Below are 72,089 nucleotides of genomic sequence, written 5' to 3' on the forward strand. Positions count from 1 at the left end.
TGACACATGCATCACTACATAACGACACATGCGTGCTACGTAGAGGGGGATCGCGCCCCCCCCCGCATACCTGCCAAGTCTCCCGCAGAAAACTATGGAATCAGCAGCAGCAGCGGCACCGGAAGTTGCACCGGAAGTTGTCCGGCGGCCATCTTAGGGGTGGCCATGCAGCCACCTCCAAGGTGGCTGCTGCCATGTGGCCACCCCTAAGATGGCCGCCGGGCATGTGTAAAAGCTATTTCCAGCACCAGCGGTGGCCATTTTCTGGTGCCCATAGATGGGCAAAACGGCACCAGAAAAATGGCTGCCGGCAGGAGTGGATTTAAGGGAGATTTACAGGAGAGGAGCTCAAACGGGAGACCACCGGGAAATGGTAAGGAAGAACGGGGGTTTCCCAGGGAATACGGGGTACTTGGCAGCTATGGCCCCCCACGACTTCTAAATGGAGGCTAAACGGAGCATCCAGGCTCCAGGTAAATAGCCTACTGGTGCAGCATGCCGTGCCGTGCCGAGCGGGCTTTTTACTGGGAGGCTGGAGGGGCTCACCTTGGGAGTCGCTGGGTGGGGCACCGACTGTCAGCCCCCCCCCTAGGTGGAACCCAGGGTGGCCCGCCCCCTATGCCCCTGCTCATCCCATGACCAATCGAGCTGAAAGCATCCCATGCATCCTGGCCCACCAGAAGTTTGATAAGCTTCCTGTTTGGGGCATAAAGAATACACATTACAGAGGGTCCTGTATTCTTTCCTCTCAATTTTTTTATTTAACAGAAATCTGCCTAGGCAAGGCAAAGAGGCAGCTTAAAGTGTTCCCCACCCCCCCAAAAAATTGAAACATGGCATAACGGACTGGCTTTCCTGAAGGAAGGCAATTCTTCCTTTACACATTTTCAAAGTAAACTTTTTTGCATGCAATTGTGAAGTCTACCTCTCATTTAAATTCAGAAAAGAGATGGGGAAAGCACTGGGTGCCACAATTTAAGAAGGATATTGACAAGCTGGAACATATGCAGAGAAGGGTGACCAAGAAGATCAAGGGTCTAGAAACCATGCCTTATGAGGAACGGTTGAGGAAGCTGGGTATGTTTAGCCTGAGAAAGAGGAGACTGATATGACATATGATATATGTGATGTGATGTGATGTGATGTGATGTGATGTGATGTGATGTGATGTGAGCCATCTTCAAATATCTAAATAGCTGTCACATGGAAGATGGAGCTTCTCTTGCCTTGGAGGGTAGGACTCTTAACCAATGGCTTCAAGTAACAAGATAGGAGATTCCAACTAAACATCAGGAAGAACTTTCTGACAGTATGAGCTGTTCGACAGCAGAATGGACTCCCTTGGAAGGTGGTGGTGTCTACTTCCTTGGAGGATTTTAAGCAGAGGTTGGATGGGCATCTGTCATGGATGCTTTAGATGAGATTCCTGCATTGCAGGGGGCTGGACTAGTAAACCCTTGCGGTCCCTTCCAACTCTACTATTCTATGCTTCTAAGAAATCCAGGTGTTCATCAGACAAGGCTGGTCCAAGACGTTGGCAACAGTTTGCTGCTCTTGCATGTGTACATACCATATACATTTAGATAACATGACTTCTCCCAATGAATGCTGGAATCAGTTGCCTGAGGCAGCTGCTTCCCTCTGCCTATTGATAGGGCTGGTCCTTCAATTCTCAGAAAATTGGGAAACGCTGTGTTAGGCTCTGTGCCCAGTGGGTGGTGTCTCGTTGCTCATAGAGACTATTCACGTAAAATGAAAATGGCTATTATTCAAAAGGACAGAGGCAATCAAACTTTTTTTAAAAAATGAGCATAATTAAAACCAAACAACATGGATTTCCGCAGTAAACATTTCAAAAGAGAAAACTTCCAAATTGCCTTGTAATGTTTAGGATAAAAATGCAAAGCTTTTGAATTGGTGCTGCTAAAGAGCCTCTTGTAAAAAATCCTACACAGATCTGGCTCTGGGATCGTACAATCTGCCATGGGAATGCTTAGCTCTGTGATTGGTAGAATGCCAAGCATTTAAAATGGTTTTGTGTCAGCATAATGATTGCTCCCACGAGCTTTGCTGGGGAAGGTTGACATTAATTAAACTACTAAGTAATCAAGAACTTCTCTTGTAGGATCAGGAGAAGGGCTTGGATCCAATTGTTTTCAAGGTTTACTTTGGCCTCCCTCCCCTGCCTCAGTGCACCATATATGCCAAATATCTCCCCATTGATGAAGTGTGACAGTAATGTCAAGCAAGTGGCACTGAGCCTGCTGTAGACCACCGCAACTTATCCAAGCTACATTCTCAAACTAGGAGGCTCCAAAGCTACTCGATTCTCACTCCCTTAAAGTGACCCACCAACAGACAGAGAGGGTGGCAGCAGTTCATTTCAATTCTGTCTCTATTTCAATTTGCCCTCCCATTGCCACGTCAATATGATTTTTTTAATTCAAAAAGTCATGAAAAATTGAACACATTTTTCGCAAAATGTGCATTATTGATATGCATTTTACCTCACATTGTGCATTTTTGTAAGCACTTTGTTCTCGATATTATGCATTTTTGCATGTATTTTAAAATAAAATAAATTATATTTTGTACACTACAGTATTTGCTTCATTCTTCGTAGACATCACTAGGTCTCCCTGCACAATTTCCCCATGATGAAGGTAATTTGTATTCCACTTTACTGAGGAGCTAGGAGCAATCATCTTGACCAAGACCACCCAAGTCTGCCACAGGATGCTGGAAAGAAAATTAAGCTAGAATTCTCCTGCTTGGCATATTGGGTGGTATTCAACTAAACTGTACTTAAGAGTAGCCCTATTGAAATGAATGGATCTAACTTAGTCATGTTTACTAGTTTTAATGGGTCTACTACAGGCATCCCCAAACTGCGGCCCTCCAGATGTTTTGGCCTACAACTTCCATGATCCCTAGCTAACAGGACCAGTGGTCAGGGATGATGGGAATTGTAGTCCAAAACATCTGGAGGGCGAAGTTTAGGGATGCCTGGTCTACTATGAGCAAAACTTAGTTGATTGCCACTCCTTGTTTTCAGGGGGAGGGGGTTTCAATGGTTGTTTTTTTATGCTGCTGGAAAAGTGTAGATTCAATTGGATATGCTCACTTTGGCAATCATTGGTACAGTTACAGCCCAGAGACATTCCTCAGTGAGAAAGACACTTGAAGAAGAAAAAAGTACTGTAACACTATAAAAAACCTCAGCTGAAACCCATTCCATCACCCACGCATACAATCTCTATTGAGTAGCCCTAACTGAAGCCACTTAGATCACTTGAAAACAATGTTGTGATTGCAGTATCTGGCCTTATCTGGGAGAGAGCTGAACTAGTTTTATCTTCAAAGTGCACGAGAGACTTCATTTCACATTCTCTGAAAGCCATTCAGAAAGATTATCTCTGCGTATGGAAGGACTTTAATTAAGGCAATCATCGTGCTAATGGAAAGTGGTGGAATAAAGGTGGTGAATAAAAGCTAATGGTAAAATTATGTTGGCAGTGGTTTTTAATGGAACATTTACCTCCTTGCCTTTTGTTCATGGCAGATGAGTCATTTAAAACGACTACTTTCAGAAATAAAATATATGTATATGTATACGGTTGATCTATTGGCATTACAGACTCTGCTCCTAATTCAAGAAGTGTACCTCTCACTGTTATGAGTAATCCCATTGGAGCACAGAGATTTATGTCATAAACACTTTAGGAGGAGAAATGTAGCAGAACATGAAAGGACAACTGGGGAATTGATTCTGTTTGGTAAAAAGGTAACGGTAAAGGGACCCCTGACCATTAGGTCCAGTCACGGACAACTCTGGGGTTGCGGCGCTCATCTCGCTTTACTAGCCGAGGGAGCCGGCGTACAGCTTCCGGGTCATGTGGCCAGCATGACTAGGCCACTTCTGGCGAACCAGAGCAGAACACGGAAACACCGTTTACCTTCCCGCTGGAGCGGTACCTATTTATCTACTTGCACTTTGACGTGCTTTCGAACTGCTAGGTTGGCAGGATCATGGACTGAGCAACAGGAGTTCACTCCATTGCGGGGATTCAAACCGCCAACCTTCTGATCAGCAAGCCCTACAGAATGCTAAAATGAGATGCTTCCATCATCATCATACAACCATGCACAGAAATTGCATTGCAAATGTACTACAGGCAGGTTCACTATACATTTTATCACCTGGAAAAGTGCACTCTTCACCAAATCTTTACTACGGGTAAACACAAATTGTATTGCAATCTCACTGTATGACTTCAAAGTTGAGTGACATCCAAGAAACTGGAACAGTAAGATATCTTAAAGAGCAAGTTTCAGACCACATGAAAGTTTTACTAAGCCAAAAGTTTTCTCTTTGGAACACCTACGGTTTTCATGTTTTAGAACAAGGGTAACCAAAGCAGCGTCTTCCAGATGGTGTTGGTCCCCGTCAACATGAGCAGCGGTCAGGGATGGTGATAATTGGAATCCAACATCTGGATGGCACTGCACTGGTTACCCCTATCTTACATTCCATTTTGGTGGAGTTCAGCTCATCCTCTTCTCTCAGAACTATATGCAGCATGCTTAGATGTGTTACTGGTGTTACTCTCAACTTGAAAGCTGGTCTCAAGTCCATAAGCAGTATGGATTGGATTCAACTATTAGCTTTGTTAGTTACTCTGGGCTCACCCCCAAGTCCTTTGCAACTCAAATGATGGTGAAGATCCACAAGTCTGCCTAGAAGAACTGTTGCAAAATATATTTTTTCGGGTGAGCTTTTTTCTCCTCTATTAGCCATGAACTGGGTGGGAGCAAGGAAGTCATAGTCAACCAAGATCTATATGTGGGGTGTAACATAAACAGTAAAATACAACATTTCCTGTTTGCCAGAGTGGACACACAGGGGAATGTTACTCCAGCCAGGACGACTTCCTGTCACACCTAGTTTGAAGCATCCTCCCCCTGCGTGTGACCAGTTATGACCCTGCATGACCCTAGCAGACCCTATAAAGAGGCTAGTCACGCAGCCATCTTCCTCTCTTGAGCCTTTTTCACCTTATCCCATTGTGATGCTTTTGCTGTGTGCTGATTCTCAACCTCAACAAATTCAATTCCAAAAAAAGGTCAAGAACTTCAAAAAAAAACCAACAACATTGGGGTAAAATCCTAAAAGATGCTCAAGAACTTCAATCCTAAAAAAAGCTGAACAACTTTGGTTGGCCCTCACGGCCCTTCACTTCATCAAATCTGGCCCTCTTTGAAAAAAGTTTGGACACCCCTGGGTAAACAGTAAGAAGTTTTACAACTTTCTCCCCACCCCCCAAAATGCACTGCATAATAAATTGAAAACGTTTTCTGGGCATATCCCAACAAAAATGCTATGCTCACATTGACTCATCCACCTCCCTGAAACACTACTGCTTCTAAAGCGGTGCACCATATTCTTCTAACATGGAGACTGGCTCTACAGCTCAATCACCATGTTATTAGGTGCTGGAAGCTGAAGTGCCATAAAGTCTGGGGGGGCTGCATGTTCTTCAACCCTGCTGTAGGCCAAAGAGAGAAACTTCGGTGATATGGTATATACTGGCCTTGGTGCCTTACACCCAGAGATGATGAAGCTTGATGCAATGTCCTGTCTCCTACATGAAACAGTGACAAGGTAATTTTCTCTGCCTCCTTGGAATGTTTTTCTACATAAAGTCCAATGGAAGGAGGAAAAGAGATCTGCGCTGCTTTCTTAACATTAGCTGAATGGTTCTTACAGACACTTACCATCCTAGCAACATTGTGGGTCACCATTAATCTTGACTTTGTTTCATCATTTTAGGCATATGCCCAGGGCTGTTTTTTCACAGGAACTCAGTTCCAGCACCTCTCAGATGGGCACCATTCCCATTATAAGAGAACAAGGGAGGTGTTCGTGGCGAGTTCCAGCACCTCTTTTTCTAGAAAAATAGCACTGCATATGAGTTCATACTCACCAGCCTTTTCATAGTGGGACGACCCTTCCCATCACGCACGGCAAAAATGCCCTATTTGCATTATCACCTTTTTTTTTCACAAGAAGGTTGAATTACAGTGGTACCTTGGTTCTCGAATTTAATCCGTTCTGGGAGTCCGTTCGACTCCCAGAACAGTTCAAAAACCAAGGCGTGGCTTCCAATTGGCTGCAAGAGCTTCCTGCACTAAATCGGAAGCCGTATCAGATGTTCAGCTTCAAAAAAACGTTCACAAACCGGAACACTCACTTCCGGGTTTGCAACATTTGAGAGCCGATTTGTTCGACAACTGGTAATGCATTCCACTACCAAGGTACAACTGTATATGAAAAGGGTGTCTGGATAGGCCACCTAAACCCTGTATGAGGTTGTGTACATGGCAAGAGTAAGCAAAAGCTGAGCAATTTACAAACTCAGACTACTGTGTAGCCAACACCACACTACATAAAAAAAAAATGAACGCACAATATTATAGATAACAGGAAGGATTCTCATCTTCTTAATGGCCCAACTCCCCGAGATAGTTAGGATCTGTCTATTGTTGGCGATCAACCATGTGCTATGGGATAGCTGAGGATTAGCTCCATTTCCCGTTGGGAAGAAAAGCTACACCTAGCTCAACCTGTGCCCTCTGTGGCACACACCACCGATCTCAGGATGCAAGGGAGAATGCAAGGGAGAAACGTGCTAAGAGGAAGGCACGTTTGGCAAATCCACACAGTGATCAACTCCCGCCTGGAAACTTATGTCCCCAACTGTGGAAGGACGTGTGGATCCAGAATTGGCCTCCACAGTCACTTACGGACCCATTGTTAAAACTGTGTTTATGGAAGACAATCTTACTTGACTACGAGTGATCGCCAAAGAAGAAGAAGACACCACCGAAGCCAATTTGTATCTCTGAACTTTCACATCAACACCTAGGCTTGGAGTTCAATACTGGAAAGGGCTTTGAGGAAGAGGGTGTGGGACACACAGAGAAAGTTACAGCTTCTCCCCATCTTTCCCAAGGAGGAAGAGTCTTCACTCACAGTTAGACCACTGCTTTGTGATTGCCCATATTAAATCAATGAGGTAATCCACGGAGAGCTGGGTCTGCAGAAAGTGGGTGGTCTTTGCGGATGGAGGCGTTCTCTCCCTTCACCCTCTCCGAATCTCCCTTTGGCCCAAGCCAGTTCCTGCAGCTGGAGGGAAGGCAGGCCGCAGACTGTCCCGGCACATTTCTTCATTTCTCACTTGAGTGCTCTTCTTTAGTCGCTTTTCAACTGCCCACTTTATATCGGCTTCATTACACCACCGCTCCATTTGTCATGCAAATCGGGAAACTCAGGGAAGTTTTTCTTTTGGCCTTGTCTACGAAAGAATACCGAGAGGTATTCAAAACGTATTAACACAAATCAATGGCACCAATAAAAGCAAGATCTCCTTAGCAACATAATCTTGATTGCAAAGGGAGAACTGAGAGCATTTAGCAGAACAGTGGTCCGCATGGAATACGCATTTGTCTGGAAGAATGCAGCACAAAGCCTAAAAGAGGGATGCTGAAAAAATCCAAAATTAACTCACACTGAACAGTTACTCTTTTTTCAGATGTGAACAATTGGCTACATTAAATCTATCATGGGCTTTTCTGCTCAGCAACATTGTATCATACCTCTTTGCAAAGTGAAATTACAACACCCTGCATGCTTCAGAGTAGCTCCGGGGTGTTTTTTTAATTATACATAAAAAGAGGCTGTTAGGGATTTTTTTTTAAAAAAAGAAAGTAACTAAAAGGACTCCTAAAGGGGGAAAGCATCACACAAAGATAGAGTAGGTTGTTTAAATTTAAGATTTTGCTTATAGCGTTGGGCAACATTTGGGTATTGTACAATATGGCCCAGGGTTATTACTGAGGATGCAATAAAAAAAGCATGTGTTTAAAAATAGTACTGAACACGCTAGGAAGTATTCACAGATATAATATTAACTGGAGGTTTGGCTGCTAATGTTGTATTCTCTATATGTAGCTGGAGCTTACTTTGAGGATACAATACTTCTGACAATCTCCTACACAAGTGAAAAGACAGAAACTGACATACTCTGAAGCCCCTTTACAAGTGAGAAATATGGGGAAAAACATTTTTAAATTAAATGGGGAAAATAAATCTTTATGGAGCATTGCTGTTAAACAGAATTTAGCAAAATGTCCGATCATTCCTGATTTCTGACTTAGTGAATTCAAACCTTGGTAGACAAAAACACTTTAGGATTTTTAAGAGCAGCCCAACTTGTAGAAACGAGTTAAAAGATTTTCAGCAACATCCACTCGCTTTCCTTTGCAAAGGGATTTCATAAAATGTAGACCTACTCCATGCTCAAAACTTCCAAAGAGATTTTTGAGCATATTTTGAAAAATGTATTTGAAGAATAGGAAGCCAAGCTCATCAACCTGCTTGTTTAAACAGAGTCCAGTGTTAATTGTGCCACCAAGTTTGAATTTCCATTGCTTTTTTAGGCATTTTTAATAGCAACGTTTTCAAAACAAGTTATTTTCTTTTCTATCTAAGAGTTAGCTGAAATTCTAACCACGCTCACTAGGAAACAAGTCTCACAAAACTGGGTTTTACTTCCGAGTAAACCTTCTAAGGATTGGGATAACTAAAAACATTCTGGTGAAATGAAGCAAAATGATTGTGCATACCACAAATAAATGAAAAAGAACACACCATATTGAGCTTAGAAAGGAAAACAAGTCTTGATAAGATAGCTTCACAATTTTATTAGTTTGTAACATACAATTTAGGAAATTCTCTAGCGAGACTTCCAAGTGGAATACATTCTAAATTTGGGTCAGGTCAGGGGGAAAATGATTGATAGTTAGAAAAAATTGTGGAATTTAGCTAAATGGGTTAACTTAAAGCAACCATAACAAATGTGGTTAAATATGCACATATATATTTTAAAACCCATCCATCTTTCCTGACTACCTATGCACTTCATACCCAAATTGTAGCATCTAATTGCAGATTTTGGATTTGATGCACTTTTTATGAAAAAAATGATACTTTTATTATGGTAAATGATCTCTAGCTTGGTCTTTTAACTATGTTTTCATATACTGGCAAACTGAAAGATTATCTATTATTAAGACAATGTCATTTCATATCTATTTTCTGATATACTACGTGAGATTAACAGGATTTCCACAGATACAGTCAAATGCATCCTATGTGTCAGTCATGTAGAAGAATCAACTGAGCTACACACCATGACAACAATCCAGAAGGCTGAAAGTGCACAGGGCTCCCATTGGCTGGGTATGAAAAGGCTAAAAACCATGGCCCGGGTCCAGAAAAACTACTTAAAGCATGCCCAAGGGCTTCGGCATGCTCGTTGCAAATATTTTCTTTTTAAAGAAGTTCTCTTTGAACAGCAGGCTACCATGCTATATGACAAGCAGGTTTTGAAACTTCCTGTGTTTCAAAAATGGTTTGCCATCTATGGGTTACAGCAGGGAGAGAAGCTGCTTTTGGGGAAACACTTTGGATGCATGGAAATAGTCACACAGCCATTTTGATCATTATTGCAAAGAAACCAGGTGCTCTCTCCAATACTAACTATATATATATATATATATATATATATATATACACACACACACACACACACACACACACACACACACACACACACACAGTGTATAGATACTGTGTATATGTATATATATATACATATATATATATATATATACACATATATATATATATATATACATATATATATATAAACAGGTGCTATCTAGAGAAATGTAGGAATGCATGAGTAATTAACAGCTAAACCTTTGCTTGTTCACTCAGAAATGTGTGTACACTGGATTGCAGTCCACAATTCCATGGGATTTACTTCTGAACAATGTGGCTGGGCTGTTGGCATTCTCTCTTTAGCTTACTTCCAATATTAGTCTGTTGAGAAGGATATCTAACATTACAGACCCATTTTGCAGTAGGGTATACTGGGAAAATATCGCACATTCTAATTAATCCTTGCTATCAATGTTTGTAGCTTCTCACCTTTGGATGGTATGCATGACTATACAAGCTCCTAGCAGCCTTGTAACTAACTTTTGCCTTTTGTTAGCAGCTCATTACAACTCTTGGTTGTTTCAGTTCCTCGAACTTTAGTGAGGCAAATGTCAGTGGAGGAATGCTATGCAGTGTTGAGAGATCTCCTTGTGTGTGTAGAATGGGAAAGGAGCAGATTGGGAAGGCAAAATTGGGTATGCATAATGGGAAAGCTTTACATGCTGACACAGGAAGGTTCATCTCATTTCCGGATGCAGGTTATCTGAAGACTCGCTATGCAAGGTGACTTGAGTCTGCAAATGGGAACAGTCTCCTTGGGATTTTCTTATCCATTTATTACAATCCACTGCACAAGCCGGGAATTCGTGAAGCAAATATCCCTGATTCAGTTCACACCAGTGAGGGCTGTCAGCAGAAGAGCTCACTGCATGATGGCTTCAATTTGTACGGTACGTTGCACTGAGCGAAATAGCTAGGAGATAAAATATTCACTATGGGAATGCTGGTCTGTATGACAAATGTAACATCTAGACCTATGTAACATCTAGACTCGCTGCCTTTAGGACTGAAGGAAATGACTAGAAATAATTGGCCTTATATCAAACCTGTCACTCCATGCTAAATATTAGCTGCTCACAATACCACTGCAATATCCCTGCCAAACTACCAAAATGACATGCTTTGTCGCATTATCCTATTGGTATAACCTACTCTAAATTGCCCTGTGTTAGTATTCCAAAAACCTTGAGTGTCAAGCCGGAAGTCACACACTGAAAAACATGTATTTCATTGAAACATACATAGTGCATGATGTTTAACTATGTTAACAAAACAGGAATTAAATTTTCAACAAAAAACTACAATTCAATCAGAACAGGCAGCTTGTTAAAATACAAACCCATATTCAACTTTCTAAAGATGATACTGTACAATACGTTTGTTTTGATTTGTGTTAAGAAGTTTTATCCAGGCTGCTAGACTGAGATTTTAATTTTCAGGAAAATGGTACAGTTGGCGCATGTTTATTTCTAAATTTAATGCTAGCAGTTACAGCTGGCTGACACGAAACCCAAACTGTGAAAAATACAGTGCACAGAAACATTAAGGAAACACTTTGTTATTCCCTCTACTGAAGGTAAGTTACATTCTCTAACAAAACTAGCAAATTTTCACTGAATATTTCAATTGGGCCATTCATCTGACAGGAATAATTGGCACAAAACAAAGAACAATTTAAATGTAGTATGCAATTTATAGTTGCCCATGTGCTTATACTGCACTCAAATCATTTTTTTAAACTGGAAGTGTTATGTTACAGAATACATTGACCAAATTTCTGGTGCATAGCCTTTGGACAGAATCATAGGTAACTGCTGAATGTGGCGAAGAACCAAAATATAGGGAGGAATTCAAACTCCTGCTTACCCAAGTAGAAGTAATACATCTTGATGCAACTTTCATCTTTCAGTGCTACATATACAGAAGGGAAAAGGTTATTTGAACTGGCAGAGAGCTGTTAATTCTTACTTAATCCTTACAAGAGGGTTCTTTCATTTTGTTTTTTTGCTGTCAAAAGGTTTACAGTGCAATTCTACGCCAGTTACTCAGAGAAGTATGTCTTCTTGAGTTCAATGGGACTTTCTCTCTAGTTAAGTGTGTAGCCTTAAGCTCTCCTGGTAACTATGAAATGATTAGTAGGGTGCATGTTCTTAAAGCCTGTACTACAAAAAATGCTTGCTTTATTGGAGGGCAGGGGAACAAGTCAGACATATAGTAACCTATCAGTGATTTGATATATCAATTTTTTCTACCTGCCTGTAAAAGCAGGAAGTCTGTGAGGCACCTGATGGGCTGTTTTCAGTTTCCTGCATCATCCACAGTTCTGAAACAAACACACTTCAGATGAAGACGGGGCAACTTGTAATGTGACACCATGCACATCAAAAAACTGTTACAAAGCTGGGGGGGATGCCCATGTTTTAATACTTATGGGCATGTGCCCAGCTGCTCCTTTAAAATGAACAAAAGGTATCAACAACCTTTAGATGACATCCCACAACACTCTCACTTGAATAAATCTGAACATGCATCTGAAATAACTTTATATGGAATTGAGGGGAAATAATTGGGATTTTTTATTTGCCTCCGTGTTTCCGTCTTTGTAGCATTTTTCACTATCATGTTTTCAAATATATTGCTACCACCACATGGGATGAAAAATGGTTGATTTAAAAAAAAAAGTCAGCCATATAGTAACCCCCATTAGCAGCTACATATCAAAATATGCATACTGGAAGAATTCAGCTACTGCTCATTTTTGTGCTTGTAAATGCTGGAAGGTCCAACTTCCCCTCCCCACCCACGCTTCAAAAAGCCAAGCAGATAAAAACAACAACAACATGGTAAGTGAAATGTATACAAAACAAGAAATAACAAGCAGCAATCCATATCATTCAAACAGACTGCCAAACTAGCAGTTACAGGGGAAGCCAAGAGGGTGGTCAAATGTGGATTTAGAGCAGGTTGAAACCATCTCCCCCTGCTGACTCATGCAAGTAATGCTTATCCACAGGGTCGAATTGCCTGAGTTGCATAACATCAGAAGGGGGAGCGTGTCTTCCATGAGATCTGTGACCAGAAAGTTGCATGTGATTTACGTTCACAATTCTTCTCCTCCGTGATGACATGCAAGACCCTTCATTTCAGGTTCTGCTGCTCGCACAAGGAGACCACTCGTGTGAGTCATTCTTTTGCATGTTAAGCCACCCAACAGATTGTCTCAACCCACTTAGATGTGAAGGTTAGTGAGATATTGAAGTGGTTCTCACCCTCCTTGGGGGTCTACCTAGTCCAAACTAACTTTACATGCAAGACGTACCCTTTACAGAAAATAGAAAACACAAGTTCTATTGCAAGCAGGCAGTATACAACTGCCCTTGGGAAGATTAGTTTGACGAAGAGTCTGATGAATGAAGTAACAAGTAGGACAATGAATTCTACTGAATAATGCACCAGTGACTCTAAAATCTAGTCTCTGCACACCAGCAACTTACATACACAGAGGAACTCCAACATGCAGATACAAGTTCTTGTACATGCAAGGGATTCTCCATTTGCTTCGAAAGACATGGAAACTCAGCACATGCAAAGAGATGGAGAAGAATTCATACCTTTATGAAAGTGAATGGAGAAGCCTAAGACCCCAGAGTTCTGGAAAGGAGCCAGTTTTTACAAAGGCTCTGGTCAGTTGAACAATACCAATGGATTTTTCATCTTAATCAAGGCCACAATCCAACACAGATCTAGGCACAATTAAGCCTCCTCAGATAAACCAACTTAAGCAAACTGTGTTAGATTATGGCCAAAGTCTTTATTATGAAGGTGTTTCCAAAGCATGCAAATGTTTTAACACATACAATAGAATGCTCATAGATAAGGGGAAATGCTCTATAATTCTTTCTTCAAGGAAAAGCAGATCATGGACAGCAAATGATGGGTTTTGGATACTTGTTTAAGACTACGCATTTTTTAAGCCCTTATATTTTAAAAAGCATATAGGCAGATGCTGTCTGCAAAGAGCAGTGCACATGAGCCAGCCAAAGCCAACTGCATGGTTTTCAGTGGGAAAGAGTCCCACTGAATTCAATGTGATATAGAAATGCCTAACTTTGGCCAGATCATGCCCAATTATTACCAGATTAAAAGAACATTTTGGAAGAACTGTATATTGTGATATGAAAAAATAGAGCCTAGACAAAAGGTGATTTGATACTTTCCTGGAAATTCTTTCCTTTACAAAAGATGCTTCTCCTAATGAAGATCTGCTATGAACAGCAAGCATTGAAAAATACACAATAAACATATCTGTATAATGACAATAAAGTGAAACTGTATTTAAATGAAGGAAAATGGAATCCTTGCAGTGGGGTAAACTTTTCATAGTACAAATAGTAAGCACAATGCATTTGTTGGCTATTCACATTATTGCTCTGCTACATGAAGAATGGGCCCTTAACATATGTTATAGTTCATGTACGTTAAGCTCAAAAACAAAAACAAAACAAAAGAACACAAGCTTTTCAGAAATAGTTGTATTAAGTAGGCTTTAAACACAATATATGAAGATATGCACAGCCAAAAAACTAAAAACTGCCCTGACCAAAGCATACTATCACATATCCATATTTTTTTAATGCTTTCTTGTGCAAACAATAAACAGAAAGCTAACCATGTAAACATAGAAAAGAGAAAAAAGAGAAGCTGGGATGCAATAAGTATTTATCCAGTACATTCAGTAAGCTATTCAGCCAAATCACTAATTTTTGATTTGCACATCTGATAAACAGGTGTAAAAATCATCAACGCATCTGTAGCTTCTGGTACAATGTTGTAAATGTTTTACATACAGACTCCACCTGAAATAATTATAGAAACTTAACTGTGCTTAAATCCCGCTGAAATTAATGGGATTTTAAAAGTTAGTCACAACTAACATAACCCATCAATTTCAATAGGAATTGAGACTGCCTTTCTCTGACCTGGAGCCAAACACTGCAACATTTAAAAACTCAAACTACTGAAGTCTTTAACAAATATTTTTCTGACAAGCTTGCATCCTTGTGTACTATTAGATCTAGTAAACAATAAAAACAGTAAAGCTGTTACATGGCATTGCCACACAGTATGTACATACATAATTTTCTCTCTCTCTCTCTCTCTCTCACTCACACACACACACACACACACACAGAGTAGGTGCACACATACAAAAAACTGGTCTATTCTGAACCAGGATTAAGAGATTGGGAGCAGGTTTGGAGAAATTCCACTTCCCCCTCAATCCCAGTTCTCTTATTCACAGCAGGATTGACCAGTGTTTCATGTGTACCAGTCCCCCATGAAATACTAATTATTTTTATGATCCTGAGCAGTATTAACCACTGAACACATGCAAAATCTATCACAAATTCTTCTAGTGGAATACTAGCAATCCAATTTCAAGTTTCTTGGGAAGAACATCTTCAGAGCAGATGGTACTTCTTCATGGAATAGAGAAATGCGCAAAGGTGAACCAATGTTTGGGTTTCAAGAAATGCTGCTTGTCGCCTCACAGGTGGCTGATTTATGTTTCAGAAAGTAGAAGGAAAAACTCTGATATATACAAGTATGTCACTGGCAAAATATGCAGAGATTCAGAGAAGATGCAAGTGCATAGATTAAAGTGATTGCCAATTTTCACAATTTATATGGGGTTAAAAATAACTTCTCACTTATAGCTATTTTTGGTTTATGTTTATAGCTATATATGTATATATACACACAAGAGAAACACACACATACATAGATATATGTATATATAAAGTCTCTGGAAAAATCAGGATACATCAACAACGGAGAAGGGACAGGAAATAAATTACACTGACGTCTGCGTGAAATGACTTCCGCAAAATTTGACAAAATGCACTTTGAACATGCCGTTACAAAAGAAAAGAATGAAGAAACCACAATATTATGTAGAACCAATGCTATATCATCACCAGGAGAGCACCAAGCAAGGCACCATTGGAAAAAAGACAATATACTTGGGTAAGTCTCTAAAGTAAAGCAAATGCTAATCTGGTCGGAAAATTGGTGTCTTTGGTAAAAATTCTATAAGAATGACCTGTGTAAAAGAGAGAAAGAGAAAAATATATACATTTAGTGAGCAATTAATGGCACTGTCCATTTTTAAACATCTCAGCAATGTTATAGCTTTTACTGTGCTAAAGGAAAAACTATGGATAGGATCCAAACAGTTATGTGAGGCACATGTACCCACAGGCATTTTTCAGCACTCTCCCAACTTGCAATTCCCAGCAGCTAGTTGTAGTAATAGTAGTAGTAGTAGTAGTAGTAGTACAGTCGCATCTTTGAAGTCAAACGGAATCCATTCCAGAAGGTTGTTCAACTACCAAAACATTCGAAAACCAAATCACAGCTTCTGATTGGCTGCAGGAAGCTCCTACAGCCAATCAGAAGCCACGGAAGCCCCATCGGATGTTTGGGTTCCAAAAGAACATTTGCAAACCAGGACAATCACTTCTGGGTTTGTGGCGTTCAGGAGCCAAAACGTCTGAGTTCCAGGGTGTTCAACAACCAAGGTATGACTGTAGTAGTAGTAGTAGTAGTAGTAGTAGTAGTAATACCCCACCCATCTGGCTGGGTTGCAGATGTAGCATGTAACCACCTACAGCCAGGGTGGTACCTGTCACACAGTGCAATGTTTTTGCTCTTGCAAGAGGTTGTGATGCTGCTATCATTATTAATCATCAAATTTCGATCCCGCCCTTCATCTGAGGACCACAGGGCAAATTACAATATGAAGATACAAAAATGCACAGCATAGTAACAAACAAAAATAATAACCCCACCACCACCTAGCACAGTTTAAAACAGGCATCCCCAAACTGCGGCCCTCCAGATGTTTTGGCCTACAACTCCCATGATCCCTACCTAACAGGGCCATTGGTCGGGGAAGATGGGAATTGTAGTCCAAAACATCTGGAGGGCCGATGTTTGGGGATGCCTGGTTTAAAAGGACATAAAGGTAAAGGTAAAGGGACCCCTGACCATTAGGTCCAGTCGTGACCGACTCTGGGGTTGCGCGCTCATCTCGCGTTATTGGCCGAGGGAGCCGGCGTATAGCTTCCAGGTCATGTGGCCAGCATGACAAAGCCGCTTCTGGCAAACCAGAGCAGCACATGGAAATGCCGTTTACCTTCCTGCTGTAGCGGTTCCTATTTATCTACTTGCATTTTGACGTGCTTTCGAACTGCTAGGTTGGCAGGAGCTGGGACCAAGCAACGGGAGCTCACCCCGTCACAGGGATTCGAACCGCCGACCTTCTGATCAGCAAGCCCTAGGCTCAGTGGTTTAACCACAGCGCCACCTGGGTCCCTTAAAAGGACATAGATTGTTTAATAAGCCAAAGGGCCAGGGAGAAGAAGGTTTTTGCCTGCCACATAAATGAAGGCACCGGGTGAGCTTCCCTGGAGAGAGCACTGCACAAGTGGGGTGCCATTCCTAAGAAGCCTGTTTTTGTGTTAGTTCCCTCCGGACCCCTCACAGAGGAGACACACAAAGATTGGTTTAATGTGTGAAAAAACACAAGTTCAAAGCCCTCCTTGTGCACGCAGAATTAGTTGGCTTAACTATTTGCATGATGGCTTACAGATACACACACAAGACTCATTCATGAATTTCTGAAAGAATCAGTTGCTTGGTTCATAAGGTTTTAGCCAAGTAAAATAAACACAGTTATTAATACAAAAATACCAACACAGGCAACTAATTCTGCGTAACTTTGGCCTGTGCTTGTCTAACAGAGCCACAATGCCATAGGGTAAAAATCTTGTGAAACTGAATATAATTTTTACAAGAGTTTCAAAGGAAACATGCCAGTGAGCAAGACTTTCTGTGCACCTAAACAATTATAGCAGCATTCAAAAAGCTAACAACCACTTAAGTGTGACCCTTTAAAAAGAAGCTTTGTTAAATGTAAAAGCGGGGGGGGGGATGTTCCACTGAAGACAATAGCATGGACCCAAAGGTTCCCCTTCCATGAAAGGTAAGTGTCTGTTTTTTGAACCAACACATTGCCCTTTTCACCAAGTAAGTGTGCAGTTTAGTTGTAAAAAAATTAAATACAGTGCTGTTAGTGTATCACAGTGGTTCCCAACTGGTGGTCTGTGTAACCCAGTGGTTCCCGACCTTTTTCTGGCCATGCCCCACTTAAGCATCTCAAAAATATTGATGCCCATGACATATAATTCTTATTATTCAAAAAGTGAAGTCCTATTCAAGGGGAGGAAACCTAAAAGGCCATTAACTGTTAATAACTCATTCTCGAATTGCCCCCCTTAAAAATCAAACTGCCCCGCTGTGGGGAGTGTGCCCCAAATTGGGAACCACAGACGTAACCCACCCAGGGGGTCTGTGGCACCATCCACATAACAAAAACTACCATAGAGATATCCAAATTTTCAAAAGTAGGAGGTCCATGGCTTGGCTTTTGACTTAGACAATTGGGAACCACTGCTCTATCGCATTCCCACCAATAATAGATATTGCCTAAAGGGGTACCTGAATTTAAACTGATTTTTAAAAACAATTCTACATTGGGCTTTGAAATTACAATAACAACTTTCACCAATGCCTGAACACATTGTTGAAAAACACTAATTTTAATTAGGCACATTCTCAACATAAATGTGCTCAGGACTGTGGCCCTCGAATGTGAGTGGATTTTTAAGAGACCAGAAGCATTCAGTAATGAAAACATAAAACTGAATTCTTTACACAGGCCAACCTCAAAAACCTGTGTCAAATTTTCTTTCTTGTCTCCAATTACTGTGAAGTTATCATGAGTCTATGATCATAAATTAACATGTTCACTATAATAGATGATCATAAATTAACATGTTAAGTATAATAGATGTTAAAAAGAAATAGTTGAATAGAACTACTCTGGAAAAAAGGCATTTTAGGAAGTCTTTTATGTTTTAGGCTAGATATAGGCCTTAGTAATTCCCCTTTTCTTCAGTGCTAACAGAAAAGATGATTTTAAGATAATTTCTAACTATTTAAGCACTGTTTTAAATCAATCTTTTAACATACTGTCTATAATGCATGTATTGTGTTAGAGAATAGACAAGATATATTAAAAGGCATGGATGTGTTAGAAATAGCTAAAGCTAGATGCCACTGGGGGTTACTCTTAATTTGTTAACCCCTGCTTGTGTTGTTGTTGTTTTTAATTATAATACTAACATATTTTGCAAGGGCTTATTTGTTTTAAAGCAGTTAAGTATCTTATCACGTGCCACTAACTGAAAAATTTAAAGGAGCAGCAAAGTGAAATGAAATAAGAAAAACTACAAGGACTGATGTGGGGGCCAGAAACAAATGCACCCCATGAAAAGTCTTTCAAGAAATCCTCATCTTCTGTATAATCTTTAGAGCTAGAGAATGAGAGCCAAAACCGACACATCACGCTCTTATTATCAGGCCTGACTTTTAAAACATTTGAATGAAGCTAGTAAAAGCTCAAGCTACTTTCAAGACTGCTGAGGTATGGGGGCAGTTAAAATCGACAAAGTCTAAAGGTTTCCTAAGCTCCAACAGCTTAGTTGAAAGGTCTCCTTCCATACACTGAGACTCGATTAGCATTATATAAAACAGTCCACATCTAACTCGCTGCGTAACCAAAGTTGCAGTTATTCTTTTTATACAGCATCTGAAAATTTCACACCCCATCAACGCACGTTCAAGCTATTTTATCTTGGCAATTAATTTATTATTTTTCCCCCGGAACACAGTGAAGCCTTGTTTTCAAGTCATTCATAACTTTATAAATCAGCCCTGCGCATGAAACCATACATCTGTGAACCGTAGAAAATCCTTGCCACTCAGGCGATTAAGCTCCTGACACCTTTGCTGATTAATAATCGTGGAAAGAATAAGATCAGAAGCAAAATAAATGATCATTTAATAGAGAAATGCACAAAACAGCCCTTTAACTTACATATTCCATCATGTTATTCGATTCACATTTCCTTTTGCTTAGCCTCCAATGCAAGCACAGCTAGACAACAGGGAGAAAAAGGGGGAAGAAAAATGAGCTGTGTTTTATTGCCGGCACAGAGACTAGTCCATTTGTCCAGCTTTCATATTTCGCGTTCAACAAAAGCATCTGTTTCCATACTGTACAATTCAGGCCCCAGCAGTACGAAGCTGCTCCCTGCGGCACTCACCTTGTGGTATAACCTATTGTTTTCCCATTCTAATAACTTCTCAATCGATCTTCGTGTCTGGAAGACAAATGAGAAAGAATTTTACTCTTGAGCAGCTTTGGAAAAAAGTTTGTTTTGCAGCTGCCTTTGTGTGGAAAAGGTGGCTGGGGTGGAGGAGAAATGTGGTAAAGGACAGCAACTTAGGTACAGGGTGGTCTGCCGTACTGCGAATTTTCTGGTATTAATTATAGCTAGGATAAAGAGGTGTGTGTTTCAAAAAATGGTTTCAGCGACCAAATTAAAAAAACCACTAAGAAATATTTAAATGGCTGGAAAATGTATTTATCTACAAAGATGTACATTAATAAAAGGTTTTTTATTAAAAACAAAAGTGCTTTATTCACTAACACTGTTAAGTGAATCAATTTAGATCCACTGAAGCTAATGGAATCAAGCTACCTCATAATTCAAGTAACTTGAAACAAATAGGCTGCAGATTAAGCATGGGATAGTTTCCACATACTGTGTGTAGACATTATGACAACTATCATTCATACAAAATGCCGTGCTGTTGACTAATTTCACATACTAGAGCTCTAAAATGTTGATCTATGGTTTCTCATTTATGCACAAATTGTTCCAGAATATTTGGAAATCTACACACGGAAAAGTCCCTTGAATTTAAGTTCTCCAGCTTTAAGAGAACGATTTAAATCCCCTTGCACTAAATCTGCTACTCTGAAGATGCAGTTGGTATTCTGATTTAGAAATACGTCCTGCTGCTGTTCATGGTCACTTGACTGCCGTATCATCGACTGCTCAGTAGTAAAATGGGATTTACTAGTCCTTATGAATAGGGAGGATAAATCACAACACCAGGTGTTGAGATGAGACCAGAGTTGCAGGTGCAGAGGCATGGATCACTGAGCCTTGTGGCAAATTCAACTTCATACAGCTGCAGCTTCCTTACAAGGCAAAGAGAAGTTGGGGAGGGGGAAAGGGGGGCTGAGAAGCATCTTGCACTTCAACTACTGCTAAACAAGAAGTGCTACAAAATGCACACTGGTGCAGCAAGTGAACAAGCATGTTTTTTTAAGAACTACTTAAAAGCATTAATCATCAAACCTACTGAATATACACGAAAGGCAAAAAAATACATATAGCGGTTTCTTTTCATTTATAACAATCACAAGAGCATAAACCTGAACTCTAACTACTTGAAAGAATCAACTTCGTTAGGAATGAATAATTATTAGGATTTATTTTTTTACCTTTTCATTATATTTCAAAAATAGAAGGGATTCCCAAGAACCCTAGGGCACATTTTAATAGCAAGGACAAAGTCATTACATTGTTTTTTAAAGTTCTGTTCCTTTTGGCCAATACTTTTTATTTTATTTTATTAAAGACAGTGCCTGCCCTCTAACAATGATCAGCAGACCTCACTTGTTTCTTTGTCAAGATAGCCTTTTAGAGTCTGCTCTCCTTTTAAATGAAAATAGGGCAGCAGTTATGGTCACACTTTTGTTAATTTAGTTGCCAGTCAGCTCCAAATCAAAAGAAAATAAGGCTGCAGAGTGTAATTAACATTCAGTTCAGTCGTTTTGTCCCTTGTCTAGCCCCCTAAGCTTTGTTAAAATTGCCATCTGAATGCTGAAGGCTGTAGGGAAATCGATTTGATTCTAATCGCACCATGAAAAGAACATGATCTAACTGCTTTCAGCCCTCCGTAAATCTGTACTAGGTCTTTAGCACAATGCAACTTCCAATTTAAAAAGCACTGAATGTCTCGTCAATGACTTTGTGAAGAAAAAAGAACAAGGAGCAGACATAAAAATTCCAATAGTTGTTTAAGCGTTAAAGCTCATTTGCATCACAGCAAACCTGAAAAGGGCTGACCTCTCAAACCGCCTCTCAGGTCTATGAAGTTGTAGCCTTGACAAGCTCACATTGACAGAGCTCATTGACTCTGAAAGGCTACTCTATCAATGGTGAAAAATGGCAATAGGTTCTACTCCGAGCAGGCATCTGCCTGCCCACCCGCTGCTAAACCAATGGCAAAACCGATTCAAAAATGTGAAGCTACCTTGTAATCTTCCTTGCTAGAACCTTTTAAATAATAGATTAAGACTGCAGTACAATTTAAATTTCACTGCCTGCACGGAGGGGAAGGAGAAAAGACAGAAAAGAAACCAGCATCCCAAATACTAGGAGAGTTAAAACACTTTGCACCCTAGAAAGGAAAGTGAATACAGAAACTTAATGCAACACTATGAAGAGATATCTTTTACTGAAACAAAAGTTAACATTCAACTATTGTTTCCCTTATTGAGGGAATGAAGGACTTAACTATGAAGTTAGAAAGGGCACTGAATTTGAAGGAAACGTATTAGTCATCTTAAAACAAATTATTAGCAGTTAGTATTAAGCAGGCAACACACATGTAGAAGACAAATTGTGCATCACTCATATTTCAGTTTTAACACACTCTATTGCCAAAGCCTAAGTGCAGATAACACTGTTGTATACCTCAAGCATGTAAGATTTTTTTTCTACAAATACTAATTTTGTAAGTTATTATTTGTAAGTCGTCACATGTACAAACGGCTTGCAACATTTATAAAATCACCCAACAATACCCAACCCCGTCAGCCATACAAAAGGTGAATGAAAGTTTAAATGAAACATTAGCAAGTACCTCTCAGCCGGGGAAGAAAAAGTGAATTAAAGAGCCTCGCACAATTCTCGACACCAATCTTCCTTTTCCCTACTTGACAGGTGAGGGGGGGGGGGGAGACTTGCATGTGCAACTTAATTAATCACTGCACTTGACATCTCAATGATTTACAGTGAGGAGCAGGTGAGGACATTCAAAACCCAAAAGGGACTCTTGATTTGAGTAACTTTCCCAGCTGACGGGGATGACAACCCTGTAGATTCTCCATCAATGGCATACTAGAGAGCACATTATTTGCTAACAACAACAATGCAAAAGTTAAGTGGAAGAAAGTTTACTAGGAAAATTTAAAAACTAAACATGGCGGTTCTTTCTTCTTTCAACATTATAGTTAACCATGAAAAGCCATTCTTATTGTGAAACTTATACTTGTGGCTTTATCCTGTGCATGTTTGCTAAAGGAGTCTTACTGAATTCAGTGAAACTAACTCCTAAGCATGCATGCACAGATTTGCGGCCTTTTTTACCTATTTTCTATTGAGTAAAAAGCTAAACAAGCCTAATGTAACAATGTAGTATTTTCCCTTGCTGGATTAAAATTTTACAATTTAAATTAAATCATTTAAAATTCCAGATTGAATGTAATCCTTATACTAAATGTAACACTTTTCCTTCAGCAGTCACCTGCATCATGTGAAAATCCTATGTCCCCTGCCAGTAAATGCAGACTTGGTGCAACCCATTCTAAAGCACAAAGTGGGCATTAACTTAAGTACTTCAATGGCTAAAGAGCTCAAACACATAATACATTAGTCTTTAAGAACAATGTGGAGTGCACCAAAAATGATTTTTTTATTGTTCCAGTTTTATTTTATAATTGCATATAGATGAGACTAGCTGATAGGATTTAAATACAGTGGTACCTTGGTTTAAGAACAGCTTAGTTTATGACAAACTTGGATTAGTTTATGAAGAACTTGGATGAAGAACTGCAAACCCGGAAGTAGGTGTTTTGGTTTGTGAACTTTGCCTTGGAATAAGAACATGTTCTGCTTCCTGTTGAGTGTGTTCCATTTGTAAATTGAGTCCCCCGCTGCTATGGGAAAGCACGCCTTGGCTTAAGAACGCTTTGGTTTAAGAACGGACTTCCAGAATGGATTAAGTTCGTAAACCAAGGTACCACTGTCCTAGGAACTGTGAAAAGCCTTCATTCCAGGTTTGTGCATGAGGAAAATCTATGGACATCATGTCAATGTTGAGTGGCAGGGTGTCAACAGAATTTGACACCCTGCCACTCCTAGGATTATCCATGTGGGCAACGATACGTCTAAGCAACTTAGAAAACTTAACAAAAGCCTCTGATGGAAATTACAGTACCATTCCCTCAGTTCAACAGTTACATGAAGACGCACTAACACAAAATTGATAAAATCTTTATATTCACATTTAACAGTTGAATTTTCCACAGTGACTATTTAGTGTCACTTACTAGTGTTACTTAGTTTTCTATGTACCTTCAGCCACTAGAGAAGTTGAAACCACTGTACTGTATTAAGCAAGCCCAGGAAAGTAACAATAACATTAAAAATTAACATTAAAAAAATTCTTTGTGAAGCAGAATAAGGCACAGAGGAAAGAAGTCTTGAACTTGGAAGTTGAGGTTATATGATAACCCATGTTGCAATGAGTATGATCAAACTTACTCTTTTACTGAGGCAAATCACTGGCCACATACTACAACCTAAAGTACAGCAGCAACAAAGGCAGCCACAAAGCAGCCACCAGACATTGACTGGAAGATTCTTCTTAAGACAGCTATTCACTCTGCTGATGCTGGCTTTAAACTCCTCAGGTGCGACCTGCAAGAAAGAACCATGAAGCATTGTGATAAATCTAATGTCTGATTTGCATTAACAAATCCATTTCTCTGTTTTAAAATCAACATTAAACTCACAAAATTACAATCTCTGTCAACTCTCCTTATGAATTTCATTCCACGGATACTTACTTTTCCTGTTAAGGACGAAGGAAATTCTGCTTCAAATTTGTTGCTCAGTCCAAACCTGCAAACAGCAAATGAACATATTCTTTAATTCTACATGGTATGGCATGCTTTACAGGGTAATTTTATTTGCTTTGGTAAAAAAAATAAAGTCAGGGAACTACACTGCATAACCATAAGCTCACGAGTGTTGGAGGGAATGTATTTTGTCTCTTTTAACGTTATGTATTTACTGTGGCAAGTGCTATAACAGTTACACCAAACACAATTGATGCATAAAGTTGTGAAGCAAGTCTCACTGAAATGTCAATAATCTATTTGGAAAGTGCACTACCAGCTCAAAGTAGCTTATGCTTTAAAAAGCTATGTTTGCATGATGTAAATATAGCTTAAAAACTGAGAGCAAAGATTCCAGAAGAAAGGACAAAATTGCTATGCGTTTCCAAATTGCTATGGATCTACTACACCTGGGGTCGGCAACCTGCGGCTCCGGAGCCGCATGCGGCTCCTTTACAGCTTTGCCGTGGCTCTCTGCCCCTGCCTGGCTCACGCAGCCTCTTTAACCCTATCGGGGCTTCCTACTCGCCGGCTCCGAAATGGTGGACTTGCCAAGGCTGGAAGAGTTGGGTGACGGAGGCACGGATAGCCCAGCCCTGATAGGGTTAAAGAGACACGCTTGCTGGGAAAGAGAGAGGCGGGCGCGGCTGCGAGAAAGGGCAGCTTTTGAGGAGCCGCTGAAATGGTGTTGTTGCTGCTGCTGCTGCCGCCTCCTCGGGAGGCGGAGGTGGGGCGAGCGGGAGAGGTGTGTAAGGGGTGGGGGCTCGTCTCTTTCCTAGGGGGGGAAAGAGGGGTAGGAGGGTGGTCGAGTGCTCTTGGTTCACTTTATTTATGAGTTCTGTGTAGCAGAGGGGAGCTGGCACTGGAATTTTGTGAATCGGTTAAAATCTCAATTTTATATTAATTGTTAAAGTAAAGCCTCCTTGCTGGCTGCTTTTCGTTGATCAGTCCATTGTAACATCAGCGGGTTTGGAATGCACACCTATTGTCTTATCTGATCTCTCCCAATTGAGAGTGTCAATTGAAAGTGTAAACACATAGCACCTTTGAAGTCAGGAGCTGAAAAAGGGGTTTCCTCAGTCTTAGAGTCCCATCTGTTACTCATTCATAAAATGTATAAGGTCCTTTTTCCTGCCCCCTTTTGATGACAGGACGGAGGAAATAACAATTAAATGTTGGGGTGTTTTGACCTTTTGTTTGAATGATAAAAAAGTGGTTTCCTTTAACAAGATCTACCATTTGAAGTGTATTCCACAGGATGCAAGGCTGTTTTCCAATCCAAACCTGATAGTGACTTTTCTCTTTTATTTTCTCTTTCCACCCCTTTCCCCATGCTTCTCTCTCTTTCCCCACACTCCTCCTCCCCCCAAATTCCTTTTAGGATTTTCAGTTTTCGCTTCACTCACCCCCTCACGGTGTTTCCCTCTCAAACTGGTCCTCCTTTTCATCTATCCCCCCCCATCCTCATTGCATCCTTCTTCTCTCTGCCCCCCTTTGCCACACACACACACACACACACACACACACACACAGAGAGAGAGAGAGAGAGAGAGAGAGAGAGAGAGAGAGAGAGAGAGAGAGAGAGAGAGAGAGAGAGAGACTGTTTGTTCCCCTGCCCCCTTTCCTTGCATGTCAGAACTGGAGCTTGAATAAGTTCTTCTTTCTGCTCTGCTACAATATAAACCTACCCTTCACATTCTTGAGCACTGTTCTTTCATTCACCCCCCTTTTTTGCTTGCTTCTGTTCTATAGCTGCAATATCAGCTCTCTCCCCCTTCAATACATACTTCAATACAGTAAATCTCTTGCTGATTGGTGCTGATTCAAAGTCTCTTGGAGGGCACCAGGTTGACAAAGGCTGCTTTACACAGCCAGCGTTCTACACTTCCCCACCTCTACTTGCTCCCCTGTGGTTTGTGTGTGTGCCCCGCCCTCTTCGCCCGCTCTGCCTTTCCCCCCTCCTTCCCTTTGGAAAAGGGAATACTCTTCCATGCCTTTTTCCTGCTCTGTAACTGGATTAGTTTTGAGCATGGAACAGCTGTATTAAAAATCCAGAGAATGCAATAAAGCATCACTTAATATTTGGTTAAAGGATTATTTCATACAATCATAGAATTGTAGAATGGGAAGGGTCCCGAGGGTCATCTAGCCCAACCCCCTGCAATGCAGGAATCCTGCCCACAGCTGTGAGCCATCCCTGGGTAGGCTCGAACCACCAGCCTTGTGGTTAACAGCCAGACGCACTGACCCATCAAACTGTAAAGAGCAACTGGTTCTTATTATTAAACAATTCCTGCACCCGACATACAGAGGAAATGAATCATAAGCTATCTCTGTGCTGTGAAAAAACAACAACACCTCTACAGTATTGATTGTTAATTTCTGCCAGGCCAGACTGTTGCTCAAAGGAGCAGGAGTGGTGAAAGAAGTTTGCAACCTTAATTTCATATGAAAACAGCTGTCTGGCAAACTGCTTTCTGAAGCACTTTCCCCCTCTTTTGAAAAGGCATGGGGCTTGGGCCAAGCAGGGAGGGGAGGGACTTCAGGCAGGGAGATGGGTGAGGGGCTGGGTGAGGTGCAAAGAGAGGTGGGTTTTGGTTAGGACCGTTAGGTGTAAAGGGGGCAGGGTTTGGTGAGCTGTGGGGGAAATAGGGTTGGCAAAGGGGATGGCGAGTGGAGCAAGCAGGGGTGGCAGCCTGTATAGGATGAGGGGCTTACATCTAGGCATGCTAGGAAGCCGCTACCCCTTTGGACAGTTTTAGAAATGGAGTCAGGGAACTAGGCTGGGAGTGGAGAACAGTGTGTTCTTTAGAGGCTGCTGCATCAGGCCAATGGCCCATCTAGTCCAGCATCCTGTTCTCACAGTGGCCAGCCAGACGCCTGTGGGAAACCCACAAGCAAGACCTGAGCACAAGAACTGTTAAGTGAAAGTCCTTTTTTTCTTCAGATTGACAGCTGACTGCATGATCCTGTATATATAGCATTAAGTTAAGAAACAATATATGCAGTGTTATATTTGTTTTAAATGTCGCAATGGTTTTGCGGCTCCCAGTTTTTTTTTCCTTCAGAAGCGGGTCCAAGTGGCTCTTTTTGTCTTAAAGGTTGCAGACCCCTGTACTACACAATCCACAGCATTATTGACTTTTTATCCTGCACAGTCTTCTGGTCTCCTCTTAGTTTGTTGATTGGGTTTAACACTTTTCCTCATTTATTTAAAACTAAATCTATCTACTAAAAGCAAGTGCAACTGAAGGGATACCCGCCTGCATTCTGACATTCAGGAATAACCTGCGATCCCATTATTCAGCTGACTGCATCTTTCTGTTGTTGGATTTGTCTGTATAGGCGTCTCTCCCCACTTACATGGCAGTTACATTTCTGGGTACCGCTAGTATACGTGAAATCGTGTATCATGGGGAATACCATCTAAAAAGTCTCTAAACACCTTCTAAACTTCACCAAGCTCCACCAAAAATCCACTAAACTCTACCACAATCACTCCCTCCAACCTCCTTTTCTCAAACTCTCCACAGGACTTAAAAGGTCGGTTCAGACACTCATGGGATCACAGTTGCAAAGGCTCCTGGAAGAAGATGGCGGAGTATCAACATCCTCCCTTCTGACCTCCGTACTTTACTGGTTTGTTTTTAAGTTTTTTACTGTTTTATACCGTGTTTATATTTTATTTTCGTTTTATTCTTATCTACTTAATTTAGCTCAGTTTTAAGTTTTAAGTTTTAGTCATAGGTTTTAAGGAATTAAAGTACAGCAGGGAGTTGTTTAAAGTCTTCCTGACCTTCACTTGGGGGAGCGTCTGGGCCTCAGCGTTTTTTAAAAGAAGAAACCTTTCAAGTTGTGACTGCTCTTATCGTTATCTCCCTGCATTTACTCCCTGCTCCACCATTCTACTAACCAAGCAAATGAACTGAAGCGAGACTTTTACCAACCTGATTTTTACCAAATAAATAATGGTGACGACCCGGAGTGGCTGTAAAACCTCGGGCCTTCCTCGGAGTGATATAAGACCTCTCTCTAAAAGAGCTACTCTAAAGGAAGCACAAACAAAAATCACTCGGCCCTATAAGAATAGGGGCAAAGTGGAGCTGATTGAGAATCAGCAGAAAATTGAAACTTCCCCCCTCTGCACCGAGTCCTCTGCCAGCCACAACGAAGGGCCGGCAGTGCAGAGAGAGGATTGTGCGGAGGAATGCCACAACAATGGGCCGATAAAGCTCAAAATAAATTCAAATATAACTGGTACAGACACCGAAGTACTCCCGAAACAGAGACTTAAACCCCTAGCTTCTCCTGAACCATCCCAAGACCGAGAAGTGTAGGAACTGATGTTAAAACAAATTGCAGAGCTGTCTTCGGGAAACTCTAAAACATCAAAAGATTCTTGCTTCCAATCCCCTGAGACAAATGGTGAGGATTTATCCGTTATCAAATGGCTTGTGCTTTTAACTGAGGATATTGAACATATAAAATCCTACCTGGGCACCTGTACAAAAATCCTCACTATAATGATGGACACTTGTAAAATCCTCTGCAGGGAACCTGGCGGAGTGACTGCAGAATTGGAAAGTAACAACAACTTCCCTCCTACCACCTGCAAAAATAGATCATCAAGGAATGTAAAGAGATCCAGCAGGGCTATCGCCTTGAAAAGGAGGCCCATAAGTGCAAAAAAGAGCAAAAATGTTAAAAATTTCAAGGCAGTGCGTTACAAAAAAATGGATTTTAAAAAGCTCTTTAAACTCCTCAAGAGTTCCCCAATAACCGGGATCAGTGGGAACACCAAGAAACTTCCTGCCAGGAAGCCTTCTAAGCAAGAACTTTCTATAAACCCTTGCCCTGATGCTGCATTGGAATGCTTGGAACCCCTAACGCCTACCCCAACACCTAACTCCAAGGAAGACCTTTTGATTCAAGATCCATGGTCTCACGTTTTATCTGCAGATAAGACCAATCCCTCTAAGAAGAGGAACCTGACAAATAATAACTGGAATCTGGTGCTGTACCGAAACAAGCTCGTTCTATCAAATTATCCTAAACCCCCAGGATTCCTGTCACAAGAAGAGCGTAAAGCCCATCTATTGAACTTTCTAAAGCTCTATATGCCAGGTATCCTTAATAACCCTACTGACTTGGCCCAAGTGGAATATCTATACTTCGACGGATTCCTTGCCAGAGCGGTGGTCTCATTTTATGACGGGAGACTGGCAAAACTGGTGTACAAATGTAGAGAACACCTGAAGACAAGTGGTGTAAGAATCTCAAGGTACTTTAAAAATGAAGCACCCCCAATTCCACTTATTCCCCATACTGTAATTTTGCCAAAAACTCTCCAACATAAGATTGACCAACATGTTCTAATTGATATAAACTCTGTGGATGACATCCTTAATCACCCTACTGGTCTGGTAGCCAAGGACCCTCAAAAGTTGGACTCCCTTGGGCCCACGTATGCGGTGAATCAGGGAACCGTCCTTGACAGCTTTGAAAATAACTTACTCCATTCTTATAGTGCTCTCCCACAAGAAGCTCAGAAAGAAATACTCCATAAAATGGACACTCTCCGCCTTTGCCTGACAAAAGTGATGAAGGAACAGCTGAGACTACCTAAACAAAACATGCCTGACTGTGTTTCAGATTCTGCCACATTCTTATACCACCAAGAGCTGGACTTGTGGGTTGGGAAGGCACCCACCCCTTCCAGCCAACAGGTTATTGCTGAGATGAACCCACTCTTCCATAATCTGGAGGCGAAAACCTCTCCACCAGACTCATGCACCACGCAACCCCCCTCTGAGGCAAATATGGCCACAACATCTGCCTGGGATAAAATGAGAGAACTTAATGAGGCCGAATTGGGCTCTCCATATAAAGTGCCCTATATGAGTGCGCTTACTTGCAACTTTATTAACCCACTCTCTTCCAACGTGAGCAAGCTGAATACATCCATAGATATCATCGAACTGGTAACAGAACCAGCTGAACCAGCTCAACAAATGAGAGACGACCCTATTTTATTCTCAGCCCCGAAGAGTGATCTGGTTGAAGACCCAACGGGTCGTATTAACAAAATTACTCAAACAATTAATGAAAATCCAACTAGTGGCACTACTTCTGTTGACTTAATTTCTCTCTCCCTAAGTAATACCCCTCTAATTCTACCATCTGGCTCTGAAGAGCCGACTATTTTAGGCCTAAAACCTGCCTCTAGTGAGACGAGTGGCTTGATTTTACAGTCAAACCATCCCAGTAAATCTAAACGATTGGGATGTATAACACGATTGCCACCTTCTCAAAGAAAAATAACTGAATTTTTTGAAGCTGAAACTCCCCCGAACTCAGAATCCCATTCCCACTCGATTTGACTACCTAACGACCAACCTAGTCACCCTCTGATGTCATTTCTATGCTGGAATATTGCGGGATGGAGGGGGAAGAAACTTGATCCAGACTTCTTAAAATTTGTTAACTTATTCCAAGTAATTCTTTTACAAGAAACTTGGGAAGAGGAGGTGATTGATATAAACGGATATGATATTATTTTACTTCCAGCTTGTCCCTCTCTTAAAGGTGGACGCCCCAGAGGAGGTTTGGCGATAGCCATTTCCCTCAAATTGCAAGCAAAACTTACACTTGTGAAATCACTCCCTCCTTACGCGATCACAGGCTTGATTTCAGGAGGGAAATTTGAATTACTGGTAACAAATGTTTATTTCCCCCCTGGGGGGCAAGCAGCGGACCTCCACTCCAAATGGGAAGCACTTGAAGAACATCTAGCTTTCTGCTATACTAAGTATCCGAATACCTCATCAGTCTTGGGAGGTGATTTCAATGCTCGTACAGCTGCAAACTGGGAAGCGTTAGGCAAGGCCAAATGGTGGGTCCCCCCTGATCACCAGAACTTGGACCTATCCCCCCACGTACAAAGAAAATCGAAAGATAATAGGGTCAATGAAGCGGGCACCCTCCTTTATCAGCTGATTTTACGTATGAATTTAATAATTTTAAACGGGAACTGTCCCCCGGATATTCCGGGTGATTTTACTCATTTGAGCACACATACAAATAGTGTTCTTGATTATTTTATTGTCTCCAGAGATTTATTCCCAAATTGTTCTTATTTTAAAGTAGAAAACGTTCAAATGAGCGACCATCTTCCCTTGAGTGCCAAGCTTTCCCTAGACTGGCAGCCAGTCAAGTCTAGGCACCCCATATATATGGGAATAAATGCTGCAGAACAAGTGAGAGGAACAAAATGGTCTGTAAGTCAAGCCCAGAAATATACGGAATTTTTCCAACAAGAGATAGTTCAAACCCATGCTGTTTTAGATTTAGACCTGTATGGGTATGAACAAATTATTAATTCATTCTCTCTGCTTACGGAAGATCTTATGTTCTTTTTTACAGTACCAGCTATTCAGGTAAATTGGGCCCATTTTAAGACTGGTGCCCCCTGGTTTAACTCACATTGCAAACAAGCTAGACAGCATCTTTGTGCCATTTACAAAGAATATAAATCTTCTGGTGCTTTAGTATTACCTAGAAATTACCAACAAGCAAAAATAGCATATAAGGAAGCTCAGAGAATGGCTAAACAAGAGTGGCAACAAAATCGCTGGCAGGCACTCATAGTCGCCTCTAGCTCACGTAGTTCACGGCAATTTTGGCAATTGGTTAATAGAAGATCAAAGAGGTACCCCCTAACAATTATTCCTGCCCCAGTCTGGGAATCCTTCCTTAGGAAATATTTTGCATCAACAGAACCCAATACCAACGCTCTTGATGATGTATTTGAGCATCTCCCCATTTGGTCCCCTATTGATCCTGACGAAATCTTGGATCTAATTTCTAAACTTAAAATTGGCAAAGCCCCCGGGCCAGATTTGGTTCCAGCGGAAGCCATAAAACTACATTCTGACTGGTGGGCAAAAATCTTGGCTGTCACCTTCGATGCCATTAATGCAACTGGAAGGGTACCAAAAATATGGAAGGATGCTATAATAATTCCGATATATAAAAAAGGCTCCCCAGATGATCCGGAGAATTACAGGAATATTAGCCTATTGTCAATAATTGGAAAGATATACGCACGTTTTCTGTTGAGTAGACTTACTCAATGGGCTGAAGAAAAGAAACTGATAGGCCCTGAGCAAGCAGGATTCAGACCGAACCAGTCAACAACGGACCATGTTTTAGTTTTGCACCATCTAGCCCGAAAATATTCTTCTTCAAACCAAGGCCAACTCTGTGCGGCCTTTATCGACCTTAAGGCTGCATTTGACAGCATCCCCAGAAGGTTACTCTGGGAAAAGTTGGTTCGATGGGGAATTGACAGACGACTTCTGTGGCTAATAATTCAGCTGCATGAGGGGTCGGCTGCTAGGGTGAGAATAACCCCAGCCGGCGATCTGACAAACTCTGTGCCCATCAACAGAGGAGTCCGTCAAGGTTGTATCCTAGCTCCTTTTCTTTTCAATTTATTTATTAGTGACATGAGGATACCATTGGCTGAATCTGAGACAACTATTCATGCCCCCCGTCTTGCAAACTATCGATGCCCATTACTACTCTATGCTGATGATGCAGTAATTTTGTCATTTTCAAGAATTGGCCTCAGGAGAGCACTTAAAATATTTGTTTCATACTGTAAAACCAATTCCCTTACTATAAATCAATCTAAATCAAAAGTACTAATCTTTTCAAAAAGTCGAAAATCCTATAAGTGGCAATTAGATGGAAAACCTATTGAACAGGTTTATAAATTTCAATATTTGGGAGTTTTTCTCCAATACAATCTGGGTTGGAAGGCGCATATTGCATATATTTCAAATAAGGCTAAAGCCCTTTCTTTTGCACTTTTGCGCTTTTTCTTTTCCGATGGGGCTCTTCATGTGCCATCCGCCCTGAAGGTATTTAAAGCCAAAGTGATCGCGACACTGGCATATGCTGTCCCTTTATGGGGGACCGCAGTAAATTTGATGCCATTGGAGGTAATTCAAAACCAATTCCTAAGACGGCTGTTAAAACTCCCTCAGTGCGTTAGCAATGCAGCTATTCGCTTAGAATTAAAAACTACATCTTTAGAAAATACTCTTTGGAGGCGCAGCCTTTGCTATTGGTTGTCCTTATGGCATAGGCTCCCGAATCTGTACCTGATTCAATGTCTTTGGAGGGATGATTTTCCCAGCGCATGGGCAAGAGAGATCCATTCTAAAGTAGTGACCTATGGATTGTCCCCATCAGAACTATTAAAACTGGACCTAGCCACGGCTAAAAGAACCCTCATTCAAAAACTTGAGGAGATTGACCTCCAACAAAACACCATTCTGGGTAGTGGCACTTGCTCACCACTAAATCTTGGCATAGTGCCTTCCCAGCAGATACCATCTTATTTGACTTCCTTGTCTGTAGCGGTCCACAGATACGCCTTCATTAAGGCAAGATTTAATGCCTTTCCTTCCAATGTTATGAACAATAGATTTTCCAAAGGTCAGATTTCAGCTGTGTGTGTATGTGATAATAGATCTATTGAATCCTTACAACATATACTATTTTGCTGCCCACTGCATTCAGTTTCTAGGACCAGATTTTTGTTCCCTTTATTATCGGAAACCTCGGGTGACTCCTTGGAAACACAGTTAACACATTTACTGCAAGATTCTGATCCGAGTAGGTCCCTTTTTGTTGCCAGGTTTCTGATTACAGTCTTAGCTTATAAGAGGAAAAATGGATTACTTTATGATTATTGATCTCGCTTATATAATACTGATTTATAGTGATAATCTGATATTTTAAGTGCTGTATTGCTCTTATTTTAATGGAATCTAGAAATTTATGATTTTAGATATGTATTTTAATTTTATTAATTTTATTTTGTCATATTTGCTTTGTTGTACAATGTATATTGGTATTGAATATGGGCCTATGGCCGTAATAAACTATCTATCTAAAGGCTCCTGGAACTGCTAGTTGTTTTCCTGCTCTTTTCGGGTCTTCCCCCCCCCCCCCCCCCGCTCTTTTTAAGCCATTTTGCAATTTAAACCAGTTTATTTCCCATCACTGAGCACATCTATGTGGGGAACCTCAAGAAATATGCAGTCCTCTACAAAACTGGTGGGAAAGATGAAATTATTCATGCATGGCCATTCTCAGTGCCATACTATGTGAAAATGGCACTGCAACGTTGTTAGGGAAAATTAGTTTGGCATGCATATGGCTGGCATCTGCCAGGGAACTACAGATAGCTGAAATTCCCCAATATGTGCCCACTACCACCTGGGTTTTTATGGACAGGCTTCGCTTCGAACAGGGAATCCCAGGACCACTCCAAATTGCACTAGTTGCCAATTATTTTCTAGCTCAGTTCAAGGTACAGGCCACCACCTTTAAAGCCTTGAAAAGTCTGGAACACTACACCTGCAAGAATGCTTCCCCCCACACTTGCCAACAGAGACAGGGAAGGCCTGCTGCATAGTATCAATAGCAAACTCAGGTGATTCAGTGACAAAAGGCTTAAGAGTCAAATTGGTGTCACTGCAAAAAAAGAGGGATACATCAGCAAATAAAAACACAACAGACCAACAAGTATGCTATGGCTTCCAGAATGTTACCGTAAGTGTCAGAAAATAAAACTGGGAAAGTGTGTGCATGTGTACATGAATGTGTGAGAGAGAGGTGGTGAGAGAATTGGCCTGTGTAAGCCCCTTACAGATTTAGTAATGCAGAACTATGGCTGACACCCTGAGCACTCTTGTTAGGGGATGAGGATGCACTGCAGCATTGTGTTGCAGGTCCTATTTGATCTACCTGTTGAGTAACTACATTAAGTGGCAACTTTTCCATGAACATTCGAAGTCTTTTCAACAAACTCTACTTGCATTCCTCTCGTCAAGAAACTCTACTTGCATTCCTCTCGTCTTCGGTTTTAGGGGCAACCTAAAGCCTTATAGTTCTGATTAAGCAACTGAGCCACTTTTCTTACCATTTCTATTGCTATCTTTTTATTTTAGTTATTGTACTTTGCATTGTTTTTATTGTTGACTGCTATATTTGATATTTTATTGCAGCCACCTTGACAAAAATAATAAAGGACTGGAAATATATTTAAGTATAAATAATGGTGTCTATCACCAGACATGGTGCCACAGAGTGCAAACATGTCTACCACATAAACTGTGAAGTGACCCACTGTGGAACATGTAGTGTAATGAAGGGCAAGAAACTGGGGTCTCAACTTGCAGGTATATTGAGAATCTTGCAACCCTTGCTTCCAAGCCAGAGTGTCATAACAGTGTAAATTTGCAGCTGGGTTAGAAAGCAGTTTGCAAGTTCTTTAGTATATGTGCACCTCAAAAAGGTGTACAGAGGAAAGAGCCATTGGAACTCTCCCCTAAGAATTTAGACACTTTTGAAAAGTATTGAACGAGTATGCAAAGTGGACCAATTCTTAGGACACTTTTTTAAGAAATGAAAAAAAAGAGAAAGGCAGCTACTGTATGTGTATGAATGTTTGACTGATGCAAAGTTACATCAAATAAGCTATACACTTCAATCACATTCTAGTTATTAATCAGGTTTATAAACAGAAGATCTGAAGTGTAAGGAACTTCAGCAGAATCTCTGGAAGTAATCATGTCATCCTTAACCATAAGTGACTCTGCAAGGTCAAGCGGCTGCATTTGAAATATCTTAAGCTCTTAGGGCATGTGTTATTCTCTCATCTTGACCTCTTTCTTTCTAGTAGTCAAAAAAGTCTGACCTTTTGCTCCCAAGAACACAATTAACTGTGGAGAAGAGATTACACCATAAAAAAAGAATCATAATGAACCATGATGGCCTGATAATTGTTTGTTGTTGTTTAGTCGTGTCCGACTCTTCGTGACCCCATGGACCATAGCACGCCAGGCACTCCTGTCTTCCACTGCCTCCCGCAGTTTGGTCAAACTCATGTTGGTAGCTTCGAGAATACTGTCCAACCATCTTGTCCTCTGACGTCCCCTTCTCCTAGTGCCCTCAATCTTTCCCAACATCAGGGTCTTTTCCAAAGATTCTTCTCTTCTCATGAGGTGGCCAAAGTATTGGAGCCTCAGCTTCACGATCTGTCCTGATAATTAGCCACTAATAACTCCCATGCAGAGAATAAGAACATAGGAACCGGGATAAGTGCTCTATAAAGTGTTAAAATATGTGCAAGACTTCAGGAATTGGTCCTGTGGTTGTCCTACCACATCTAATTTCTCCCCTAAAGTCACTGGAATAACTAGTGGTCCAGACATACTGGGGACCAAAATCTATTTCACGCTGGGAGAAGCAAGGTTCAAAGTTTTGTATACTTTATCTATAGGCACTTGGGCCTCGCCCTCTCGCTGACAGGGATATCAAAAACTTCCACAACACACAGAAACCTGAAGCCAAATACATTCTGAATGCTACAAAAGCCTTAAAAACAGAATGTTTACTTTTCTCTCTTGAAATTTAGGGCAGAGGTCTGCCCAGCTGAATGAATAAAACCAACTGATTTTTTTTCTATTTTAAAAAAGTGTCATTTTAAAAATATGGCTCAATATGAAATTTGAATTTAAAACAAACAAATTAAAATCTATACTTCCCTTCACTGTGAGTTTATCAAAAAGCAATTTATTATATACATACATACATACACACACACACACATATATATACATACATACACACACACACACAGACACACACACACACACACATATATATATATATATATATATATATATATATATATATACATATATACACACACACACACTATATATATATATATATATATATATATATATATATATATATATATATATAAAATGATTTCTGATCACCACAAATACAATGCAGTAGGCCATGTTGTTGTGGCAAATTATGAAATTTATGATTAGCATGGAAATTTATTTACATGTTATGGAAAAATGCTGCTTTTGTCCAATTAATTACCACTTTTGCTTCTAGGGGGGGTTGGTATGCTTGCACCAAAAAACAACACACTTAACTCTCTATTGTCTATTTGTTCAAATAAGTGATATTGCATAGTGTCCTTACATGCAGAAATCCAAACAATTTGATAGTTGTATCTCTTTCACTAAGTCTTTATGCTCCTAGGTTTTCTGCATATAAGCATTACTTAGCTGCAGATCAGTATGTTTTAATTATGCCAGCAACCAATTAGGCACATTTATTCAACAAATGCCCAATTTACATGAAAGGAAATCTGATTTAAATCAATCCATCCTCACAGCTAGCACTCCAATAGGAACAAGAAAAGACAGATAAGAAGAAAGTTTCCTGTTCTCATTCTTTAACAAATTTCCATTTGTAGAAAGTGGCACATTTGCCAGCAGCCAAAGAGTATACAGTATATGCTTGCAGAATGCTCACTCACATACACAAAGTACCCTTCCTTTTCACTCCAAGGTCTTTTCTATTATGTCCAGCATTCCAAAGCTCTCTTGCATAGACAAGTTGCATTTATCCAGCAACTTTAAAAAATGCTACAACTGAGGGCAGTGACAGCACACAATACATGCTACCTCACTAGTGTCGCATCTGAGGCTGCCCTATTTTAAAAACATTTATTCTCTACCAAAGCAGCTTTAGAGGATCAACACAAAGTTCCCTTTGAAGGAAAATCAGGGATGCATGACTCAGAGGTCCACACTTCTATATGTGCTGCCATTTCAACAACAAACTTGTCAAGGTGAAACCTTAATAGCTATTATCACTCAGTACACACAAGTGCTATATTACCACCATTTGAAGAATTCATAGTTATTGCCTCATGTGAATTATTCATGCCTTGAGGCAGAAACGTAAGGGGATGGGTCCAGAATAATAATAGCAGCAAGAACAATATAATTTTATTATTTATACCCTGCCTATCTGGCTGGGTTCCCCCAGCCATGCTGGGCAGCTTACAGCATGTGTAAAACATAGTAAAATATCAAACATTTAAAACTTTCCAATACAGGGCTGCCTTCAGATGTCTTCTAAAAGTTACATAGTTCTTTATCTCATTGACATCTGAAGGGAGGGTGTTCCACAGGAAGGGAGCTGTAATAAGGCTGTAAACCTATACCTGCTTAACTGAGAGTAAGCCCCACCGAACTCAATAGGATTTACTTCTGAGAAGACATGCCTATACAGTGGTGCCTCGCTAGACAAATTTAATTCGTTCCACGGGTCTTTTCTTATAACGAAAAATTCGTCTAGCGAATCCCATAGGAATGCATTGAAATTTTTTTGAAATTTTTTTTGCCCATAGGAACGCATTAATTGAATTTCAATGCATTCCTATGGGAAACCGTGATTCGCTAGACGAATTTTTCGTAAAACGAATTTGTCTAGCGGGGCAACCTCCACTCGAAAAATCCTTTCGTTAAGCGGAAATTCCGTTAAGCAGGGCATTCGTTAAGCGAGGCACCACTGTATTGCGCTATAACAGGCATGTCCAACAGGTAGATCGTGATCTACCGGTAGATCACTGGATGTCTGCAGTAGATCACTGGCTCCCTTCAAAGAAGCTGAACAACTGTGGCTCCCCTTTAAAAAAGCTCAACATTTTACCCCCTCCCGGAAAAAACTCAAAAACATTGACCCGAACCCCCCCCAAAATGGAGCTTCCTCCTTCCTAAAAAAGCTCAACAACTTTGACCTAAACCCCCAAAAGGGGGGAAGGTCACTGCCCGTTTTTAACTCTGTGAGTAGATTGCAGTCTCTTGGGAGTTGGCCACCCCTGCCCTATTTACACTTAGGTCACAGAGAAATCAATGTGAAAAGTCAGCTATGAATAATTCAAGTCCCACTGATTTCCCTCATTGATTTCCCTAGTACAGTACAACTAACTTTACCAGAGTTCTTCTGTAAAAAATAATAATCACACGTTCCAGGAAATGAGTCCACTCTACTACATTTGATAATAAGAATAAAAATAAGAATACAGTCATACCTCTGTTTAAGTATGCTTCGGTTTTAATGCTTTCAGTTTAAGTACTCTGCAGACCTGTCTGGAACGGATTAATCCACTTTCCATTACTTTCAATGGGAAAGTTCACTTCAGGTTAAGTACGCTTCAGGTTAAGTATGGACTTCCAGAACCAATTACACTTATACTTCGGGTTAAGTACGCTTCAGGTTGAGTACTCCGTGGACCCATCTGGAACGGATTAATCCACTTTCCATTACTTTCAATGGGAAAGTTTGCTTCAGGTTAAGTATGCTTCAGGAACCAATTGTGTACTTAAACCGAGGTAGCACTATAATAATATTTTTTTATTTCTACCCCGCCCATCTGGCTGGGTTTCCCCAGCCACTCTGGGCGGCTTCCAACAGAAGGTTGAAGGTAAAGGGACTCCTGACCGTTAGGTCCAGTCGCAGACGACTCTGGGGTTGTGATGCTCATCTCGCTTTATTGGCCGAGGGTTAAAAATACATTAAAACATCAGTCATTAAAAAAAATTCCCTAAGGGCAAATTCCTCCTCCTTCCCACACAAACCCTCTAGAATAGGGGGATCCAACTTTTCATACAAAATAGGCCGCAAGAGTACTAAGACATGGAACCCCTAAGCCACATGCCAGCTTGTCATGTAGAGGAAATCTGACACAACCCAGTCCAGCCCTCCCACTGAACATCCCAAAACTGGCTAAGCAAGGCATTGGGCTTTGGAAAGAAGGCAAAAGGCCCTCTCGGCGTCCTGGAGCCCTCCCACCTCCTTCCTAAAGCCGGGAAAGCACTAACTATACTTTGGGAAGGAGGCAGGAGACCCTGTCAGAGCCATCACGCCTCCTTTCACTTACCCAGCTTTGGGAAGACAGCACGATAAATGGTAGGGGTGTCAAATGTTTCCAGGAGCTGCCAAAAAAGGCCTTGAGGGCCATATGCGGCCCTCAGGCCACGTTCTAGTAGAAATAAAATTTCATTCTTTTTCATAGTAGAGGTGAAGGTCATATGCCTGTGGTGAGTGAAGCAACAGGTGTGACTTTTACTGTTGTACAGCAAGATATGCTCCACCTTCACAAAAATAAGGCTTCTATACCCAAACTCCACACACTTTTCTCTATCTTCCATCTGAGCAAGCAAGAAATATGAGTACAATTCAAGGAAACATTCCAGCCAGTCAAAAGCCCTTGAAGGAACGAAACAGGGCTCATAAAAGGTGTTGCCTGGAGAGAGGGGATGTGGCCTGGCAGAGTCCCATGGAGGTTACCCTCCTCTGTATTGCAGAATGAGTCTTGCAAACCCTCTAAGATTAACAAAAGGAATTCTGTATTGAAAAACCATCTGCATTCGGCTCCTGAGCCAACACCAGTCCTCATAAATAGCGTTCATGTGATCATTGGAACCAAGTCATGTCTCTTCAGAAGACATTCCTCCAGAAAGATTTCAATCATGATAGCACTGGGAAGCAAGTCAGAATAATGAACTATAAGGGCCACTTCCGACAATACAGCTGTTAGCAGCAATACCTATGCAAGCTAATCTCTTGACAAAAAGGCAAAACAACTATCCCACCCCACCCTCAAATAGAATACCAGCAAAAAAGAAAAAGAAAGCATGCCCCCCAACAAGCATTTAAAATTGGGATGGATGGGAAGCCCTTGGCAGGCACAATGGGGTCCTGCTGCCAAAAGACAGCATCCCAGATATAGAATCATACAACTGCAGTAGTTGGAAGGAACCCCAAGGGTCATCAACCCCATGCAATGCAGAAATCTCAACAAAAGTATCCATGACAGATCCAACCTCTGCTTAAAAACCTCCAAGGAAGGATATTCCACCACCTTCCATTCCACAGTCAAACAGCTGTCAGAAGGTTCCTTCTGATGTTTAGTTGGAATCTCTTTCCTTGTCTTGAAGTCATTGGTTTGGGTCTTACCCTCTGGAGGAGAAAACAAGTTTGCGCCATCTTCCATGTGACAGCCCTTGAGATATTTGAAGATGGCAGACTCCTCTTTTCCAGGCTTAACTTACACAACTTCCTCAACCATTGCTCATAAGCCTTGTTTTCTAGACCTGTGATCATTTTGGTCGACTTCCTCTGCTCATGTTCCAGCCTGTCAATATCCTTCTTAAATTGTGGTGCCCAGAAATGGACAACAGTACTCCAGGACAGGGTCTGACTAAGGCAGAAAAAAGCGCTACTATTACTTCCCTTGATCAGACCACTATACTTCTGTTGATGCTTATTCATGTTTTAAACTTATCCATGTTGCAATTTTCACTGAATGTCTTGTGGAAGTGGTCCTACAAACTAAAGTCTGTTTGAAAACAGCGTTGAAACATACTCAATTTTAGCCAAGTTGATAGAAGATCTAAGTCTCAGTGCTGATTTAACACTGGAATTAACTATAAATCCTGAAACAATGCATGATAAATACGAGTTATCAGTGTTTTAAATGATATGACAGATGTGTTCAGTAAACTCGTGTCTGAAAAGAACTGTGATCTAAAACTAAGTCATAAAATATACTATATTATAAAATATTGATGCTTCAGAAGGAAATAATTAGTGCAGGTGGGGGTTTCTGTCAGTGCTGATCAGTCTACAAGCAAGCCCCATGGTAGCGCTTCCAGGTATCAGCAACCAGCTAATCATCAATGCTTCCAAAGACTTCAAACCATGAGGCAAAGGAAAACAGCTTACCTGATGTCATTGTGACATGAGGTGAATGGCAGGCAGTTGGTCCCATCAACCTGTCAAAGTTCACCCGCAGAGAGGGGAAAGAGATAAGGAGCTGACCCACTGGCCAAGTCCTGCTCTTCCCTCCACATTAAAGTGTTGTTGTTGTTACAAAATCTTTATTTTATATGAAAGACATATGCTCTAAAAGAGAAAACTATCCTAAGTATAGAAATATTAAACAGATTCAAAGTTATGATACAATAAACATAAAAAATCAGGCTGTAAATGAATGCTATATAAATATTAAATGCATGTTTTGCAAAAAAAAAAAAAACATTCAGCCTGATTTAAAATAAAATATGCTAGTTATTCCTTCTAAATTGTATAATTACCCAACACTTATTATGTTTGTCAATTAGGTCATCTGAGCAACATTCCATACCTTAATTAACCATTTTCTAATCTAATCAAATTGCTCTACTGGAATGGATAGGAAAAACAAAGAGTATTGTATTGTTGAAAGCTAACAGATTTTTTTGTGACATAAACCTTTGTGGATTAGAGTCCACATCATTGATGAAGTGAACATCAGAGGAAGTAACACAATCTTCTTAGTTTGCCTATGCTATTTTCACACCTGTGCTGGAAGAGAAAGTGTTCTGCTTACTGATCAAGCTTTCCCCTTCCACTATAGCTGTTAAATTAGCAGGTTTGGGTTATTGCTATTACAGCTGTTTTGAATGGTCACTTTGAACAGTGGGGGTCAAATGACCATTAAATGGTCCTCTAAATCCATATATCTTTTTGTAAACTGCTTTGAGGTTGTTGCTGTTTTACAATCAAGCAGTGTATAAATTTCATGAAATAAATCTCTCTGGCAACTTGAGGACTCCATTCATCTGATGAAGTAGGCTCTCATCTATGAAACGTCTATGCCACAATCTGCTAAAGCTTTAGGCCAGGCATGGACAACCTGCACCTCCTGGCCGAATTTCAAAAGCTCTCTGCAAGCTACCTGTTTGGACGTCTGAGAAGAGTCATCTGCCCCACAATCCACTAAGCCAGTGGTTCCAAATTAGCTAAGTACTGCAGACACCCTGTTTTTCAAAAGCCAAGCCATGATACCTCTGTGGTAGTTTGTGTTACAACGTGTCCTAGTCCAAAACACAGCACACACGTTTTCCAGGCCATGCAAGAGCATAGGTGTGACAGAAGCAGAAAGAGGAAATGGGTAGCCCTGCCTACTAGCAGCATGCAGCTGACAGATTACCCTCAAGGGAATACGGTGTCCCCCCGTCCCCCCAGTTTTCAGTGCTAAAATACTTTTGTGCATGTTTTGCTGTAATCAGGAAGAGACTAGCATAGTTGCTTCTCTGGAATTTCCTAAAACAGTACACTTTTATACTGGGTCTCCTAGGCATGCAGGTTATTGGGCACTGTATATGGAAGCTGTTAACAGAACCAGCAGTACAGCTCCAGAAGATACTCTGATGGTGTATTATCAGCTGGTGTAGATCATGCAGGAAGATATTCCCAAAGGCCAGAATCCCTCCTGAGACAAAAGCTGTATTCTATAACAACAGCAACCTCCAAAACAAGCCACCTTAGAGAAATTCAAACAATACAGCATTGGATTGTTTATTATTGTTGTTGTTCTTAATGTACTTTGTAGACTCTCTGCTAGGGATCAGATCATTTCTGTGTTCTAAAGACAGCCAAGCACAGTCCTGAGACTACATAAAAGTTAATATTAACATTTAACATGTCTTTGTCATTTTATGGTATGGATTTTTTTAAAAAAAAAGACAAAGGTGTATATTTATTTAGGTTGCTATTACTCATCATTAAGATTTTGATATACGGTCTGTTATGCAGACGTTTCAAGGCAATGTACAGTAGGACCATAAAATGCAAAACAAAGATATACAGATACAATTAAAATCAAGTGATCAGCATTCTTCACATTGCTATTATATCAGTTCAGTTATGTGGACACAAATACAGACACCAAGCTATGCAAATCCTTGAAGGTAAATTTGCAGACATATATTTGATCACTGAACTGATATAGCCATAGATAATGCTAACCTAGCATTATCATACCACACTACACAACTTCCCTAAAGCAAATCCAAATGGCAAGCACAAGCTTAGTCTGTAAGCCAGCCTTCACTAACCTTATATTCTCTAGCTGTTTTGAACTACAATTCCCATCAGCTCCAGCTGGAATGGCCATGTTGGTTATGGCTGATGAGAGTTGTAGTCCAAAAATCTAGAGGTTAACAAATTGGCAAAGGCTGCTATAAGCAAATGTGCCTACACGTGACCTCAACTGCAAACTATGGAATAGACCTATAATGATCAAAAAGACCTTTAATTAGACAGTTGACCCCTAAGTGGACTATACTTATGACTAGAATTAAAAGAGTGTTGGACAACTTCATGGAGGAGAGAGCTATCACTGTCTATTAGCCATGATGGCTAGGCTCTGCCTCCACAGGTGAAAGCAGCAATGCTTCTACCAGCTACTGAAACTCACAAGAAGAGAGAATGCTCTTGTGCTTGAATCCTGCTCAGACACTGAGAAAACAGGATACTGGACTAGATAGGCCTTTGGCTCTTATGTTCTTATTATAAATAATTTTTTAATCACTAGATCAGGCATCCTCAAACTGCGGCCCTCCAGATGTTTTGGCCTACAACTCCCATGATCCCTAGATAACAGGATCAGTGGTCGGGGAAGATGGGAACTGTAGTCCAAAACATCTGGAAGGCCAAAGTTTGGGGATGCCTGCAGTAGACAATCTTTTTAGAGTATCTAGACCAGTACTAGCTAGCAGGGCCAGTGGGATGCAATAAATCCAGGAGGTCTAACTTCAACGGCCATTCTAGCCCTTAATTCATTGTGCAACCTCAATTCCTCATCTGTACAATGTGAATCATAACATTAAATGTTGCGAGAGTGCACAATATCACAATTAAACATGGTATAGAAGTGATAAATAATAGGTTCAGTAACAACATGATGGATAATTGATTGATTTAATTTTCATTGTAGCAAGTGTCTCTCTAACAGTAACTGGTTTACTATGAAATCTAAATTTAATACCAATGTGTTAAAACATACATATTTCAAACTGAAACGAATATCCTTTTAATAGGCATTTAAAAGGGGGGGGAATATGTAAGAGCAATAACCTGGGATGAGGGGAAGAATCTGGCATTTGAGGTCAGATATTATAAATATAAAATACTGTAGGTCATATCCCTCCTGAACCAAAGAACTGACAAACTTTTGCAGGAGCTGGTATTCAGGTACAGTGGTACCTCTACTTACGAATTTAAAGTGTTCTGAATGCACATTCATAAGTCGAAAAAAATTGTAAGTCGAATCCCACAGGAATGCATTGGGAGAAAAAATTCGTAAGTAGAAGCAACCCTATCTAAAAATTCGTAAGTAGAAAAAATCCTATCTAAACCGCATCCAAGATGGCGGACGGAGCTCCATTCATAAGTAGAAACATTCGTAAGTAGAGGTACCACTGTACCCTGTATCTGGAGTGTTAATACAAGGGGGCTTGTGAAGAAGGCGCAGCAGAGACTGTATTTTTTGAGAATTTTAAGGAAAAACAATCTTCCACAAAAGCTGCTGCTTGCCTTCTATCACTGTGCCATACAGAGCGTGCTCGCATATGGTTTATGTGTGTGGTACAGAAGCTGTACTTCTCAGGATAGAGCAGGGCTGTGCAGAATTATTAAAACAGCAGAGAGCATTATTGGCTGCTCACTCTCCACCTTAGAACAAATCTACACCACCAGGTGCCATAGAAAAGCACTAGACATATCAAGAGATCCAACACACCCTGGTCACCATTTCTTTGAGCTCCTGCCATCGGGACGGAGATATAGAATAATGCAGGCAAGAACAAGCCGTCTCAGGAACAGTTTCTTCTCTAGAGCGATTTTGGCCTTAAATGGAAAGTCTGGACTTTGAAGTCATCTTATTTTACTTGTTATTTTGTATTATATTTACTGTTTTTAATTAGGTTTTGTAATTTTGGATTATGCGGAATGCTTTATCTGAGTGGATGTAGCAACCGAGTAATTTTGTTGTTCCCACAAGGGGACAATAACATTAAAGATATCTTATCTCTTATCTCACCACAATCATCCACTTGTGCTTGGTTAAACTTCTCAATAACTACCCAAATTCTACAGCAGGCATAGGCAACCTGGGTTCTCCAGATGTTTTGGAACTACCGTACAACTCCCATGATCCCTGACCACTGGCCCTGTTAGCTAGGGATCATGGGAGTTGTAGTTCCAAAACATCTGGAGAGCCAAGGTTGCCTATGTCTGTTCTACAGCGTGTTCAGGTTCTCAGGTTATCCAACCACACCAGAAGACTATCATGAGGGAAGATAATCCAGACATCAGAAGTCTGATGCCATGAATATTAGAACTGTAAAGGTTCTAAACCAGTGTCTGAGATCAGTGAAGGACTGGATATGGATTCACAAACTGAAGCTTAATCCAGACAACACAAAACACAGATCAAGGAATGACAGTTCAGCTTGTGTTGGATGGAGGTTATGCTATCAGGTCTGCAGTTAGGGAGAGCTCCTTTGGCCTAGCCTTGATATTGGATATTGATGGCAGCTGTGACTATGAACATATGAAACAGGTGCAACTGGTGCACCAGTCTAGAGACATATGATAGAACATGCCTTAGTTATCGCATAACTGGACTACTGTTGATGCACTTTACATGGGACTGCCTTTGAAGAGCATCTGGAAACTTCTGTTGATACAAAAAACGTAGCAAGGATTCTGACTCTAAAGCAAATGGTTCCTTTTGCTCCTCCAGAGGCACTGCCTACCAATTCATATCAGGATCAATTCAAAATGCTGGTCATTACATTAGAAATCCTGAATGGTTTAGGACCAGGATACCTTAAAAACCTTTTTAATTTTGTTTGGCCCTTCCAATATTTTGAGATCAAAGGAAAGAGGCCCTTTTGCACATCCTGTCTCCATCTATGATACACATGCAGAGATGCATGAGTGAGCCTTCTCAGTGGCTCTGGTGTCCTTCTTGACCTTAATACATTTTTATTCCAGCAGGTATTCTACCTGGCTTATTAAAGATTCCTACTTGTTTTTATGGATTGTTTCCTTTTCGCTGTTCTGTCTTCATTCTGCTTTTCAATTTGATTTTTAGTTGTTTTCCATTTAATCGTTAGGATAGAAATTCTCTGAGAGAGATATCAATGCATACATTAATGTCCCTGAATACATACAGAGAGCCAAAGAGAAAGCCATTAAGTTTTGCAATTCTACCCACCACCAACCATAGCTGAAAAGAAAAAAGTGTAGTATAAATGTATGTAGGCTGCATAATCAAAGTATTTTGATCATCATTAAGCAACCAACTAGTATACACACACATTCAGGAATGACAGCATGGGAAACTTCATTTAAATAATTAATTTAAATTAATCATTATCAAGGTGATTTAAATCAATCCATTTCAAGTAGCATTACTTGTTTGTACTACTGGCTATATCCCTCAACATCCTGGAAATACTCAATGTCAGGAACACAGGACTGCATACTCAGTGTAATCCTAAACTTGTTTAGTCAGAAGTAAACTTCACTGAGCTCAATGGGGCTCATTCACAGATAGCTATAGAATTTGGAACCCTTATAATCTGAAATGAGATCTAGTTTAGAAAACAGCAAAGTAAGTGACCCAGATCACATACTGTACTATAAATGCAATCATAGTGCTCTAGACATGCTTGTCATTTTTGTTAACTGCTGTATCTTAAGGGGAGTTTTTCACATCATAACTACGTGGCAGAAAGCTGAAACATGTTATTATACGTGTAGGTTGAGACTATGACTAATAGAAGCATTAACAACTTACATTCATCTATAGCACAGCTGGTCATGTATAAAAACACACACTTATCCAAATCCCAAGTGTTCTACTTCCTGACATGTCATAATTATTTGGTTTAGTACTTTACATTCTGCTATTAGTCATAATGAATCTCATTAGCTTAGTTTCCCTATTGACCCAATGACGAATTGTGTTTGTATGGAATGCTAGTAAAAAGTGGAGTATGCTCTACATACAAGCATAGCAATAATGGACCTGAGATCACATCCCTTAGCACTAGGGGATACAATTACATCTGTGAGTATGCACAGACATTTTGGATTTCCCAAAACAGTGAAGTCTATGTCCAAACTTGTGACTAGCACAAAATGACATTAAACTACCCTAGACATACATAATTCTTCATAACAGACTATTCCACAACACAGCACCTGACCTGCCAGCTGTACTTCTAGGTCCAGAGAGACAGAACAGCAAAAAGCATGAATAGGTTGGAAAGCTTAAAGCTGCCTGACATTCACACAGCTTGATGAACAGGGCTGAAGGTATATAAACAAATGAATAAAAGAAGATGGACCAAATTTTAAATGATGGGTTGACTCAATCTCATTTATCTGCTCTATGCATCTAAATACATGGGGAGGGGCACAGGAAGAGCTGGAGCTCCTAGCAAATCCTAGATGGAGCACACTGGATCATAGAATCATGCAGTTGCAAGAGACCCTGAGGATCCAACCCCCTGTAATGCAAGACTATGCAGCTGTGGGACGGAACCTGCAACCTTGGCATTATCAGCACCACACTCTAACCAACTGAGCTATTTGGGTTTTTAACTGTTAAACAATGTGAAGAGAAAAGAGCCTGGATAATAAACACAAACCTCTGAAAGGTGAGTAGAGAAAAGAGCAAAACAGCTGAAAACACTTATTCTAAGGATATTGTTCAGAAGTACTATAACACTTTATCATGACCTTGGACAATACACCAAAACTATTCTGATGAGGAGCAAAATCAGTCCTGCTTCACATCTGGCTCCACTGAGTGGATTGCAGAAGCACAATTCATTTACCTCAGTTCAATCTTCCTTCCTTCATGATGACCTACCTCACAAAGCTAAAGCAAGAACGAAACAAAGAATATGCGCGCCACTACACTGTGATAGCACAGCAGCTAAGGAAATGTGAGCCAGACAGGCCCGAATTCGAGTCTTACCTCCGCTTATCAAAGGGCCCTAAAAACAACCAGCTTCAGACCCCACCCCATTTGCAACACGGAGAAAACAGGCCTATCTTACAAGGGCTGCTGCAAAATCTTGCAGAGACGGCATAGCAGCTTATATAAACAAAGAGTTGTTGCAACCCTAAGCGGGATGTGCACTTTCAGCAAGGTTTGAAGGCGGAAGGGTTGCAACGAAACTGGACTGCAGAAATCCCCCACGGAAGGTCAGAGGTGTCTCGACAGGAAGGTGCCAGCCAGGAGCCCGGCCAGTTGGGCCCTGCAGAAGCAGCTCCTCGTTTCCTCTTCCCGTCGCCCTCCACCCCTCTTCGCCCACCTCGCTCCCATGTCTCCCTCCTTCCTCCCTTACTTACACAGTGACATGGCCGGAGCCGCGCACCACCACCGGGTCCGGCGAGTGCTTGAGCAGCTGCTCCTCCAAGGCCCGCTCCTCGTCCTCCTCTTCTTCGTAGATCTCGTCGAAGTCCGCCATGGCCGGGCCAGGCCGGGCCGCGAGGAGCCTCCCGAGGAGCCGCGAGGAGGAGAAGAGGAAGAAACAGAAGCAGAAGAAGAAAAGGCCGGGAATGAGAAAAAGAGAGAGAGCCAAGAGCAGCAGCAGCCGCTTCTTGGGCCGCCGCCTCCTCCGAAGCTCCGAGCGAAGCGGCCACCGAAGCTTTTCCCTCTCAGGGCCGCCGGGAGGAAGCGCCCGTCATGGTCCCGGGGAGGGGGAAGAGAGAGACGGACAGGAACAACAACAATAACAACATCCGCTCTCCGGCGCCGCGGCAGCCACTGACTGGGAAGCCGAGGGCGCCAAGCCCCGCCCCTTTCCTCTCCGCGCGACGCTCTCGCAGGAGCACGCACGCGCGAGAACGAGCGAGCGAACGCCGGCCTGAGACAGCGAGGCCGCGGCGGAGGCTCCCGAAGCGCACGCGCCGCGCTCGCGCTGCTGTTTGAATAGAGGTACGGCCAACGGCGGTCGCGCGGCTGGTAGCTGCTGGCTGGAGGGAGGGAGGAAGTCGCCTCCCGGGTGCCATCTTGGGAGGGGAAGAGGCGTCGCCTGAAGCCGGATCGGTCGGCTTGTTTAGTGTGGTCGGCCTCGGCTACGATGCCTTGGGTGCTAGGGGGAAAGGAGGCCCAGTGGACTCGTTGGAACTTCTCATTGGTCAACAAATAAAACATATGCCTGAACTGGCTGGCAAGTTAAAGTCCTTAGCCTTGCAGCTCGAAGCCCATTCATGTGGTGGGTCTCTAGGGTAGCCACTTTTGTTCTGGCAAAATAAGAGGGGGCGATCCCCCCCCCAAACTTGCTGAAGTGACTTCAAAGCAATTGATGACAATCTATTGCAGCCTAACAGGACGGCCCCTCTGGAATTTGTCACACGTGCACACATGTACACATGAATTTGTAGATCTCTCTGTGCTTGGTCACCCAGAGCTTAAATACATGACCTTCCACGCACCCTGTGGAACACATGCATTTGAAGAGGATCCCTAACTTGGCATACAGAAAAAGAAAGAGAGAAAAAGCCCAATAACTTTGCCTAACCCTCTCCCCCCCCCCCAAAAAAACTCAACAACTCTAGAAATATTGATTTCTTAATTCTGAGTTCCAAAAAATAGGGATCGTTTTATACATAGGCACATCTTATTTAGGAAAATACGTCAGCTTAAGATCAGACATGTTAAGGGTAGTATGGTTGTAGATGTAGATGTAGTTGCTGTCAATAAGCTTTACTTCTGAGTAGCTAGCTAGTTTAGGTTTGCAATCTCACACTGCAATCCCAGCTCCCTAACCAGGTTTGACCAGAAGCAAGAAACATTGAGCTGGATGGGACTAAATGTCAAACAGCATTTAAGGCTACTATCTAAACCATACTTGGTGGAAAGAAAACCACATTTGACACTGGGCTTGCTTCTCAGCAAACGTGCATAGAATCAGGTTGCACAGCTACAATGCTATGCACACTCATTGGAGAACAAGTCACACAACAACATACTACAGAGTAAAAATAGGACTGCCAAGGTGGGTGCTTACTTCCTGGGAGTAAGACAAGCTGAATGCAGAAGAACTTACTTTTGAGTGAACATATATGGAAGCAGAGTGAAAACATAAAGTGGTGTTTTCACTCCCAATCAAAGACATGCCTGTGCTTTCCTTAGCCGCTTGACTGTCAAAAGTATGCCAAGGGTAGCTTTCCCAACAATGCCTTTGGCTACTGCATCAGATTATATCTGTGATAGTTATAGGTAGGTAGCCGTGTTGGTCTGACGTAGTCGAAACAAAATAAAAAAAATCCTTCCAGCAGCACCTTAGAGACACCAACTAAGTTTGCCATTGGTATGAGCTTTCATGCGCATGCACACTTCTTCAGATGCTTCAGATACTTCTGTGATGTTACCAATGGACACACAATATCCACAGCCTAACTGCCCTCTCTCAGGTGGAAGTGGCCAGTTCTTCAGTGGTGTTTGATAATGTTCCCTTTGTTTTCTGGAAGCACCACAGTTCTTCCTGTTATGGAATAGCTGGCCTGCTTCAGACATCTTGATAATATTTATTGCATGGAGTAAGGAGGGAGGTAGCTGTAACTGACAGCAGGTGGGTTGCTGTCGATGGCATCACAGGGCTTACCTGCGGAGCTGCCATGGGTGCTGCATGTATTGTGCAAGGGGGAAAGGGGAGAGCAAAGAATTGTGTGTTTACCTTTCCACATATGGGGTCACTTATGACTCCAGTTCCAGTGTCATGCTTCCACTTCCTTTATAGGTGCACTCTGACTGTGTTAGTCCGAGGAAGATCAATACGAAGGTGCATCATTGAACAGCAGTACCTGTAGATGGCATGCTTGGTACCAGCGGGAGCTTCCTTCCAACATAGGAATAAGATTGCTTTGAAAGTTGTTGTTGTTATGTATTTATTTATTTATTTATTTATTTATTTATACCCCGCCCATCTGGCTGGGTTTCCCCCGCCTCTGGGCGGCTTCCAACAAATACCAAAATACATTAAAATATCACAGATTAAAAACTTCCCTAAACAGGGCTGCCTTTAGGTGTTTTCTAAATGTCATGTAGTTGTTTATCTCCTTGACCTCCGATGGGAGGTTGTTCCACAGGGCGGGCGCCACTACCGAAAAGGCCCTCTGCCTGGTTCCCTGTAGCTTTGCTTCTCGCAGTGAGGGAACCGCCAGAAGGCCCTGAACGATGGGGGTGGAGACGCTCCTTCAAGTATACTGGACCAAGGCCGTTTAGGGCTTTAAAGGTCAACACCAACACTTTGAATTGTGCTCGGAAACGTACTGGGAGCCAATGTAGGTCTCTTAGGACCGGTGTTATGTGGTCTCGGCGGCCACTCCCAGTCACCAGTCTAGCTGCCGCATTCTGGATTAATTGCAGTTTCTCAAAACAACTTACGGTATTCCAGATTCAACAATACTCAGCAGTCCTAAGTATACAGCCTTGTGTTGTCTTATATGATAGTGCAGTCCAAAAACATTTAAACCAGGCATAGGCAACCTCGGCCCTCCAGATGTTTTGGGACTACAACTCCCATGATCCCTAGCTAACAGGACCAGTGGTCAGGGATGGTGGGAATTGTAGTCCCAAAACATCTGGAGGGCCGAGGTTGCCTATCTATGCCTGTTTAAACAAACAAAAAGTCTCCTTTTTATTTCAGTGCTTTGGATTTCATGATCAGTTTTTCCTCTATGGCCTTTTGCTTGCAAGTATCATATGATTAATACCAATAGGAAATACATTATTTACACTGAATTGGGGAGGGACAGAGCGAGAAAGCAAGGGATAAATAGCCCCTTTTCCAAACCATAATTATAAAAGCATTATAAAGAATCAGGCCTTCTAGCTTAATGACTGCTAAAACCATGGATGGGTGCAGCTGGATGCTACTCTGAAGACCACAAGATACAACTCATTATTGAGGGTAGAATCCCTTAATCCAGAAAGAATTTGTAACATGCCGGACTTAAGGAACTTCTTGTGTTCCACATTCTACTCTGCCAAGAAAAACTCTTGGATGCTTTTGAGCATTTCATAGACTTTTCTCTTTCTCTCAAGCCTTCATTAAACCAAGGACTGTGTGTGGTCATTTGTTTTATACTTTCCTCCAATATAAGACAACTGTAATCTTGCCTTCTTTGTGATCATCACTCCATAAATATTAGGCATTTACAGTTGGTTAAATAGAGAACACCTGTATAGGGTGCCTGTCTAAAATTCCATCTCTAACACTGAGGGAAGTCTATGGGGGGAAGGGATGTATGCTTATTTTCTTAAGTGATTTATGTTAATGGATTGTGCTGATTAAATTGTAAAATTCAATTTAAAAAATCTTTTAAAAATAATAAATAAAATTCCATCTCTAATAAATCTTCAAGAGGGGAATTGTAGCACCTTTAAGACCCCAATATACAGAGCAGCATTTCCTTGTATAAATGGTATCCCTTTAATAAACCAACAATCTTAGTTAAAGTTCTTCCTGGTGTCCATCTCACACCATAGCCTACTGTACCAGCTATGAGGGGGTTTTGAAAGGATTCTGAGTAAACTGGTGGCAGTGGAAAATTAAAGAAGCACAGATACCTAAACTTGTGTTTATACAAGAGAGGCTGAGGGAACTGGTTTCCCCGACAGTGAGGTTTGCCTGAAATGATTATAATTATAATTCATTTACTACATATTATGTTAAGTGCATGCTTTGATGTGCCAGCTTACAGCTGGCCACTGTTGTTGTTTATTAAGCAAAAGCAGCTGCAGGAGCCCACACACACACTCCCCCAAATGTAGAGCAAGAGTGGGGAGAGATGTGTGTGTTCCCTTTCCCTTCTCTACACTGATTTTCTACCTCAATTGCAAGGCCAGCCCTACCATTAGGGAGAGCAGTTGTGGGGAACCTTTGGCCCTCCAGATGTTGCTGAACTACAACTCATCTGATCAACACTAGCAAGCATGGTCAGGGGGTGAGGGGAGTTTTAGCTTGGCAACGTTTGGATGGTCAAAGTTGAGGTAAACAGGCAGCTACTTCAGGTGGTAAATGACTGGCAAGGTGCTTTTTTCAGGGGGTACTTTCAGGGGGTACTCAAGGGTACACAGTACCAGCACATCTTCTTTTGTTAAGAAGTATGACACTTACTGTAACAACTTCATGGTGAGTACAGGCACCTATTTTTCGGGGGGGGGGAGCACTGGTATTGGATGATAACATTGTGTATACAGTGGTACCTCATGTTGCGAATGGGATCTGTTCCGGGGGCCCGTTCGCAACATGAAAAGGCTGCAACATGAAGCGCCGCATCTGCACACGCGCATGACACAATGCATATCTTTCTTTCACCTCAGCAGCTGCTAGGTGCCCCCAGATGTCCTGTTTTTTCCTGCATATGACAAAAAATATTTGCTTCTAAATAGCAAAGGCTGCCTGAATAGTTCAAAGGAAACTGTACTGGCGTAGCACATGTCAATGTACTGAATGCCTTTTCTTAAAAAAAGAAAGGAAAAAGTATGTTCATTTTAGCATACATAGCTCCTGTCAGCTGGAAAAGCCCAGAACTATGCATTCCCCCAATGAATTTGCCTGTCAAATCACTATGATAAGTTATAATACCCTAACATCTTTTCCATTAATTATTGTGGCGAATTTTGATCAAGAGAAAATAACAAAAGACAGCTAGTTTCAAAACTGTCAAAACATTCCCATCTATTATTTTTTTAAATGGGCTTTCTTATTGTCTGTTAATGTTTGGAAATACAAACATACCTGCAGTTTTTTTAATCTAAGCCATTTTGGTTCACTAATGAACACCTTTCCAGAGGTAGCAAATGAAATTATTCTACACATATGGAAATCTATATTTTTCCTATAGATTTCTTTTAAAATATACTTTAACTATGGAACATTGGCTTGAAAACTAATATTGTACAACATACAGCACATCCAAATTACATGCACAAAGCCCAAACAGATGTGAGATAAACTAATTGGGTCTTTCTTTTTTCTATTCAGCTAGTAAGCATAGTCTTGCATTTCGCCATAGTGAGCCATATAAATCAAGAGGTGTCCAGTTGTTCCTTCTCCTGTTCACAAAACAATAAATTTCCTTCAAACAAGCTACATTCCACCCTCCACTGCTAACAGAATGATGAAGAGGTGCCCCCCAGATGCAGCAAGACTTTTGAACAACAACAACAACCTTTTGAAGTAAGCAAAGTAATACACATTTCCACCTACAGGAGGACAACCCGTTCTCTCTATTATCACCTAGCCTAGCCGCACCCTAAGTGATAATGTAGGATTTGGGATTTATCCTTATAGCTACCATAATGGGGCTTAATTTCCATAAAGTGGAGGGTGGGAGAAGATAAGCTTTTTCAATCCTCATTTTGAAATGGGGGGTTCACTGTGTGGCTATTCAGATAGACGTTCTACACCAGGGGTTGGCAACCTAAGGCCTGGGGGCAGGATGTGGCCCAATCGCATCTGGCCAGTGGATGGTCTGGGGATTAGCATGTTTTTACATTAGAATATGTCCTTTTATTTAAAATGCATCTCTGGGTTATTTGTGGGGCCTGCCTGGTGTTTTACATGAGTAGAATGTGTGCTTTTATTTAAAATGCATCTCTGGGTTATTTGTGGGGCATAGGAATTCATTCATTTCCCCCCCCCCCAAAAAATATAGTCTGGCCCACCACATGGTCTGAGGGATGGTGGGCCAGCCCACGGCTGGAAAAGGTTGCTGACCCCTATTCTACACATACCCAAAGGCATTTTAAATTATTGCTCAAGCTAAAGTCTGGCGCTATTGGACACAAACAATTTCCCCATCCTTACTTATTTTCAGGGGGGGGGGTCACCCTACCATTTTATGCTTTTGTATCATTCAAGATAGCTTATATAAATCAAAATTACAATCACAAAATAAAACCACACCCACCCATTGTGAATACATTGTAATTTGGGGAAATGTTCCCCTTTAAATAGGAACATGGGAGGTGCGCATTCAAACAGATGTGCACATGTGTACATGAATTGTGCAGATCTCATTTTTCCATGTGCATTCACACAAGTGCTTTCAGCTGAACTCTGCCTCAGTGTTTCCCATCCACACTAGGGGGTGGTGCTTGACAGGATGTGTCTGCACGTAAGGGACAAGATGGAACTTTTCAGCACCTCAGCAAGGGGCCAAATAGAAGCCCCCTAGCACCACCTTCTGAAAAGAGCCCTGGGAGGGAAACCACTATATGACTGTTCTCCCAGCTCACAAAAAGATACCACAGCCAATGGGAATCGACAGGGTCACACTCCCCTGCCCTCCTCCAATGGAGGTCACCCATGAGGTGGTTTCTGTGCCATAACCACAATGCTTTGTTTTTAGATCATCGGCCTCATCCAAGTGAGTCCAGAATTGGACAGCCACCACTCGAGTATGTCTGAGTATATTTGAGATTGTGTGGGTCCATGGTGGCCATTTTAAGGAGCAACTGCACCACTACTAGCTTCAGAAGGTAATTGGAACCACTCACTTTCTTAATGGGGCATTAATTACTTCCTGGGGCTACTTCCCAAAAGCCTGCCCTCCTTAACAAAAATCCTGGCTACTTCCCAAGTCAACAGGGTCAGCACTATAATGAGCCAAGAGGAGGAGGGTGCTTCAGTGGCAGAATGAGAGGGCCAGCATATCTGGATCAGGGTCCTAGCTCACTTCCCTTGCTGGAGATGCAATCTGCTGCCACAAAATGTCTCACCAAACAGCACACCTCATCTCTCTGGCTCCCACGGGTGGGTGGGTATAGCTGCTGACTTGGGAGTAGCCAGGATTTTTGTTAAGGAGGGCAGGCTTTTGTTAGAGAGGGCAGAACCTCAGATTTCTACTGATTTTTATGGGTTTGGGAGGCAGGCCCCCCACTAGCATAGCTGCAGGGGGGTGGGCCGCACTGGGAGGCCACTCACAACAGGGGTGGCACTTACCCTGGGGGCCTGTGGTGCTCTCGAGCCATGGATCTCTCCTGGGAGTGACGCAGTGGCTAAGGTGCCTGCAGCCACCACGCCACCCAAAAAGGAGGCCTGGGGCTCGTCTCCACCCACCGCCTCCCCCTCAGCCCCCCCCTGCAGCTGATGGGGAGGCAGCAGGCAGATCAGACTCTATGCAGGCTTCAGCTCTGTGCAGCGTGCCCTGCCTGGTTCGCCATGCCCCATGGACAGCTTGCCCCACCCCCTGGCTAGCTACACCACTGCTGCTCCCACTTGGCTATGCCCATGGCTGCTGATGCATTCTAAACTGCAAATAAATAAACTGAGTGCATGCACACAGCAGGACACCCCTCTTCCCCTCTGTGGGCTTGTGCAAATGGCATTCTTGCACTGCCTAGACTAGCATTTCCTCTCTTTTTTGTTTTTGCTGCTGTAATCACACTGTTAACTCATTAAGTTTGTGATCTACCCAGACCTCTAGATCCTTTCCACATGTACTATTAGTAAGCCAGGTACCCCACCATCTTATATTTGTGCAGCTGGTTCTTTGGGCCTAAGTGCAGAACCTTACATTTGTCCCTTTTGAAATTCCTGTTGTTAGTTTGGGCCCAATTATCCAGTTCCTTTTTCTGTAGCTATTTTCCCCAGGGGATAAGTGGATGGGGATGGGGAACCTGTGGCCCTTCTCTCCCCCACCCCCTTTTTCCTACATAACTTTTATTTAATTTTCTGTTTTACTTTTTAGAATATTCATTTAAACAACCTTAAAATTTCAATGACTTCCCTTCTTCTCTTTCCATGGTTCATTTTGCATAACATAAATCCCTGCATATTTTATATAAACTTACTAAACCATTCAGTAATCCATTATTGCATCCAACAAAACTTATTTACACTGTTGAATTTATCTTTATGCTGCCCACGTTTTCAAGTGTACACAATTTCCCCCCATATATTCAATAAACATTTTTTAATCTTCTTTAAACATATGTTCTCTTATTCTATATGTTAAATCTGTAAACATATTCTGTCAACTTAAGCTGCCACTCTTCTTTAGTTGGGACCTCGCTCGTTTTCCATTTTGGGCTAACAAAACACGGGCCGCAGTAGTGGCATACATAAATAACCTTTTTTGACGCCTGGGAATTTCCGTCTGAATTATCCCCAACTAAAAGGACTGTGGGATTTATTTATTTTTTGGAAAGTACTTTTTTCCAATTCATTATGAATTATTTCCCAATTCTCTTTTACCCTTTTACAGGTCCACAACATATGATAGAATGTACCCTCAGTCTCATTGCAACTCCAGCACTTATCTGATTCAGTCTTATACATCTTAGCAAGGGGAACCTGCGGCCCGCTCAGTGATGTTGGACTACACCTCCCATCATCCCTGATCATTGGCCATGCTGGCAGGGGATGATGGGAAATGGAGTCCTATAAGCTCTGGAAGGCCATACGTTTGCCATCGCTGTCCTAAATCAAGTTTGAAAAGCACTGGTGTGTGAGTGTGAATTGTGTGTGTGTGTGTGACTGTGAGAGAGAAGTGTTGATGCATGTTGTCTCTTTATGGCGTGGTGGGGATAGAACTTGTTTTTCCACCCACCTCCAGCAACCCATCCTTACTAACGATCAGGATCTTTACAAAGTCTTTTTTGAAAATAATAATAGGGGGGGAATGGGGGAGGAGGACCTCTTGCTCCGCTTTCTGCTGAATGAACTTCTTAGTTCCTCTAATGCAGTGGGCCTTTTGATGTGCTACAAAGCGCGTTACGCCCCAAGATTGTCTCTTCGAAAAAGACTTCCGGTGAGCTGCGGACACAGAAGGGAGCGCGCAGCGACCGCTCTGTGGTCGCTCCGGTTGAGGCGTGGAATTTACCGGGTTTCTGTAAGGCTAACGGACCCGAGATTCAAGGGGGACTTACCTTGAAGTCGCAGGTACTCAGCGGCGCCCAAAGCCGCTCTCCTCCCTTTCGGGGCCCGAATTAGTGGCCTCGGGGGGGGATTGAGTGGCGGGTGCGAGGGAGTACATCGCCTACCACGCCCCACGCAGCCTCAGGCTCCCGTGGCAAGCAGCTTATCTCCAAGACTTATAAAAGCAGTCTTGGCAGATATCTCGGTAAGCAGATTTACAAGCCGGGATGTTTGCTGAGCGCTAGAAGGCTTAGGAAGACTTATCGGAACCTCTCTCTCAGCTTGGAGTTAAATATGGCGCCCGCTACAAGGTTGCAGGAAAACGCCGACTATATCTAACCACAGCAAGAAGAAACATTCTATCGGTTGAGGGGGTTAAATGGACGGCGCTTCGCTTTTGTGATAGAGATCTAAAGACCCGCCTCCCCCCCCCTCCTGAGAAGGGAGAGGAAAGGTAAAACTACTCTTTGGTTTGCGTTCTTGGATTCGCCTAGACGGAGAAGAGCTTATTTTAGGAGAACTCTCCCCGTTTGCGCAAACTAGCTTATTAGCTAGATTGACTTGAGATATATGGGGAAGGAAATTATATATGGCCTATCTTATAATGGAATATATCTGATACCTTTTTTGTTGGGGCACGGTGGAACCACAGCACGCTAATTTCTCGGATGTGTGAGTCTCTAGTGCAGTGACTTCGTGCCGTACCCTCTCTTTTCTCTAGTGTACTATTGAAGGAGATACCCAGCGACATAAAGCTGTTCTCTCTCTAAGTACTGTGAGACATAAATCTGCTATCTTTTGTGTTACATGAGGATTACCCTACCCCAGGATTATTGGAGGCTAAGTGGACTCTCTACCCTTAATTGGGGTGTGAACCTCTGAGATAAGTGCTTCTGAGTCAATATTATCCCAGAAGGACAGAACTAATACGGAACTACTGAGCTTTACCACGATTATTGAACTTTAATAGACTGTAAAGAACCTACCAGCAGTGAACCTCTATTGTTACAACGGAAGAAGAAGGAGAAGAAGAAAGAAGAAGAAAGATACCAACTCTGTAAATAAAACAGTAACAACGTCCCACTGAGACTTTGGGGAAGGTGGGAGGGTAGGGAGGGTAGGGAGTTTCTTTTCTCCTTTTTTGGGGGGGTTGTGTCTTTTTTTCTGTATCTTCTCTATCCCCTCCCACGGGGGGGAAATTTAAACAAATAAGGGACCTCGGCGGAAAGGAAAGGTTAAAACTAGTGGAGTGTTAGGGGAGGGGTGGATTGTTGGTAAAATGGGGGAGAAAAGAGGAGCAAAATCAATGGCAACGCCATCTGATAGACGCCCCTCCAGGCAGGAGGAAGGTAAAGAAGGTAAAGACTGGGAGGGACTCTTAAATGAAATCAAAAAAGAAATTAAGCAAAGTGAACAGAATATTGAAAAAAAATTGGGTGATATACAGGCTTCAATAGATCTAAAATTTGAGAAGGTGGTGGGAGAATTGACTCAAGAAATTAAAGAGGTAGCGGGGAAAACTAAAGGCTTGGAGGAAAACACTAAAAGAGTGCAGAAAGAGGTGAAAGAGATAAAGAAAGAAACTGAGGGTTTAAGGGAGGAGATAGCTAAACTAAAGAAGGAAAAAGAAGAAATGTTAGATAATATGGCTCTTATGGAACTTAGACAGAGGCAGCAAAATTTGAAATTTAGAGGCCTTCCTGAGGAGCAAGATGAGAATATAAAGGAAAAACTTTCAAATGGAATAGCGAACTGGTTGGGACGCACCAAAGAGGAGATAGAAGGGGCAATTCTAAATGCATTTAGAATCAAAGTCAAGTCAGTGAAGGCAAAGGCGAGAAAACTCCCGGGGGACTGCTTGGTAATATTTAATTCGATGTTTCTAAGGAATGAAATCCTTAGACAAAGCTTTATAAGTAAACTGGCAATCGATGGGAGGGAAATAACCATATTTAAAGAAGTGCCTACTAGACTGTTACGCAAAAGAGAAAAATTCCGAGAGTTCATTGAAGTATTAAGGAGAAATGATATTGGTTTTAGATGGGAAAACCCGGTTGGACTCACCTTCTATTATAAAGGCATAAGAACTACGGTCAAAAACCAGAACGATATAGGAAAGTTCAGAAGAAAGTACGGACAGGCCTTAGGAATGGAGAAAAGTAGTGAAGAAGGGGCAATAGGAGGGGAGGAAAACGATAATGAAGAAGACATGTTAGGGGAAAGAGAAGAGAAAAGCATTGATGAAGAAGAAAGAAATTCAGACGTAGATATTGATAAAGAGGAACAGTCATAGGACCAAAACCGGTATTTTCATAAACTTAATAAAAATCTATTTAAAGGAATAAACCATGGTATTGAAAATTAAATCTTGGAACGTGAATGGACTAAATAATAAAAGTAAAAGAAACAAATTCGAATATGTCCTGACAAAAGAAAAATTAGATCTAATATGCTTACAGGAGACACACATTTCAAAAAAACACGAAAGGGTCCTGGTGAATAAAAAATTAGGAAGGGAATTTACATCTTTAAGCGAAAAGAAAAAGAGAGGTGTGGTATTATATATCAAAGAGAAATTTAAACCGGAATTGGCTTTTAAGGATGAAGAGGGGAGAGTAATAGCAGCCCGAATCATGGTACAGGGGGAAAAGATTCTGGTAGTGGGAATATATGCTCCAAATCAGAGGAAAGCAATATTTTATAAAAAATTAGAGAAAAGGTTACTAGAGTATATAGAGGAAAAAATGCTCCTAATGGGAGATTTCAATGGGGTGGTGGACCCACTACTAGATAGAACGAAAAGGAAAAAAGTGAGTAAGGATGGTAAATTACCAAGTTCTTTTCTTAAAATGGTGGAAAGGCTGGACCTGATCGATGGCTGGAGACATAAAAATCCCACATCTAATCAATATACGTTCTTTTCCGAACCCAATCAAAGTGCGGGAAGAATAGACTACATTTGGCTATCGAGAGAACTAAGCACTAAAATTTTGAAAATAGATATTCCACCCAGGACACTTTCAGATCATAATCCAGTATATCTAGAAATGTCAGATGAGCAACCTTCCCCCTTTCGGTGGAAAATGAATGAAGGCCTGTTTCAGGACCAAAGAATTGTTGATAAAGCCCGGGAAGCATTCAAGGAATACCTTAAATTTAATCTAAAAGAGGGATCAGAACTTAACTGGGTCTGGGATGCAGGGAAAGCTTTTATGAGGGGTTTCCTAATAAAACAAAATAGTATAAAAAAAAGGGAAAGAGAAAAGAAGAAAGATCAAATAACAAAAGACTTGCTAGAAAATGAAAGACAACTGAGTTTGAACCCAGGGAATAAAGATATAAAACAAAAAATAAAGATGTTGCGGGCCCAATTTTCCACTCTGCTTAGTCAAGAAGTGGAATGGAAATTAAAATGGATTAAACAAAAGAATTTTGAACACGCAAATAAGTGTGGCAAACTTCTAGCCTGGCAACTGAAAAAAAGACAAAGACAAAACTATATTAGTCAAATACAAAAAGATGGTAAGGTGACAGGAAACCCTAAAAGTATAAGGAATGCATTCCAAAAATTTTATAAGGAATTATACCAGAAGGGGAAGGAAAAAGGAGAAGAAATAGACAGCTATTTAGAAAATTGCAGATTAAGGAGAATAACAGAAGAGCAAACTAACTTATTAAATGCCTATATAACAGAAGAAGAAGTACAGGAGGGAATAAAAAAAATGAAAATAGGAAAGGCGCCAGGCCCAGATGGGCTGACGGCCAAGTATTACAAAGAACTGAAAGATGAGGTGACGCCTATCTTGACTAAATTAATGAATGAAATTATGTTAAAAGGAAAGATTCCAAATTCCTGGGAAGAGGCCTATATTACCCTAATTCCGAAAGAAAATTCAGAATTGATGGATGTCAGAAATTATAGGCCGATTTCTCTTCTGAATTCAGATTACAAACTATTCGCCGATATCCTGGGAACTAGACTTAAAAAAGTGCTATCCGAACTTATACACAAAGACCAGACAGGATTTTTACCAGGCCGCCAAATGAAAAACAACGTGAGAACAGTGGTAGATATTATTGAATACCTGGAGTTAAGAATTGATAAAAAGGCAGCTTTGATATTTGTCGACGCCGAAAAGGCGTTTGACAATATATCCTGGGAGTTTATGAAAAAGATATTAGAAAAAAGAGACATGGGAAGGGAATTTAGACAAAGCATTGAAGCAATATACACCAAGCAGAGGGCCAAACTGATAATAAATAATACATTATCAGAGGAGATAAACATCAGGAAAGGAACAAGGCAAGGGTGCCCCTTATCCCCTTTGTTATTCATCTTAGTTTTAGAAGTATTGTTGGATAAAATAAGAGAGAACAAGGGGATAAGTGGGATAAAGATTGGAAAGAGAGAATACAAGCAGAAGGCCTTCGCCGACGACCTGGTGATAATCCTGGAAGATCCCGACGTTGGTCTAGCAGAATTAATGAAGGAAATGGGCGCATTTGGAGCAGTAGCAGGATTTAGACTAAATAAAAATAAAACCAAAATGATAGTTAAAAATCTGATGAAGAAGGAAAGAGAAGATCTGCAAAGGAATTATGGTATTGAAATAGTGAAAAAAGTAAAATACCTAGGAATATGGTTATCGGAAAGAAATATAAATCTGTTTAACGACAATTATATAAAAACTTGGAGTGATATCAAAAAAGACCTAGAAACATGGAAAAAACTATACCTGTCACTGTGGGGTAGGATCGCCACAGTGAAAATGAATATATTACCAAGGCTTTTATTTTTATTTCAAATGATTCCGGTAGTAAAAGGTGTCAGCATCTTTGAGGAATGGAGGAAGGAAATCTCTAGGTACATATGGCAGGGGAAACCCCCACGAATAAAGTATAAGATCTTAACAGATAGAAAAGAGAGGGGGGGGTTCTCATTGCCAGACCTTAAGATTTACTATGAGGCTTCATGCATGATATGGCTAAAAGAATGGGCAACTTTAAGTGATCCCGATCTCTTGGACCTTGAAGGTTTCAACAACAGGTTTACATGGCACAGCTACCTTTGGCATGAAAAAGTAAAATCGCACAGAGGCTTCCTATCACATGTGTTTAGGAGGCCACTGTATGAAGTTTGGAACAGAATTAAAAGCCTAATAGAAAGGAGAACCCCAAGGTGGCTGTCGCCAACAGAAATTTTAACAATCAAAAAAACGAACATGGAAACAAACTGGCTTTGTTATGAAGATCTCCTTATAGAAACTGAAGAGGGATGGAAAATCCTATCTTATGAACAATTGAAAGAAAAGGGTATAGGCTGGCTACAATATCACCAGATATATGATTTGTTCAAAAAAGACAATAAGAACCACGGTTTCGAGAGTAAAAAATCTAAATTTCAACTAGAAATACTGGAAGGTAAAGAAAAATTGTTAACTAAGATGTATGACCTCCTTCTAGACTGGAATACGAAAGATGAAGCTACTAAAGAGTGCATGATTAAATGGGCATTAGATCTAGGTCATAATATCAGTATTGATCAGTGGCAAAACCTTTGGAAGTACCAAATTAAATTTACAGCTTGCACTCTTTTAAAAGAAAACATCATGAAAATGATGTTTAGATGGCATCTTACGCCGGTCAAACTTGCAAAAATTAATAAGTCTAGTAATAAAAAATGTTGGAAGTGTAACATCAAAGAAGGAGACTATTACCACATGTGGTGGCTTTGTGAAAAGGTAAAAATCTATTGGGAACAAATATACAATGAACTTAAAAGACTGTTAAGATACACGTTCCCAAAAAGACCTGAAGAAATGCTACTAGGAATTTTAAGCAGAAGCATAAAGAAAGGAGATCACAAACTTTTCATGTACGCCACCACGGCCGCAAGGGTTATTCTAGCGCAAAAATGGAGAACAATGGAGGTGCCAACAATAGAAGACTGGAGAGAGAAGTTGATAGAATACTCAGAGCTAGCGAGGTTAACGGGGAGAATTAGAGACCAAAAACAACAAAAGTTTCAAAAAGAATGGGAAAAATTTATAATTTATAGGAAAGACTACTGTAAGATTTAGCAAAAGTAAGACCAAGGAGAAAACAAAATGGGGAAGGAAAAAAAAAATCGGTAAATGGCCATTACAAAATGCAACAAGAGGGTATGTAACCAGGACGTAAATATACAGCCAAGAATAAAATGGATAAGGGTATCTGGTAAAGCATATAGGGACGAAAATAATCGGATGGAAATAAAACCATAAGAGAGAGAGGGGGAAGTCAAATGGGGGAAGACGGGGTGAAGAAGGAAATGTGGATCAGGAAAGAAAATATTGCAATTTGAGATATAAACCCAGGTTGACGATTTGTATAAGATGATAACTTTATTTGAGGGATGTAAGCTGTAAAGGGATACCTGTGGATTACTTTTCCTTTTGGGTATGGTATTGCTTTTTCTTCCTTTTTAGGTGATTTGTTATTGTATATAAAATTAATAAAAAATTATATGGAAAAAAAAAAAGATTGTCTCTTCGGTCTGATCGACAAAACGTTCGGCTTCTGCATCAAGGGCTGCGAATGAAATGGACAGCGGGGCTGTCGAAACTCCCACGCTTGCTTGAACCCATTGGGACAATTTGCTACAATTTCCATGTGTGTGTGTGTGTGTTTAAAGTTTCCAGAAGTGAACCAGGAGAAATGGAGGGCTGGGGGGGGGGACCCCGGCTGAGGTGCAAAGGAAAATAAAAAGGGGGCAGTGATTAGGATTCTTCCCCCCCCCCTGCCCCCACTCCCCGCCCAAATCCTTGGCAACATTAAACTAACCAACTCTTTCCTCCGGGATGACGGTCTTGTACCTTTCACCCTCTAAAAATGTTGCTTCTCTATGAAGTCAAAATTTATGATTATTCAAATGTTGGGAAGTGGGGGCAGGTGGGGGGGGAGAGAGAGAAGACTTTGAAAAGAGAGGAAGAAAGCGAGAAAATTAATATTGCAGCTGTTCTTCTGATGAGAGATAATTGCTCTTGAAAAGTCACCCCTGTGGCATTTTGTTGTCTCCTGGATCTTTGTTCTTTTCCCCACTATTATTGAGGACTTTCTTGAAGACTACGCGGTTCTTTTCAATTTTTGGTATTCAGAAAGTGTTGCTTGGTTACGGAGAATGGAGAGATCTGGGGCTATATTGGGTAAGATGTGCCACAGGCAGGAATATCACAATGCCACACTCTGGAGAAAAAGGATGGATACAAGTTAACGATGCGCTTTCAATAAAACATTCATAGGCTTGTTCACGCTTTTAGAATGGCCTCGAAATCGGGCTGCTCCGACTCCCTCCTCCCCCTCCGCGATAGGAAGGGACGAGGGGGAGCCAGGATCAGCCCGAAATCGGGCTGCTCCGACTCCCTCCTCCCCCTCCACGATCGGAAGGGACGAGGGGGAGCCAGGATCAGCCCGAAATCGGGCTGCTCCGATCCCCTCCTCCCCCTCTGCAATCGCTGGGGCAGGTGGAGGGAAAGCCCCAGAGCCGCGCAAAGTGGTTGCCTGGCTTTCCCTCCGCCCGCCCCACAGCCAGCCGGCTAGAAGGGACGTCTCCCTTCTCCCTTGCTGGCTGTGGGGCGGAGGGAGGGAAAGCCAGCCAAACGCTTTGCGCGGCTCTGGTGCTTTCCCGCCGCCCGCCCCACAGCCAGCCAGGGAGAAGGGAGACGGCACCGGGCGGGCAGTGGGGCCCTGCTTCTAGGGGGGGCAATTGCCCCCTCCTGCCCCCCCTGCCTACGCCCATGGAGCTGGGGCAAGCCCCGGCTTCTGTTTGCCTTTGCTTATGCACACACACACACACACACCAGCGCTTGCTTTGGGAACTTTTCGAGGAAAGCGAAAGATAAAGTGAAATGGAAAGTTTAGATTCTTCTGGCGCTCACGCGATGGTCCTCTTTGCCGTTCCAAACCAGCGAGCAATGGGTGGGTAGGGTGCAGCAGGTTTTGCCTAGAGCATAGCTGCCAAGTTCTCCCTTTTTTTAAGGGAAATTCCCTTATGCTGAATAGGCTTCCTCGTGAGAAAAGGGAAAACTTGGCAGCTATGGCCTAGAGAGCAGCTTGGGTTTCCGGGACTGAGATAAGCGCACACTTTGCATTTGGAAACTGGAGAGTTTCGCGAAGTCACTGACTGAACTCATTCGGGTGACGTTAGAAATCTCCCTCACCCTCAAACCAGTGAAGGATCCGAGGGCTTATATGTAGTTCCCTGGACTTTCAAAAACTCCTCGCCAACTCTAAAAGGGAGACACCCACCCAGAGAGTCTTAAGTGCCCATCGTGGGAAGTTAAATCCTAATCTCCATTCTGCATTCTGTGGTTTTCTCCTATGCAGAGTTAGATGTGTCTCTAAGGCGATGGAGAGCCTAACAGCTTTAGGTTGGGTTCAAGGGGACCACAAGGGAACTTCTATAGCGAAGATCGATCCCACAAGTAGGACTTGGAAATTGAGCAGAGGAAGAAAGGTATTTTGAGTATAAATGATTTTAAAAGATTGGCAGCGGGGTGGGGTATTCAAACCTTACAAAGAAAGAACAGCCCTCTTACTCGGAAGTAAATTGCAACCGCAATCAAGGGGGGGAACTATTAATCTATGCTCGCTCGAAACCCCATTGATTATATATGCACAATACTGCCATCCTCTACAAATTTACCAAGGCAAGCAAGGCCTGTTGGGTCTCAGAGTACGTATTTTACTTCTGAACAGGGATGATTCGGACCTCCAGCGTCGTGGGGAAGGGAGACACGGTTGCTCCAGCTTAATCCCATGGGTTTCGGATATTCTTCTGGAAGACTAAATCTAGGATCATGTTGGTTTGCCACTTAGATTCCTCAGCCCATGGACAGGAATCTCCCACATATGTTTATTCATTCATAAGTAAGCACCATTGAGTTCAATGGTCCTTAATCCTGTCCACTGCGTGCGTATACTTGCTTGGAAAAAAAGCCTTGTTTCGTTCAAGTGAGCTACTAGCCCAGAGATACGTTGTTGCTCCGATCGCTTTGCGAAGCGCCGTGATAAGCAAACAGGCCTGTAAATTGGGTTTCAGATTTCTTTATTTATGCATAGAGGCGGTGCATTTTGGATACTTAAAAATTAAAATAAAAAGCAAACCCAAACCAAGCTTCCATTGTTTGATAGCAAAACACGACTAGGAATACACACGTCTCCAATCCTAAAAGTTGCAGGAAGAAAGGCAGGAGGGATGGGTGGGTGGGTGTGTGTGTGTGTGTGTTGTCTCTGATGTTCTTTTTGAACAGCGCTGGCTTTTTTAAAAAAGTTTTTTAAAAGGGGGGCAATTTTGTTACATTCCCATTTGTTACACTGTCTTGAACTAAAAGCAGACAAAGCTATACTCTGTCACCCCGAGCAGAATGAAGGGAATCAAAGGATTTTCCCTTAAAAGGACTAATTTTCTCCTTGAATTATGAAAGTAATGGCAAGGTAACAGCCCGCGCTCTGTACCCAACCGCTTAATACCTTCTAAATCCTTCCACGTGGCTCGACTAGTCGTGGCAATTAGAGCTCATTATAGGCTCATAAGAGCTCTCATTTCGGGGATTACTTAATGGACAATGAAATTTTATCGGACAGAATTATTGAAAAATAAAATTGTAACGAGGTTGATGTGATGCGGGCGCACGCCTTGCATTCATTCCGCCTGGGTTGGGATATCTTTGCTTTTCAAATCGCTGTGTTTTTATTTGCTCTCTCCCTCGTCTCCCTTCTCGCTGCACTCGGTTTGTTAGAACAATTACAGGTTCAAATGCTGATCGGGATTCTTGCTGCCTCCAAGCAGGAGGGCATTTCCAGGCTGCCCAAGGCCAGCAGCCTGATCACACACCCTCGAATTCGCTTCTTACACGGACGTAGTTCCCATATTCAAGTTCCTCTCTAAAGGCTGCCCCAAAGGCGTCTTTTTCAAAGTGAGATCCAGGGTAGAAGTAGGGTTGTCAGCTCCTTAGCTGGAGCTGCTCCTGTGCAGAAACGGAACAGTAAAAACCCGTTTCTCTACGTCGAGTTTTTGAGACAGAGTGCGTCGAAAGCTCAGGAGCTCAGCTAGGAGAGGGGGAAAGTTGTCTGCTGTATCTGGAATCAATGAGACCTGCTTTCAACTAAAACCAGAGCTGCAGGGAACCTGGTCCCCACATGCATACTTTCAAATAATGTTCTCATTAATACTAAGTTTCTAGTCAACTCTTAGTCGTGGCTAATGGAGTTACTGAATCGGGTCGTATGCTGAAACGCGCAAGCAATATTTCCATCCAGGAGTTCACAAGTTCCAGTTTTCTGGCCAATGAAGCAGGTTGTGCAAAAATGGCTTGGAGTCATTCATTCACGCAGGCACGCCCTAACTGGATACAGTTTTGAGAGGTTTACCTGAAAGAACTGGAGTTTCCTATAAACATAGCTGCCAAGTTATCCCTTTTTTACAGGGATTTTCCCTTATGCTGAATAGGCTTCCTCGCGAGAAAAGGGAAAACTTGGCAGCTATGCTATAAAGCCTCCTAAATGCAGGTGTGTGTACCTATTAAAAACAAACTTACCGGTCTTGTACTATCCAGCCCACCTACTCTTAACCCCCACTGGTTTCAAGGGAGCTTGAGTGCGCCTGTGCATAAAGCCTTGCTAGTTTCATGGTCCAACATTGTTTTTTCACACAAGCCCCATTGAAACACCGCTGCCTTCTTTACCACATTGGAAGACAGTGAAGTGGCAAATCACATCCTCCGCTTCCCCTGTTAATGAGCAAAACATTGGATAGACCTCACCTCTTCTCGGCTTATATATCAGACCGCCCAAGTTCCCTAAATATAATTAGTCGAGACTAACCCACAACATACTTTTAAAGCACTCTAATGCCATGGTCATGGAGAATTCTGGGAATTGTAGTTTGTTCAGGGTGCTGACCTCACAGAGCTGCAATTCCCAGCACCCTCAACTACAGTTCCCCGGGATTCTCCACAACTGTCAGAGAGGTAGTGCTTTACATGTACCGTGTGGATGTGACAAAAGACTGTGGGCACACCACATTTAAAGTACATCATTACTCACAAAGAATTCTGAGGTGAAGGGTGGGGTTTGTGAACTACAGTTCCCAGGATTATTTTTTTGGGGGGGGGGGGGTTAAGTCATGTGTATTAAATGTAAGGCGTGTCTGCAGCCTAACACCCATCCAACTAGTTGGATTTCAGCTTCTCGTTGGAACGCCCTCCCATCAGATGTCAAGGAGATAAAGAACTACACAACTTTTAAAAGACATCTGAAGGCAGCCCTGTACAGTCTAGGGAAGTTCTTAATGTTTTAAGTTTTATTATGTTTTTATATTTTGCTGGAAGCCCCCAGAGTGGTCGGGGAGGCCCAGCCAGATGGGTGGGGTAACAACAGCAGCAGCAGCAACAACAAAAACAACCACCACCACCACCAACCAACCAAGGCTATCCTTGTCATGTTTTCTGAGAGGTAAACCTCACTCCGCTCAAAGGAGTTGGTTCCACGGAATGCACTTCGCAGTCCAGGCCTACATTTGTGAAAGGGCACCATTCTTTGCATGTTTACTCGGAAGTATATCCTACTGTGTTCAATGGGGCTTACTCACTACTACAAAAAATGTGTCTGAGATTGTAAGTAGTTTTAGCGATTTCCAAGCACAGATGTGCTTCTGCAGAGGTTTGGACAGAGGGTGGTGAGCAACCTCCAGTTGTCGAGGTTAGTTAGCTGTTGGACCCTGTGGTTCGAATCCCAACTTGACCACTAAGCTTACAGGGTGACCTCGGGCCAGCCACCAACTCTCCACCTCCCAGGGTTGTTGTGAGGGCATTCTTGAGAAGGGGGAGCCGCCTGAAGGCACGTCCTTGGTGGAAAGGCTGGCTAGAAATGCAAACATGCATAAATAAATACAAAGAGTCCAGCAACATCCGGACAACCGCAAGCATCCCTCCCTGAACAATCCATTGCAAATGGAGGACCAGGAACCTTGACCAAGGACTAAAATCAGGTGGCAATCGGCTGTGCGCTGCTGGAAATAGAGCCCCCTTTTACCCAATGGGCCTTCCTCCCAAGGATCGGACGACATCATAAATGAAGCTTTATCTGAGGCTTCTCTCTCTCGCCCTCTTTGGAAATGCGGCGTTCTTGTCCAGTCCACTGCTGTTTCCTTTTGCTCTTTCCACCACCACCACCGCCAGCAGCAGCAAGGCCTCGGCAGCGCTGACCTGCCTCTCCCTTGGTTGCCTAATTGTTGTCACAAGACCTTGGATTAGCACATTTCTGGAATAGCTGCCTGTTTACCCTCCAGAGACCCCACCGTCCAGTAAACACTTTCTAATTGAATCCTAATCGCATTCGAATAGCGGCATCGCTGGTCTCAGCTGCAATTCATAAAACTTTAATTGCCACCCATAAATCCTCCTCAGACGAGGAAGGAGACTCCCGACGACCCGGCGATCCTTCCCTTGAGACGACGCGACGGCAAGCAAGCAAGGCACGCCGACGGCCCAGAGGTGGCTATCGCAACTACCAGACGGGGACGAGGCTAATCTGTGGAGCTGCCGTCCCCAACGTAGCGCCCTCGGGATCTTTCGGAATACAGCTCCCATGATCCCTGATCCATCGGCCAGGCTGGCTGGGGCTCCAAAAAGATCTGGCGGGCGCCACGTTGGGGGAGGGGATAACTGGAACGGCCTTTTGTTAGCCCTGTACTGTACGGGGATATTACTTGAGGTTGGAGTGGTGTAAAAATCCAGATAGCACATATATCATTTGATCCCATTCACAGTAGCCAGACAGTAACGTGGGTTCAACAAAA

The 72,089-nt window shown here is 41.9% G+C and overlaps 1 protein-coding gene across 1 annotated transcript; it reads right to left on the reverse strand.

The window, feature by feature from the left end:
• Positions 1–13,933: 13,933 nt before the first annotated feature.
• Positions 13,934–50,152, reverse strand: CHIC2 (cysteine rich hydrophobic domain 2). Its single transcript, XM_035112104.2, has 6 exons — positions 49,725–50,152; positions 24,522–24,576; positions 24,217–24,372; positions 19,858–19,914; positions 19,629–19,688; positions 13,934–15,728 (listed from the first exon to the last, which is right to left on the reverse strand). Exons 1-6 carry the CDS (start codon positions 49,841–49,843, stop codon positions 15,678–15,680), a joined length of 498 nt encoding a protein of 165 aa, XP_034967995.1. The 5' UTR covers positions 49,844–50,152; the 3' UTR covers positions 13,934–15,677.
• Between the last annotated feature and the right edge of the window lie 21,937 nt (positions 50,153–72,089).

The sequence above is a fragment of the Zootoca vivipara genome, chromosome 9 (genome assembly GCF_963506605.1).
Source record: "Zootoca vivipara chromosome 9, rZooViv1.1, whole genome shotgun sequence".
Lineage (NCBI taxonomy): Eukaryota > Metazoa > Chordata > Lepidosauria > Squamata > Lacertidae > Zootoca > Zootoca vivipara.

What these genes read in the sequence shown, in the direction of transcription:
- CHIC2 (XM_035112104.2), bottom strand. Translation starts at nt 49,843, where the DNA reads ATGGCGGACTTCGACGAGATCTACGAAGAAGAGGAGGACGAGGAGCGG. An exon ending in CTTCGTCCTTAACAGGAAAA is followed by an intron (nt 24,373 to 24,521) that starts GTAAGTATCCGT and finishes TCTTTCTTGCAG; the next exon opens with GTCGCACCTGAGGAGTTTAA. An exon ending in CGAATAACATGATGGAATAT is followed by an intron (nt 15,729 to 19,628) that starts GTAAGTTAAAGG and finishes TCTTTTACACAG; the next exon opens with GTCATTCTTATAGAATTTTT.